Source organism: Lissotriton helveticus, chromosome 4_1 (genome assembly GCF_964261635.1).
Source record: "Lissotriton helveticus chromosome 4_1, aLisHel1.1, whole genome shotgun sequence".
NCBI classification, from domain to species: Eukaryota; Metazoa; Chordata; class Amphibia; order Caudata; family Salamandridae; genus Lissotriton; species Lissotriton helveticus.
In genome coordinates this window covers 1,339,828,563-1,339,900,651 of record NC_136063.1, presented here as the reverse complement: position 1 = coordinate 1,339,900,651, position 72,089 = coordinate 1,339,828,563, and positions in this window count along the sequence as shown.

Genomic DNA, 72,089 nt, shown 5'->3' with positions numbered 1-72,089 from the left:
AGCAAGGTTCTTTATTGCAGGAATTCAATCTTCAATAGATTCTTGTTTAGATTGCTTTCTATCGTAAAATGTGTACCTGTCTATGCCAACACAAACTTTGGGAGTGTAATGGATATCCAAGTTTTCAAGTTTGTTGGTAAAAATATCACCTTGACCTAGCTGCCTATGTTTCTCTTCTTTGTAATTAGTTTTTAACCCTGATGGACCAAAGCAGTGTAAAGTACTTTTGTCCTATCAGGTGCAAAAACCTCATCATCATCCAATGTTGAAATGTAAATTAAAAAAAGATTTACTCCACTCGTCACTGTAATGAAGAGTTTTCAGAAGAAGAAAGGAAAGGTTGAAGAGGCGTCAAATTCAATGCATTGCAGGACACCAGGATAACAAAACACAAGAGTCTCAAATAACACCAGTACAATACGAAAATGTACCAATCGTAAAACATGGATGGTTTAATAATAAATATATAAGCGATGTAAACCGATGTTAGCTCGATGACGAAAGAAGTGAAGACCTTCCTGCAGTGATAAGGCAGCCTACAATGCTGTAACATTGCTGCTTGATTAATGAAGTAAATTGTGCCAAAAACCAATATGGTGGTCACACATCTTGTCTACAAATGGCAGATACATAGATTTGTGTGCCAGGGTTACTTTTCGCCACATTTGTAAAGATGCTTCTACTCCGATGTAGATGAAGTAACGATTGTTTCAGGCAACACCATGGCACACCACTAAGGGATAGTAAATGGATCCATTTCCCCCAACTACTTCTCAGCTTCTCCCCAACATTCCTTGTTACCTCATAGCATTACAATTTAGACCACTAAGGAAATCAATAAGGGACAACTAACAATGAATGTATAAAACCGCACAACAAGTACAACAGTGAGGGAAAGGATGTACAATGCACTACTCAAGTATGTCCTATATTAACTGTTACATGCTATGTTGCTATGGAAGGGATATGGGGAAGTCACCGAATCATTTCCAGTGGAACGTGGTGTTAGACAAGGCTGTGTTATGGCTCCGACGCTGTTCACGTTATATAATAACAGAATAGCCGATTGCATGAGCAGAATATCTACCGATGCCCCCAGTTTAGCTGGTGAAAAGGTACCCATTCTGATGTTTGCCGACGACACGTTGATCCTCTCCAAGACCCCTAGTGGATTAAAGAAAGCTCTAAAAATCTTTGAAGAATGTTGTTGTGAGAGGGGCTTGGAGGTCAACGTGTCGAAGACTAAGTTAATGGCGTTTAACGCGCGAAAGGCAAATACGAGAGGCTTTGTTATGAAGGAAGGACCCCTGGAAGTAGTTAATGAGTTTACTTATCTAGGAGTTAATTTCCAAGGTAGTATGAAGTGGGACCGGAAAATTGACTTAGCCTCTCTCAAACTTAGACAGATATCAGGGGCTCTCAGTCAGGAGTATAACCACTCCCAATTTAGGCCAATCAGTCCAGCCCTTGAAATTTATAATTTGAAAGCTGTCAGCTCAGCATTGTATGGTTCGGAGGTATGGGGTTGTGAGAACCTCGTAGCTCTTACCACAGCTGAAAACAGGTTTTTAAGAAATATTACAGGACTTCCCCAGAGCACTCCAATGTGTCCGCTGCTATTGGATCTGGGTAGGAAACCCATAGCAGCTGTAGCCAAATTGCGCCCCCTCTTGTATTGGAGGAGATTATGGACTACTCCCGAACTCGTTGGCTATGCCGAGGGTTTTTTAGATATCATTAAGGCAGACACACTGCATCATATTAAATGGCTAGGGGCAGTCCGAACCCTCTTAGGGGAGCTAGGATTGACAGCACTGTGGACAGATCCCGTAAATCTTTGCTGAAGGCTAAGTACTGGGAACTGTTTCTAGTGAAAGGTGCAAGACAACAAGTGTCTACTTCCCTTACTAGTCGGTTTATGGATCACAAGGTGGCACCTAGGTTGGAATTATATTGGGATGCAATTACTAAACCCATGGATCGCAAATTGTACTTTCAGTACAGGGTGGGGACTCTGCCTGTAAGATCCTTCACGATGAAATGGTCATCTCACTCGTTGGCTGGGTGTCCGGGATGTAGTGCCACTATTGAGACTATGGCACACATCCTTTGGGTTTGCGATTTCTATGCTGCCCCATCTCGGGCCTGGCTGATACCAATCTGTAGGCTTCTAGGCACTAGGGAGGCTGCGGAGGCCGAACGTATATTGCGTACCGACACATCACTACCCATTGCAACAGCTCTGGTGAATTTTTTAGGCTGGGTATGGCTCATGAGGGCGCGCCTAATTGCTCAGTGTCCTTGATCAGACTTAATCATTTTTATGCTGTAATATGTGCGCATGTTTTAATCTTTTATTCTTTTAACTCTTGGTTTTAAGGTTTTAATGGATGTTTTTATCTTTGGGGCTGTGTTTAATTTTACACCTTGACATCCGTTTTAAAGTGGGACTGATGTCTTTGCTGTGTTGCACATGATTTTATGATTGTAAAAATCGAATAAAGCTTTATGAATTTGAATTTGCTATGTTGCTATGTTCTTTGTAAATGATGACATGCTTGAGACACATCACAGTTAATTGTATTGCACTGGGCAGCATACACCAAAGAGCCCAGTGTAATGCTTTATAGCACATGGCATCCTGCCCAGTTTAAAAATAAAATGCAATGGACTGTGGACATATACATCCCCATTGCGCAATACAACACTTTCAGCGAACAGCAGAATAGCATGAGATTTGTAAACATTTTTGATTGGGAGATATTAAATAAAGTTTGTAGCATTGAATCGTTCACTCATGTAACTTGTGCACCACAGTCCAGTTTGGAAAAAAAGCACAATGTATAAAAAACCAATGATATATTCGTCCTCTTTTGTGAAAAGATCATGCAGTCTGCTTTTTTCATTGCCTTTTTTGTACTTGTGAACTTTGTGCCAAATATGTATTCAAGACTACTAATCCCAGAAATCAAAGGAGAAATATCTGGTCTGATTAATGCTTGGAATCCAAAATCTTCAGAGTTCTGCTCTGCCTATTTTGAAAAATTGTGTACCTTTTTCCAATCTCCTTTAAAAGTAAAAATATCCCATGGCGCCAAGCATTTCCAGGTATATTCTGATCTTAACAACTTCTAGTGCCCCCAATTCCAATTTATGGACATTAGCTTGTCAGTGCGGTAATTTAGGGAACCAAAGAACACTTGCAGAGCACTTCTTTTTAACCTAATGCAAAATTAATAAAAAAAAAGGCTAAAAACATTAACTACAGCTTTCAAACAATGCTTATGTTATGGTTTAAATCTTTTTTATTAGCATTTTCAAGAGTATCAAGCAAGTTCAGCTGCAAATTTAAGTCTTTGAGGAAATAAATCCACACAGAGGCGGAACAAACTTAATGCTTTGCTGCAAATGATACAGATACAAATCCAAGAAACCAAGGAACCCCTCCTTCGTGAACCACCCCCCAACTCCCCCTCTCATCCCCACTCACCCATTTGATGTATTTGCACCTTAGCATGTATTTTAATGTGGTCATTGCTCCACGTGTCCCTCCGGCTTCGGTACCTCCAAGAGACGTAGGAGTCTGAGATACTTTAGACAGGTCAACTCATAGAATTCCTGTGACAGTAACAACACATAAGGATCCCATACCTCCTGAAATTCCACCCCCTTCCCTGCCAGTGACATGGAGATCTTCTCCATTCCCAAAATGTGCCATATCCTGTGCAGCCAGTTTGTGTGTGTGGAAATGGTCGCCGTGCCCAAGTGGGCAAGGATGGCCTGCGACGCCGCCCTCAACGCCATACCAATCTGTCGGCTAAGGATGGATTTTAAGGTATACATTAATGGATTTGTGAGACCTAGCAACATGTAGGTCGGAAATATTGGGAGCTGTGTATCAAGATGTTTGTCTATATCGTCTATGACCTGAGTCTAATATTGCTGAATCCGCGGACACTCCCACAGGATATGAATCAGGGTCCCTTTGTTTCCGCAGCCCCGCCAGCAACTGTTGCTATGTGAAGGTTTAATTTTATTTTTCCTGACCGGTGTGTAATACCAGTGTTAAGTGATCTTGGTTAGTGTCTCTGTAAGGGCCATACTGCCTGCCGAGTGGCGTGCTCTGTAGGCTATACCCTCCCATTCTTTTGCACTTAGGGACCGCCCCAATTCCTCCTCCCATCTTGCCCATCCAGCATGTAATGTATGAACCTGAGCTTGAAGTAAAATTACGTATAACTCTGAGATCATGCCTTTATCAAACGATTTGGGCAAGAGCCACCTTTCGTACTGGGTCAAGTGGCGTTGCGCATTAGTGCAGTTGGTGGGATGCATGATCCAATGTCTTAGTTGTAGATAATGCAATCATTCTCATTCCGAGAGCCCAAAGTCTTCACGCAAATGGGAAAATGAGAGCAAGTCCTCTGAATCGAAGAAGCGGCCTATGGATCGACATTCCGACTTTCTCCAGATTGCAAAATCCTTAGCTCCCGGAGTGAATTTGGGGTTCTCAAAAAAGGGAGTCAGCAGAGATGGATAAGTGGTCAGACCCTTTTTAATGCTAATACTATCCCAGGCTGTCAGCGTTACTCGGGTTTTTGGGGACACGTACAGGCTTCTCGGTCTATGTTCTTTGGGAAGAAACAGAATCTTCCAGAGGGCCATAACCGCCACTACCCTGTCCTGGAAGAGCCAGTGCTTTTCCAATTCCAGTCCACTCCATTCCACTAGATATTGCAATTGGGCTGCTTTAAAACAGAGTTTAAACCCGGAATTCTCAGCCCCCCGTCTCAGGGGGAAGATAATTCAAGGAGCGCTTCAAGCGCAGCTTCTGTCCCTGCCAAATGAACTGCACCAGTTCTGACTGGTGTTTAGCAATCGTACCCCATGGGGGAGAGATGGGCAGGGTCTGGAAGAGATATAATATTTTTGGAAGGGCTGTCATCTTGTAGGCCGCTATCCGTCCCAGCCAAGAAATTTGCAGGTGTTTCCACCTCCGTAGGTCACTCCATAATTGCCAGAGGAGTGCCCCGTAGTTGCTATCTATTGTTGCTTGGATCGTGTTAGCTAGGCTAAACCATAAGTACGGAATAGTGTCTGAGGCCCACATCTTTGGGTACTGGGAAGCAAGAAGATCTACGGTACCCTGAGGTACCAAGAGGTTTAGTGCTTGAGATTTAGTTATGTTGACTTGGAACCCTGAGACCGCCCCAAAAGCCCTTAGTTTCCCCATGAAGGCCGGTCAAGAGATAATCATGTATGCCAGGGATGCCTGGACGAAGTCGGCATAGAGACTGGTGGAATGTCTATCTCCGCCAAATGAGACGACGGTGATGTTCGGATGGTCTCGGATCCTCTGAGCCATAGGCTCCATATACAGGGCAAATATTAAGGGTGAGAGTGGGAAGCCCTGACGGGTGCCTCTGTGTATAGAGAAGGGGGAAGAAGTAAAGCCATTACCCCAAACTGACGCAGTAGGGGCTTGATAACAGTTGAGTATGCGGGCCCTGCACTTGCGCCCGAACCCGAAATACACTAACACCTGTTTGAGGTATGGCCAATGGACCCGGTCGAAAGCCTTCTCGGCATCGACCGCCAAAAGCTTATATTCCCATTGGATACTGTTTGCTTTATCGATGATATGCAGCGCTCCTTTAGTGTTATTGCTAGCCTGCCTGTGAGGAAGAAAGCCTACTTGGTCTGGGTCCACTAAGAAGGGGACGATAATACTTGTATATAATTTAAGGTCTATATTTAAAAGGGAAATAGGCCGGAGAGAAATGCATCTTTGTTTATCTTTCCCAAGTTTAGGTAAAACTATTATAGAGGATTTGAGCATTTCAGACGGGATCAACCCGGGATCTGAAAAGGAATTATATAGTTTTGTGAGGATAGGGCAAAGGTTGGGCAAAAGGACATGTAAAAGGCTACTGAAATTCCATCTGGACCTGGCACCTTGGCAAGCTCAAGACGTGCTATCACAGAAATGACCTCCTCGATACCAATGTCCTCGTCTACGGACTCCCTCAGATAGAGATATCCGGCATCTGCGTCTAGCTGTTGACAGTTATATAAGTGCTCGTAAAAGTCCTTGAAGGCATTCGCTATGTCTGGGCCGTCAGTGACAAGGTCCCCTGCAGAGGAATAGATCTCAGAAATGTCCTGTTCTTGTTGCTTAGCCCGGAGGGTGTTAGCCAGGCACCAACCGCACTTGTCTCCCCGATATAATATGAGTGCCTTAAGCGGAGGGCAAAGTATTCTGCCCTGTTTGAGTCTAATGCTGCCAATTGAGCGCAGATGTTGGATAATTGGCGCCAGACCCTTGGAGCTCCGGTGCGCTGATCTATGCGTTCAAGTTCCCTAGTTCACCAAGTGAGGTCCTCTCTCTTTGCCCTACGCATTTTATTATCTGCTGATAATATAGCAATGAATTCCCCTTTAATGAGGGTTTTGAGTGCTCCCCATAGTGTTGCAGGTGATGTCTCAGGGTTATCGTTATGTATTAGATAGTCTTCAAGTGATTGCTGGATTTGTTTTTAACCTCCTTGCGGTGTAGCATGGAGTCCCATAGTCACCAGGACCTGGGGGGGAGCACAGTCGGGGGTAGAGAGATAGAGAGTGTTACCGCCCAGTGGTCTGAGAGTGCAGCTGTATCCATTTCTACCTCCTGACTGAGTGGGAGAAGTTCCCGGGTGCCCAAAAAATAGTCCAATCTGGCATATGTTTCATGGGCATTGGAGTAGTATGAAAATGCTTTGGACTGCGGGTGTTTGGCCCTCCATAAATCCACCACCCCTAGCTGCCCTAGTTGCGTTAGACCTTCCGCAGGCAATGCTCCCGACTGGCTGTACCTCTGTGCTGATCTATCCAGTGAATTGTCGAATACTAGGTTCAGATCCCCTCCTAGTAGTATTAATTGGTCCCCTGCTCTCAGCCCCCTCTCCAGTGCCCCATGCAGAAACCCCTCTTGTTTCTCATTGGGAGCATATTTTGACCCTATCACAAGTGACCTCCCTGCAAGGGTGAACCTGTATATTAGCAGACGACCCCTGATTTCCTTCACCTTCTGCCCAATCGCCCCTCAAAAGTATTTGGCCACCAAAATAGCTACTCCTGCCGATTTAGAAGGGGCCGACAAAAAGTATTGCTGTGGGAAGGCCCTAGGTTTCAATCTGTGACAGTCCTCGAAGAGGAGGTCTTTTTCTTGTAATAGGCATATACCAGCCCATGAGGACTCGAAGTGATTAAGAATCGCCCGCCTTTTGATCGGGTTATTGAGCCAACCACATTGAGCATTAGAATTTGAAGGGTGCTACCCGTCATGTGGGTGGTGAACTGGTTTCCGCTCTGTCCAGCCTGGACCCCCCTTCCCCACTGAGACCCCTGAAAGGTATGCAGTGTATGGTGTCAGTACGATGTATAAAAACAAAGCAGCCCCTGTGTGGGCGAGTGCAGGCCCCAACTAATTTCCTCTCAAAGTTAACAAACAACAACAATTAGGAAAAAAACTAAAATATAGTCTGATGTCTAGTCCTGTGGTACAATGATACCACATGGTGAATCCACAGGGGGATGTAATGTGGTCAATGGATTGACTCCCCCCGCCCGCCGCCCCTCCTTATCTTATACATTAGGCAGAAGTGTGGTCCCGGCTCAGGAGGCAACAATTTTAGCCAAAGTGGAGGGAACCGCCTCCAAATCCGCATGTCGACCCCTAGCAATCTACTACGGCTCTGGCTTGGCCAAGGTCCGGTGCTGTCCTACTCTCTCCCAGCCACTTTTCTTCTTTCATTGAGACGAGATTGGTGTGCCCTCCATATCCTGCACCTCCAGGGGCTCTATTCCCATTCGGCATGTCTCTGCGTATGAGCGTAGTTGGAGGAGCTTTCCCTCCCAGTGAAAAATTAGGCAGAAAGGATGGCCCCACAAGTAGGAAATGCCAAGGCTGCAGAGTTGGGACGTCGCCGGGCGGAACAACCAGCTTTTCTGCAGGGTGAGAGCCGTGAGTCTTGAAAAAGTGTAGGGGAGTGGCCCTAGAAAACAATAGGGTGAGAGCTATGTGCTTTCCTTAGTCTCTGCTCTTTAATTTGAAAGTCATGCACGCAAACCAGTATGTCTGGTGGGTTAGAAGTATTCTGGCTGGGGAGGTCCACCTGGTGTGCTCTATCCATCTGAATCGGACATTGTATAGGTGCTCCCCTGGATGTGGTGGAAAAGCTCTCGGACAAAGCCAAAGAAATCTTCCCCCTCTGCTCCGGACGCCACTCCCCTGATTCGCACATTGTTCCTCCGGGAGTGGTTTTCTAAGTCTTCTAGATGTGCCTGCATGTCAATGTGCTGCTCCCAGGGTCGAATAACTTCTTGTTGAAGGGTTTCTGCCTTTTCCTTGCGACTCGCTTCTTTCTCCTCCAGATCTGCCATGCGCTCCCCCAGGGAACGACTGAGGCACCGGTTCCTTCGTGGTATGATCTGTTTGAGAGCCTGACCCTCCAGGAAGCGTGGCCGTCCGGTGCGGGAGAGGAGGTCTTTAATCGGGCGATCTTTTTTGGGGCGCCTGGTTGCCATAGTGAATGGATTAGCTCTGTTGGCCACCTAGAGCCTCCCAGTTCACCATGCGTTGGTTCGTATATTCCAGCGGTTGTTCACAAACACGCCTGGCTACTCAAGTGGCGCAGATGGATTGAGGGGCGACCCCCTGCTCGGGCAGCTGTGCGTACCCCACTTGAGACCCTACTGTTGCATCCTTGGGCTGGCAATTTCATAAAAGTGGGCCTTTTTGGCAAAGTTACGAGGCTGTAACTTGTTGCTCCTTCCTCGTGACCTTGGATCCACGGCATGTGGTAACAAGGGGAGGTGATGGGCCCACTGTCATGCTCCCCATCGTGTTTGCCAGCCCCCCTCGCTTTAGATGGTAGCAGTGGCTTAGCCCGGGCTGGTGTGCCTCTCGAAACCTTAGGTGGAAGAGATGTGTGCAGGGGGGTATGGGGCACCAGGGAGTCTCCCCGTGGATCAACTCTGGCACCTTGAGTGCCTTTCACTCCTGGGCTGTCGTGTGCAAGCGGGGTCCTTTACTGGCCCATTGAACCATGGAGGGAGCGCAACATGCCAGATTTCACTGTTCCTTCCCCTGCATGTGTGGAGTGATCGGGAGGGGCAGGGAATGCAGACCGTGGCCTACCCCCTGTCCTCGTTGTAATTGCGACCACTGTAAGGGTCACCAGCCTGCAGGGGCTCAGCCAGCTGTTCCTCCAGCTCCCTCCGGGGACCATCACCCGGCCTCTCATGTGCTGCCGATGGAGGCAATATACCGGGCTGGTCCCCGCCGAGAGGAAGCTGCAGCAGAGGGGCAAGCACAGGAACGCCCCACCGAGGGGACATCTCACCCCCTCCGTGTAATCGTGATCACCTGCTTGTCCCAGCTTGCTATGTATGACCTTGCAGGGCCCCACCTTCGGTCCGACAGTGGCATGCCCCCTGCAGGTCCTCCGTGAGTGGGGGGAGGGCACGGCATGGCAGGGTCATATGACCACTGCCTACCTCCCCGTGTCTCTTGATGGAAGCAGCTGCTACAGCACAGCCCTGATCCGGCCCTGGGCGTGCATGTCTATGCCGCCACAGCATCCTCTCCTCACCGCTGTGGCATCCTCTCCTCGCCTCCACCAGCAAACGTCGCCAGTGGCCTCTTGGCGTGTCCGCCCGGGTTCCCCTGACGCTGTCCCCTCCGTGGTTGTTAAAGGCCTCTCCAATGTTAAGTATGCCCGGAACCGGGCACAGGAAGCACTGTATGGGAGGGCGGATGGCAGGAAGGTCATCAAGGCTCGGCTTGCCTCTGTGCCATCTTGGCCACGCCCTTACAATGCTTATTTTAAAGATAGACATTGATTCATCCAAATGCCAAGGTTATGGTAGTGACATCACACAACCTTTGACCCTAATGACATCACAGGAAGTGACATCATTTGACCCCAGACCTTAATTTGTATCCAGGAAGACATGTAGCATCACATCAACTGAGGATTTGTATTGGATAGTACACAAAGTAACACAAAGTTGAGCTATGTGCTGCTTTGCATTATTTTCTATTAGGGGTGTTCAATGGCTGGTGCATGGGTGTTCCAATGCAACCACTGATGGGTTTTGATGCATATCCCTATCCTCAGTAAGAAACAGAGTGGATCCCAGTCATGGGACCCTAAGACCTAGCTCGGCTCAGGTATATGATTATTCTAAATCATAATACCTTCAAGAAAGAAAAATTTCTTTCTAGTGTCCCCTCACTCACCGGGGTTTCCCCACGGTGACATGCTTCATCATTGGGGCCCTCCCAGTTCTCTACGAAAAGGGGCGTGCTACGACTCACGGACTACGCAGGAGCACTTCAGTGTGAAAGACTATGTGTGGTGCAAAAAAGAATAAGTGGAGTGGGTGTGTGTGAGTATTAAAAATACCATACTTAGTGGGCCTAACTGTTTTATTGAGCTCCTATGCAGGTATATTAAAAGTGGGGTTAATGTCACTGTAGGGCAACCTATAATGTGGTTGACTCAGTGATCAATATGGTCGACATGTTTCATGCTACCCCTAGCATTTCTTCGTGCCATGCAGGGACCAGCCCTGCATATGCCACTCCTAAATCCCAATAATGGGGACAGTGAATCTATTGCAACAATAAAGTGATATTATTTGCATGCATTTCTAATAAAATACATACTTTTGTTCCTCTCAATTAGTAGGTGCTGTAAAATAAAGCACATTGTTAAATGACAGACCTTCCCCTAGGGAAGGCACACATAGTACATTGCAAGCCACTTTCATTCTGTGTTTGTAAAGAATGATGTACGCCATATTGGCGCGTGCAGGCTTTCCAGATCTTTAGTCAAAAAACGTCGTGAAATTTGTTCGTGAATTCACACAAATAAACAAGACAGGACTTATTGTGATCAAACATATAACTTACACAACATATACAAAGTACACAGATTAAGAAGAACTCCAATAGTTACTTTTTAAAGCGAGAATTGACACTTCCTGGTCACGCTGGGGGGTCAATTTCACTTATGGGATACACTGCTGGAAGAACGATGTACATATATACACATAAATCGTTATGTCGGAAATACCACCTTCGTGAATAATCACGTTGTTATTTAGAGTGGCATTCTCCGTCGGAACAGAGATTTAATACTTACATCCTGTGTTGTGAAATCGCGTATCTCTACCTACTCAAACACCTCCCCGGGACCGCATCTTGCTTTGTTCCCGCCGGGCTGTTGTTTTTGTTTGTTCCGGTGTTAGAGCCAGGGAGGGCGCGCCCTCAACCACTAGACCGGTCCGATTATGGCGGCCATTTTGGAAGTATGCCTCTATCCACGAGTAAATGGAAAGAGAAGAGGGCTTGTATTGCCGGGGTTTCAACAATTTCGTTTGTTGCCGGTTCGAGACTGTCCGTAGTCTTTGTTATATCCATATGTTTAAGTGTACATTGGGCGACTATTGTTAACTAATTTACAGAAATTAAACTGAATGTGTTACGACAGAATTAAACTAATTGCGACAGAATTAAACTAATCGCCTGATTTATTTTGGGTGATTTTTAAAGTTTGGCTCAATGAAGACACGAGGGGTAATATCAAGTGTGTTAATAATAGTACCTCTGGCTGGTCACTTTACCACGTGTCAGAAGGGGGACATATGTTTACTTACAGTAGGCGGTTTTTATTGGGGGGTGGGGGGGAAGGAAGAGGGGGGGAGGGCGGGGGGGGTTGATGTTTTATAAATTATTAGGAAACAAAATTAATTTGAAATTAATCGCAATCAGAACATAGCTGGTGATGATGGCATACCGCTTAATAATCAGAGATATATCGAAGCGTGTCAAACATAGCAAGGAGGTCTCATTTGTCTATGCTTTAAGTCTCACAGATGGAGGAAAGTCATGTTTATGAACCCTTAATCATAAAAATGCACCCCAGGGAATGTCATCGTTCAACCCGTGGGTGTCCGTACGTAATTTGTACACCCATCGTCGTTCGCGTTCATGAAGAAACCTTTCTTGATTTTCTTTGGTTTTTGCAGTTTCCAACACCACCCACCTCATGTCATTGGGGGTGTGATTTGATTCGATGAAATGATTTGTCATTCTTGTTGTGGTTCTTTTGCACCTAATGGTGCTGCGATGTTCCACTATCCTTGTGCTCACCTTGCGTGTGGTCATTCCGATATAATGCAGATTGCAAGTGCATGTAATCATATATACTACCCCACTGGTATTACAATTTGACATCTGTCTCAATTCCCATTTGGTTCCATCTTTGAAGGTCACATTTTTCGTGTTGGTTGTCAGATGGCAGACGCTGCAGTTGTTGCATGCTTAGTGGCCAGTGGGTAGGGTTTGCTGTCTAGCAGGAGGCTGGCTGGATCTTGGACGTGTGTGGACCAAATGATCTCTAAGGCTCTTGGCTCGTCGGTGGCTGAACATTGGGGTTGGTATGGTTAATTCCCCACTGTTAACGATAGGCCAATGTTTTTTCACTATTTTTGTCACTTGGTCTGATACCTTTGTGAATGTGGTGATACAGATTGGTCTTAGATTCTCATTTGTGTTCCTCATCTTTGGTTCCAACAGTGCATCCCTGTGGTTGTTGGATGCCATGAATTGGGGCTCAAACCAGGTTAATCAGAATAACCAAGGACGTCCTCCTTTTTTAGGCTGGGGCCAAACCCCCAACAGAGGGAGAAACAAAACAGGACAACAACTGAGATGGGCACAACCAGTAGCAACAGAGGGACCACACACACGGAGCAAGGGACCTCTGGAAGCATCAACAAGCGAACCCCAGATTTAGTAGTGAATTTATCCGACACAGTACTAACACAAATCCAAACCAAGATTCTCAATAAAGGATTAGGTTTTGTACCGACTGCCAATGTTGACAAATTCAAATTATGTTGTGAGTTAAAGGAGTTTGTGAGAAAATTAAAACTACAAGTGTTCTTTAAAGACCAAACAATACAGAACAAGACAGACACAGGCCTCAAGAAAAGTCCACTTTTGTCCCACCTTCTGGAAATCTACCAGTTGAAATCCTAGCTTTTGAAAAAGCAATATTGCGGGAAGTAAAGGAGTTAGACCCACGAACAGTAAAAGTGTTCCACAACATGGATAGTCAAGAAATTCAAGCAATCCAGGAATTATCAAATCTGAGCATTATAACGATAAAACCAGCGGACAAGGGTGGCGCGATTGTGTTACAGAACACTGTGGATTACAAAGATGAGTGTCTCCGCCTCTTGGGGGACCCAAGAAATTACGCTGTCATTAAGGATGACCCGACTGAACATTTGAGGATATCCATAGCATACCTAACCGAAGAATCTCTGGCGAATGACTGGGTAAGCAAAAAAGAAACGGAATTTCTAACCAACACCAGACCTATCACCCCATACTTTTACACGATCCCAAAAATACATAAACGCCTAATAAAACCACCTGGAAGACCCATAGTCTCGGGCATTTGATCGATCCTGGAGCCGCTTTCCAAGTTTGCGGATGCTTTCTTGAGGCCGTTGGTACAAAACACAGATACCTATTTAAGGGACACGAAAGATGTACACTGTCTACTAAAAGATCAAGTTTTCGAGCCTTCCTCTAACATACTCATAAGTCTGGATGTTGAGAGCTTATATACAAGCCTCCCCCACAAAGAAACCCTGGAAATTCTTGAGGAAGTACTATTTGATTGTCAGTGGGATTACAAAACTCCTAGACATGTGGTGCTTGAGTGTTGCCGCTTGGCACTCACCGAAAATTTCTTTAGGTTTGAGGAAACGCTATACCGTCAACTACATGGGACGAGTATGGGCAGCACTTTTGCGCCGAGCATAGCAGGCCTTTACGTTCATCACCTTGAAAAAACCAAAATATTGCATGAAAACAACCCATACCGAAACCATATTAAACTGTGGAAACTTTATATAGACGACGTTCTGGTAATATGGAATGGCAGTGAGTATGAAGTACATTCCTTTTTTGAATGGCTGAACCAGCAGGACAAATTCCTCAAATTCACCATAACCCTCAGCAGATCCCAACTAGTGTTCTTGGATCTCAATATCATAGCAGAAGAGGGACATCTGAAGACCACAACACATTTGAAGGCTACAGCCCGGAACTATTTACTGTTGTATGACAGTTTCCATCCGAGGCATTTGAAACAGAACCTCCCCTTCGGACAATTTCTGAGGTTGAGGAGAAATTGCTCGAGTAAAGATGACTATAAAATACAGGCGGATGACTTGAGTGTCAAATTGCATGAATGCAACTATCCGGAAAAGCTAGTAAGAAAGGCAAAAAAACGGGCATCCAACAACCACAGGGATGCACTGTTGGAACTAAAGATGAGGAACACAAATGAGAATCTAAGACCAATCTGTATCACCACATTCACAAAGGTATCAGACCAAGTGACAAAAATAGTGAAAAAACATTGGCCTATCGTTAACAGTGGGGAATTAACCATACCAACCCCAATGTTCAGCCACCGATGAGCCAAGAGCCTTAGAGATCATTTGGTCCACACACGTCCAAGATCCAGCCAGCCTCCTGCTAGACAGCAAACCCTACCCACTGGCCACTAAGCATGCAACAACTGCAGCGTCTGCCATCTGACAACCAACACGAAAAATGTGACCTTCAAAGATGGAACCAAATGGGAATTGAGACAGATGTCAAATTGTAATACCAGTGGGGTAGTATATATGATTACATGCACTTGCAATCTGCATTATATCGGAATGACCACACGCAAGGTGAGCACAAGGATAGTGGAACATCGCAGCACCATTAGGTGCAAAAGAACCACAACAAGAATGACAAATCATTTCATCGAATCAAATCACACCCCCAATGACATGAGGTGGGTGGTGTTGGAAACTGCAAAAACCAAAGAAAATCAAGAAAGGTTTCTTCATGAACGCGAACAACGATGGGTGTACAAATTACGTACGGACACCCACGGGTTGAACGATGACATTCCCTGGGGTGCATTTTTATGATTAAGGGTTCATAAACATGACTTTCCTCAGTCTGTGAGACTTAAAGCATAGCCAAATCAGACCTCCTTGCTATGTTTGACACGCTTCGATATATCTCTGATTATTAAGCGGTATGCCACCATCACTAGCTATGTTCTGATTGCGATTAATTTCAAATTAATTTTGTTTCCTAATAATTTATCAAACATCAACCCCCCCCGCCCTCCCCCCCCTCTTCCTTCCCCCCCCACCCCCCAATAAAAACCGCCTACTGTAAGTAAACATATGTCCCCCTTCTGACACGTGGTAAAGTGACCAGCCAGAGGTACTATCATTAACACACTTGATATTACCCCTCGTGTCTTCATTGAGCCAAACTTTAAAAATCACCCAAAATAAATCAGGCGATTAGTTTAATTCTGTCGCAATTAGTTTAATTCTGTCGTAACACATTCAGTTTAATTTCTGTAAATTAGTTAACAATAGTCGCCCAATGTACACTTAAACATATGGATATAACAAAGACTACGGCCAGTCTCGAACCGGCAACAAACGAAATTGTTGAAACCCCGGCAATACAAGCCCTCTTCTCTTTCCATTTACTCGTGGATAGAGGCATACTTCCAAAATGGCCGCCATAATCGGACCGGTCTAGTGGTTGAGGGCGTGCCCTCCCTGGCTCTAACACCGAAACAAACAAAAACAACAGCCCGGCGGGAACAAAGCAAGATGCGGTCCCGGGGAGGTGTTTGAGTAGGTAGAGATACGCGCTTTCACAACACAGGATATAAGTATTAAATCTCTGTTCCGACGGAGAATGCCACTCTAAATAACAACGTGATTATTCACGAAGGTGGTATTTCCGACATAACGATTTATGTGTATATATGTACATCGTTCTTCCAGCAGTGTATCCCATAAGTGAAATTGACCCCCCAGCGTGACCAGGAAGTGTCAATTCTCGCTTTAAAAAGTAACTATTGGAGTTCTTCTTAATCTATGTACTTTGTATATGTTGTGTAAGTTATATGTTTGATCACAATAAGTCCTGTCTTGTTTATTTGTGTGAATTCACGAACAAATTTCACGACGTTTTTTGACTAAGGATCTGGAAAGCCTGCACGCGGCAATATGGCGCACATCATTCTTTACAAACACAGAATGAAAGTGGCTTGCAATGTACTATGTGTGCCTTCCCTAGGGGAAGGTCTGTCATTTAACAATGTGCTTTATTTTACAGCACCTACTAATTGAGAGGAACAAAAGTATGTATTTTATTAGAAATGCATGCAAATAATATCACTTTATTGTTGCAATAGATTCACTGTCCCCATTATTGGGATTTAGGAGTGGCATATGCAGGGCTGGTCCCTGCATGGTCCCGAAGAAATGCTAGGGGTAGCATGAAACATGTCGACCATATTGATCACTGAGTCAACCACATTATAGGTTGCCCTACAATGACATTAACCCCACTTTTAATATACCTGCATAGGAGCTCAATAAAACAGTTAGGCCCACTAAGTATGGTATTTTTAATACTCACACACACCCACTCCACTTATTCTTTTTTGCATCACACATAGTCTTTCACACTGAAGTGCTCCTGCGTAGTCCGTGAGTCGTAGCACGCCCCTTTTCGTAGAGAACTGGGAGGGCCCCAATGATGAAGCATGTCACCGTGGGGAAACCCCGGTGAGTGAGGGGACACTAGAAAGAAATTTTTCTTTCTTGAAGGTATTATGATTTAGAATAATCATATACCTGAGCTGAGCTAGGTCTTAGGGTCCCATATGACTGGGATCCACTCTGTTTCTTACTGACCCATAGGAGGACGACCTAGACTCAATTATCCTCCTCTCCCCCTGTTTTTTCATAGGTATCCCTATCCTCAAACATCGGTAGGCATGATTTTATGCCAAATCTTGAACCTGCTTGAGGCAGGTGAAACAGGAAGAAACATTTTAATTTCTTTTCGTTTTTCCAACATCACATATGTGACAGTACTATCTTTTTGTGCACGGAGACTATATACTACTAGTAAAATAACTTTGTGAATAGCAAACAAAGGTAAACTTACACAAAAGTGTATGTTTACCTTTGTGAATGGGGCGCTGAATATTTGCTTGCGCTATCTTAATTACTTAAAATAGTTATTCAGCAAATCTGAATGAAGGAGAAATTAACATGTACAATCTCTCTCACTATCCTATCTTTTTTTGTTTCCTCAAATCGTTTTATTTCTCTTCTAAAGCAACATGACTATTTCAAGGGCTCTGCATATGATGCATATTCCTTGCAGCCATCTTGAAGGCCAAGATAAAGCAAAAATATTTTATGCCACATACATGGCAACTTAATGGACCATTTTGTTCTTGAATGGCTGGTGATCATGGGATCTGCATGAACCCCCTAACCCTCCGACATGGAGGTACTGAAAATAGATAATGATTCTAAGAAACCCAGCATATATAGGAGTGGGGCCTATATCTTTCATTTCCTTCTCCCTTAAGCAGTCCTGACACATATACCGAAGTAAAGGTGGGTCCTGCTGAATATGCTGTTGCATTACAAAATTATGTATGGGGCCTTCTACAAATGTTTAGATCCAACTACTGCTCCCTTGTATATTCCATCAACAATGCTTTGTTGTAGCAGATTTTAAAACATTGTAATTCATTTTACTGCATAAAAGACGATGGGGCATATCAACAAGAGACATAACGCCGCTTTTCCGGCACATAGCACTGGAAAAGCGGCGATTATTTTAACTCATTATTATCAAAGCGCAGCTAACATGCATTAGCGCATGTTAGCAGCCGTTACATTAACGTCTCGGCCCGCATTGCTAATGAGATGCGAAGTAGGCGTTGCTACCCAGAAACAACAGGGTAAAACTCGCTAACCAGACATCGCAGTATTTGCAAGCTGGCCCCTGACAAGTGAAGCAATAATAAAAGCAACGCTAACCGTGGTTATTGTTGGGATCTAACGTCTGCTTTATTTCCAACTTAGCTATCTGTATAATTGGAGGTGGATCGCAAGGTTAAGTCCACATCTCCCTATTATCTACATTTTCATTAGTGCAGTTCCCTTATCGTAGGATTTCGCACGCTAATGCTCATTCTCACCGACTATCACCGGATTTCACATCGCCTGTTAGCAAAGTGTTGCAAATACGCCACAAACACAGCGATGTGATCCGGCGATAAGGATAAACGCGCTAGACGCGTTTAGCGATAATTATCACGTGTTATTGTTGATCTGCCCCATGTCCCCACATTGTTTTGCTGTAGGATAAATATAGATTGTCCTCACCACATAAAACATGCCCATATTATCATGCCACATTCAAATGTGTTCATTCAGTGAAAGAAAATATAAATGCATGTTGGAAGATGTAGGTTAGTTTACATGCTTTTTTCAACGAGAAAATGCCTGGAAACTGACCCTTGTTATTCTTCTCATGTCTATGCGCTCTGTTGCCAGTTTAGTAATGTCTGTTCCTCTCCCCTGCTCTGCTCCTTAATACTGTCTCTCCACTGCATTGCAGTTTCGCTCTCTCTTATTGCACTAAATTCACCTGCTCTTCCTCTCATCATCTCTCCTGCGATCTCTCTTCTCTCCGTCTATCTCCTCCATCTGGTTTTATATTCTTTTCTGTCACCTGTCTCTCTATTTCCCTCTTTATTCCTTTTTCTTTCTTTCTCCTTTGCCTTTTCTTTCCTTCTCTCCCTCTTTCTCTCTTCGTCTTTCTCTTGTTCTCTTTCACTCCTCTCTCATTAACCTGTCTCTCTATCTTGTCCCCCTCTTCAACACTGCACTTTCTTCCCACCCTGGCCCCTTGTCTCTACTTCCCTGCGGGCTGGCTGCCACTTTCTTGCCATTATTAGAATTCTCTCTCAGCCTGACAGGCACTGAAGAGTGTTTTAATCAGTGATCCTGCAGTACTCGCAACAATTAAATAATGTCTTTTCGTTTCTTCTTTAGCTTGGGGAAGAGACAGATGGTTCTCCAAGCTGATTATTATTTTGCACTCATAGTGCAGTGAAGGTTAAGGGATCCTCACCTAGGGTGGGGGAGCCTGGGGGCCTCCATCCACAAAAGGGGCCTGTGTTATACCCCTGGTGACCCACGATCCTCAGAGAGAAAAGCTGGTGGTAGACAGGCTTTAAGAGTTGCAGTAGCCTGGGTATACATGTGTTGCATGTTTCCTTCTTTTTGGGGTAAGGCCAGGACATGAGGGGGAGCACTGAGCTTTAATCATGTGGTAACTGCATGGTAGACTCCCAGGAAAAAAAGCATGCACACCTCCTCCCCATAACTCCTCCATCTCCCTTTGTGAATGGATAGATTTTTCTGTCCCCAACATCTTCTCATCTGAGACTTCAAGTTCATAAATGGTAGGCTTCTAAGGGGTGCTACTATAATTTGTGCAATAATCTCAGAAAGAAAGCGCAGCTCTTAGAGAGCCTTGTTTATTTTCTTTGCTTGCAAAGGAAGTGCCAGAAAATTCCTATGGGAAAACCAGGGGCCATCTCAGGTGACCCAAAAATGATAAATTGCATGTTGTACTTTCCTGTTTAGACCACAGAAACTCAGAGTCTTCTAGGTGAAGTCAAAGATCGAATTTATTGGCTGCAACCAAGTAACAGGCGTCCTAGAAGTACAACAACACGGTGTGTATATTCTCAGGAGACTGCTCAATCTTACAAAGTCAGGCTTCTCTTTTTATACGAAATATTGTGCTTTAGGCAAACATTCTTCACATTTTAGTATACCATTCACATGTTTCCACTACAAAGAAAAAGCAGAGTCATGATGACAAGCCCACATTTCAGTTTGTCCAGCCCACAACAAGGCCCAACATTTTCATCAGATATCGGTGGACCCCCAATAAAAACGGGCACCTCCTCATCATAAAGCAAGTGAGAGAAAAAAGAGCAGGGGCAGGTGTGAGAAAGATTAGGCAGGGTGTGTGTGCAATGAAAAGGTTTTATGGTATGTTGTGCCTTGATGCTATCTCGTTCGGCCACTGGGAGAGGAACTGACCAAACATGTTTGGCCTGGGGCAATGGTTCCAGCTTGCCCAGGTCACAGGAAAGTCAATTAAGATGTACGTGTCCTTTGGAATCGAATTTGGCATTAATCATCTGCCTATGTGAGGGCAACTCACAAAATGGCTGCCGTACACAAAATGGAAGCCTAAGGGTTCAGGACGCAAATGACGATTTCGAGGTAAAATCGTCACTCGAATATGACGAAAATGCTTGTACATAGTGTACTAGCCATTCTCGGTCTTTTGATATAAAAATCGTCATGCTACGACAAAGTTTTTTACACGAGTGCAGAATTATTACACGAATCCAGAATTTTCAGAACCACAAACCCTCCTTTTGCCCTTACATAAGCAATTAACCTATCCTCATGCTAATCTGAGTCCAGGTCTATATTCCTAAAGTCATTGAGATGTTGCTGTAACATCATCCTAGTACTTAGCTCGTCTCTTGATACAGGTTTCCTTACACATGATGTAGCACAGAGGCCACATATTGCAGGAGCACACTGCACGCACAGACAGAACAGGAAAAGAATGGCTAAGACCATCCCAATGACCATCAGAATTTTCCATCCCCAGGCGGGTATCAGTTCCCAGAACCATCGAATTAATTACCAATCTCCTTTATCCACATGAATAGATTCGGAAATCTTATGTAGTTTGGAGATGGCCTGGTACACTGTTGGAGCGTTATCTGGAATGAAAACACAGCAACTCGATTGGATCAATTTACATACCCCACCTCGGTCTGCAAGTATGACATCTAATGCGACCCTGTTCTGAAGAGTCATAAGCCGGTCCGACTGGAGCTCAGCAGTCAAATTACTAAGGGCACCAGCAGTTTCAATTACGGTGGACTCAACCACCCTTGTCAATTGCCTTATGTTCCTACTGTTAACCATGGGTCCCCAGAACGGCAGAAAACCCTTTGCGAAGTCCCCAAATTCTTGTCCTGCAGTGCCTTCTTTACTCAAGGCACCTTTAACTATCCTTGTCTTGTGGTAATCTGCCGCTGCTGTGTAGGTGGGAGGCAACAGGAATGAAACAAAACATGTGCCCGAAAAGTCAGGGGGCAACCATGTATAGGCTCTATCATGGCAGATGAAATAGGTACGGTTAGCTGCTAAAAACGAAGGGGAAGTCTGAGATGCAAAAACATACGTTTCAGTACAGACACTCTTCCCTAACTGAGCTCTGGGATTCTTGCCAGTACCTTGCAGACACAGGTGACCCTGATGGGGTACAATCCAAATCGGGGACGATCTCTTAGCTTGCTGTTTCTCACTCAGAGTAGCTCCATATCCGGTTACGTTCCATCCTATATATGCAAGTGTCTCATCTTCCGGGGTAGTTTCATAAGAAATATCTTCCTTAATCATATCTACTATACCCTTAACTAGAGCACTATTCTTAGGATTGTCTTTTGCAGAACGTAGGGGGTGGACTTCACGTGCATATATGAACATTGTTCTGTATGCCCACACAGAACCATTATGGCTAAAAGGCAGGGCCAGATAAGGGATACCTTTATCCGTTGTGTGAGGCATAAGACCACACACCCAACAGTTAGTCGTGTTCATTACAAGTTGGTGTTGGTGCAAGAGCTGAACAAAGGAGTTATTAATAAACTCTAATCTCCTAGCTGATTCATGTTCAGGAAGGGGTTGAAAAGAGTGTGGGGAAACAGTAGAAGGAGGAGGTATGGGCGATGTAGTGGGTGCAAATGTTACTCGTAAAGAGAATAAAACGTATCCTATTAAAAATAACATAACACTGAATAACATGAAAATGCACAATATCAAAAAACTTTTCTTTGTCATCATTTTACATATTCTGTTTTTAAAGTTTGTTTCCTTGCCAGGTCTCTCCATCTCAAAAAACTCCATCCTCTATACAATGCTGCCCGCGATGGGAGGTTGTTTCTGCTAAGGAATGCTTCCGTCAGTCTCGGGCAACTCCCTTGGACCAACCAGAACTGTCGACCTAACATCGTCAGCTGCACCCCAAAGACTTTGGGCAATCGCGGCCCTAGCAGCGGAACCCGGATGGCGGTTCGAAAAACAAAAATAAGCAAGTTTCTCAGATGGGAGAGCTGCGCTTTCAAAAATAGTACTTGGAGGAAAAAAAACACTTTTATTAGTTCGTATTTCTCGGCCTCAGATTATACCGTTGTTTTCCTGGTATTGTATTATCTTGGAAAAGGAGTTCAGGTTCTGTAGTTTCCAATCGAACTGATGGTGATACAGCTGGTTACAAAATGTTATCACTCTCTTGTTCAGTATGTGTTCCTTTTACACGTGCATCACTGAAAGGCAGAAAACGAGGCACGGTTTCAGTCTCTGAGTCGGCGACACCCTCCTGGACCCACTGGTCGTATGGCAGAGGTAAAGGTACCCTTTTACAATGGACCCCGTGGATCCAGTGCTTCTTCCCTTCCACTCGAACAGCTGATCTTGTGGAAAGAAGGACGAGGTGTGGGCCGGTCCACCTGGGCTGGTCGTTCTTTGTTCGCTGAAAGTTCTTGACCAGCACCCAGGATCCAGGGTCGATCTGATGTCCTGGAGCTTCAGAGACTTGAGGCAGTGTATCATGTACCTGTTGGTGTAAAACACGCAATTTAGCCGTCAATTCGTACAAATAATCAAGCAAAACAGGGTGTTCAATTTCACTGAACTTTGTGGGCCTTGGCACTCCCCATATGTTGGCTGGGCGGCCAAAGACAATTTCATAGGGTCTAAGTTTCACTCGCGAATGCACAGTCATTCTGGTGGATAGGAGTGCTAAGGGTAGAGCATCAGGCCATTTAAGACCAGTGCTCGCTTGAATCTTGGCCAGCTTAAGTTTTAACGTGCCATTATAGCATTCTACTAGTCCAGCTGATTGGGGGTGATTTGCAGCGTGAAACTTCTGTTGGATTCCTAGCCCTTCACATACTTTCTTCATCACTCGACCCACAAATTCACTCCCATTGTCACTCCAGACCATTCTCGGCATTCCAAATCTGGGGAAGAATTCTTTCACACGGGCTTTCGCTGTGGACAAGGCAGTATTGTCCTTTAGGGGATATGCTTCTACCCATCTTGAGAAGGCACAAACAACAACGAGTACGTATTTTAAGTTGTTGCACCTCTCCATGTGGATGAAATCTAGCTGCAAAACCTCAAACGGATACGTAGGAGGCGCAAAATGACCAGCTGGAGTTGGGGTTCCCCTACCAGAATTGTGTTTCAGACACACCATGCAATTCTTGACCACATTATCTGCACACTTAGGAATTCCTGCATTTTGCCATACTGGAGCCAACAACTTGCAAATCCCTTTCACGCTCATATGAGCAATTCCAGGAGCCATTGTAACCACTGCAAGCACGTACGCATCGGGTAGCAACCATCTCTGATGCTCTGACAATTCAACCCAACAACCATTTGCATCCATTCTACCCGTACTTTCTCTCCACCTGTTCAACTCTTTCTCTGTAGCCTCAGCTTGAATAGACTTCACACTCTCTATCGTGTCTTCACACATTCCAACATCACCAACCCATCTTGCAGGGCCTGCAACATACATTCGGCTCATCAAATTCCTTGCTGTTTCTTTTGCGATTTCGTCAGCAAATGCATTTCCACAACCAACATCATCAGTCACCTTCTTGTGTGCGCTACATTTCACAATCGCAACTTGCAAGGGCAAAGTAAGTGACTCAAGAAGCTCATTCACCAACTGACCATGCTGAATCTTAGCTCCATGCGAAGTCAGGAACCCACGTTCTTTCCACAATCGTCCAAAACTGTGAGCCACACCAAACGCATACTGACTATCGGTGTAGATGGTCACTTTCATTCCTTTTGACAACACACATGCTCTTGTAAGTGCAATCAACTCTGCTGCTTGAGCTGAATTATGTGGGATACGTGCAGCTTCAACAATTGTATGCAAAGTCGTGACAGCATATGCTGCAGTCGTATCACCATTCGGGAGCTTGAAGCATGAACCATCCACCCATAAGGTACCATCACATTCAGCAAGAGGAGTATCCTGGAGATCTACTCTCCCTTTTGTTTCTTCTTCTGTTCCAAGAAAACATTCATGCTGTTCTGAAGCATCTAATTCCTCTACAATTGGCAACAACGTAGCTGGGTTGAGTGTGTTGCATCTTTTTATGTGCACATGACTCGCTAACAATGTCAACTCGTAACCTGACAATCGAGCACTAGTAAAGTGCTGTGTCTTGGTTCTGTCTAACAACGTGTCCACTGCATGTGGAACCATTACAATTAACGTGTTATTCATCACTAGACCAGCAGACTGTCGAATAGAAACAGCTGCTGCCGCTGTTGCTCTTAACAACTCGTCAATGCTTTAGCTACCGGATCCAAAGTCAACGAAAAATACGCACATGGACGCTGCTTGTCTCCAAACAACTGTGTCAACACTGACAATGCACAACCTTGTTTTTCATGGACATACAATGTAAATGGCTTACTGTAGTTGGGGGTACCCAACACAGGAGCCGAACATAATTCTGTGCGCAATTCAGAAAAACTTTTCTGACACTCTTCAGACCAAGGAACGGGATTGGGTGTATCTTTACACGTTAATGCCACCAAAGGTTTGGCCAATAACGAAAAATTTGGTATCCATTGTCTACAGTACGATGTAATGCCCAAGAAAGCACGCACTTCTCTCTGTGTTCTTGGCGCACTCAATTTTTCTATTGCCTGAATTCTTTCTGGGGTCAGTTTCCTTCCCTCCTTCGATAAGAGATGACCTAAGTAGGTCACTTCTTGTCGACAATATTGCAATTTTGAAAGTGACACCTTGTGATGCAAATCACACAAATGACGCAATAAAGACAACGTGGCTTCTTTACAGATTTTCTCAGTATCTGCAGCAACAAGCAAATCATCAACATACTGAATGAGGGTAGCGCCATCAGGTAAAACAATCGTATCAAGCTGTGTTTTTAAAGCTTGACTATATATTGATGGACTTTCACAGTAGCCCTGGGGAGCGCGTTTAAAGCGGAAGCTTCGTCCTCCTAAACTGAAGCCAAAAATATCCCTGCTCTCCTCAGCAATCGGGATGCTGAAGAAAGCATTCTTCAAGTCAATCACCGAAAACCTGGTTGCAGAAGCTGGAATCATAGTCAATAGGGCAGTAATATAAGGGACAACTGGAAATTGTGGCACAACAATTTTATTGACCACTCTAAGATCAATCACAAATCTGTAAACAGGTGGCTGAGAAGGGTCAGTTCATTTCAAAACAGGCAGAACAGGACTATTGCAAACGTTGCCTCTTGTCTCTTCAATCACATCTTTTTCAATTAGATCGTAAACGATCGCTAGCAAAGCTTTTTCACCTTCACTAGAGATTTTGTATTGGGGAATTCGTGGCATTTTAACATTGACTTTCAATGTCACAACATATGGTGGTATTTCTAAAAGACCCACATCATTAGGACCAGTAGCCCAAAGAATATCAGGAAGAAACGACAATTCTGTTGGAAGTTTAACCCTTGATAAATACATTGAGGAAACCACTTTCTTACCTAAAGTAAGTTGTACTCCTGAAGGAGATTTTGGAAAAGGGGGGTGGTGATGGACAGAGTTTCTGAATGATGCAGAATACTCTTACCAAGTCAAGAGATCATGGTTTTAATCCATCACCGTTTTTAGCTCAATGCACCATCCCAGCTCAGAACCTGGCTATATGCGAATTAGTCTGTTCCTGTCCCAGTGCATGATGGGAACAGGGCAAAACAAACTACCAAGCCAATTCTTATACTGGGAAGGAAACAAGCTTCCGGGGACCAGTTTCTGGCATCACAGCCTTCTTCGGCCCGGCTTGCTTGAATCCTGATGGTGCAATGAGCAAGGGACTCACGTCTGAGCATACCCTCCCACACATAGTATGGATAAAACCGATTTTGGAAAAGGGGGGTGGTGATGGACAGAGTTTCTGAATGATGCAGAATACTCTTACCAAGTCAAGAGATCATGGTTTTAATCCATCACCATTTTTTAGCTCAATGCACCATCCCAGCTCAGAACCTGGCTATATGGAAATTATTCAGAAAAGGGGGTGGTGATGAACAGAGTGTCTGAATTAAGCAGACCACTCTTACCCAGTCCAAAGATCAGGGATTGATCCATCACCGTTATTTATCTCACTGCCCCATCCCAGCTCAGAACCTGGCTATATGCAAATTAGTCTGTCCCTGGCCCAGTGCATCATGGGAACAGGGCAGACCAAACTACCAAGCCAATTCTTCACCAGAAAGGAGACAAGCTACCGGGGACCGGTTTCTGGCATTTCAGCCTCTTCGGCCCGGCTTGCTTGAATCCTGATGGAGCAGTGAGAAAGGGACTCATGTCTGAGTATACCCTGCCACACCTATAGTGGCCAAAAACGATTCAGAAAAGGGGGTGGTGATGAACAGAGTGTCTGAATTAAGCAGACCACTCTTACCCAGTCCAAAGATCAGGGCTTGATCCATCACCGTTATTTATCTCACTGCCCCATCCCAGCTCAGAACCTGGCTATATGCAAATTAGTCTGTCCCTGGCCCAGTGCATCATGGGAACAGGGCAGACCAAACTACCAAGCCAATTCTTCACCAGAAAGGAGACAAGCTACCGGGGACCGGTTTCTGGCATTTCAGCCTCTTCGGCCCGGCTTGCTTGAATCCTGATGGAGCAGTGAGAAAGGGACTCATGTCTGAGTATACCCTGCCACACCTATAGTGGCCAAAAACGATTCAGAAAAGGGGGTGGTGATGAACAGAGTGTCTGAATTAAGCAGACCACTCTTACCCAGTCCAAAGATCAGGGCTTGATCCATCACCGTTATTTATCTCACCTCCCCATCCCAGCTCAGAACCTGGCTATATGCAAATTAGTCTGTCCCTGGCCCAGTGCATCATGGGAACAGGGCAGACCAAACTACCAAGCCAATTCTTCACCAGAAAGGAGACAAGCTACCGGGGACCGGTTTCTGGCATTTCAGCCTCTTCGGCCCGGCTTGCTTGAATCCTGATGGAGCAGTGAGAAAGGGACTCATGTCTGAGTATACCCTGCCACACTTATAGTGGCCAAAAACGATTCAGAAAAGGGGGTGGTGATGAACAGAGTGTCTGAATTAAGCAGACCACTCTTACCCAGTCCAAAGATCAGGGCTTGATCCATCACCGTTATTTATCTCACTGCCCCATCCCAGCTCAGAACCTGGCTATATGCAAATTAGTCTGTCCCTGGCCCAGTGCATCATGGGAACAGGGCAGACCAAACTACCAAGCCAATTCTTCACCAGAAAGGAGACAAGCTACCGGGGACCGGTTTCTGGCATTTCAGCCTCTTCGGCCCGGCTTGCTTGAATCCTGATGGAGCAGTGAGAAAGGGACTCATGTCTGAGTATACCCTGCCACACCTATAGTGGCCAAAAACGATTCAGAAAAGGGGGTGGTGATGAACAGAGTGTCTGAATTAAGCAGACCACTCTTACCCAGTCCAAAGATCAGGGCTTGATCCATCACCGTTATTTATCTCACTGCCCCATCCCAGCTCAGAACCTGGCTATATGCAAATTAGTCTGTCCCTGGCCCAGTGCATCATGGGAACAGGGCAGACCAAACTACCAAGCCAATTCTTCACCAGTAAGGAGACAAGCTACCGGGGACCGGTTTCTGGCATTTCAGCCTCTTCGGCCCGGCTTGCTTGAATCCTGATGGAGCAGTGAGAAAGGGACTCATGTCTGAGTATACCCTGCCACACCTATAGTGGCCAAAAACGATTCAGAAAAGGGGGTGGTGATGAACAGAGTGTCTGAATTAAGCAGACCACTCTTACCCAGTCCAAAGATCAGGGCTTGATCCATCACCGTTATTTATCTCACTGCCCCATCCCAGCTCAGAACCTGGCTATATGCAAATTAGTCTGTCCCTGGCCCAGTGCATCATGGGAACAGGGCAGACCAAACTACCAAGCCAATTCTTCACCAGAAAGGAGACAAGCTACCGGGGACCGGTTTCTGGCATTTCAGCCTCTTCGGCCCGGCTTGCTTGAATCCTGATGGAGCAGTGAGAAAGGGACTCATGTCTGAGTATACCCTGCCACACCTATAGTGGCCAAAAACGATTCAGATAAGGGGGTGGTGATGAACAGAGTGTCTGAATTAAGCAGACCACTCTTACCCAGTCCAAAGATCAGGGCTTGATCCATCACCGTTATTTATCTCACTGCCCCATCCCAGCTCAGAACCTGGCTATATGCAAATTAGTCTGTCCCTGGCCCAGTGCATCATGGGAACAGGGCAGACCAAACTACCAAGCCAATTCTTCACCAGAAAGGAGACAAGCTACCGGGGACCGGTTTCTGGCATTTCAGCCTCTTCGGCCCGGCTTGCTTGAATCCTGATGGAGCAGTGAGAAAGGGACTCATGTCTGAGTATACCCTGCCACACCTATAGTGGCCAAAAACGATTCAGAAAAGGGGGTGGTGATGAACAGAGTGTCTGAATTAAGCAGACCACTCTTACCCAGTCCAAAGATCAGGGCTTGATCCATCACCGTTATTTATCTCACTGCCCCATCCCAGCTCAGAACCTGGCTATATGCAAATAAGTCTGTCCCTGGCCCAGTGCATCATGGGAACAGGGCAGACCAAACTACCAAGCCAATTCATCACCAGAAAGGAGACAAGCTACCGGGGACCGGTTTCTGGCATTTCAGCCTCTTCGGCCCGGCTTGCTTGAATCCTGATGGAGCAGTGAGAAAGGGACTCATGTCTGAGTATACCCTGCCACACCTATAGTGGCCAAAAACGATTCAGAAAAGGGGGTGGTGATGAACAGAGTGTCTGAATTAAGCAGACCACTCTTACCCAGTCCAAAGATCAGGGCTTGATCCATCACCGTTATTTATCTCACTGCCCCATCCCAGCTAAGAACCTGGCTATATGCAAATTAGTCTGTCCCTGGCCCAGTGCATCATGGGAACAGGGCAGACCAAACTACCAAGCCAATTCTTCACCAGAAAGGAGACAAGCTACCGGGGACCGGTTTCTGGCATTTCAGCCTCTTCGGCCCGGCTTGCTTGAATCCTGATGGAGCAGTGAGAAAGGGACTCATGTCTGAGTATACCCTGCCACACCTATAGTGGCCAAAAACGATTCAGAAAAGGGGGTGGTGATGAACAGAGTGTCTGAATTAAGCAGACCACTCTTACCCAGTCCAAAGATCAGGGCTTGATCCATCACCGTTATTTATCTCACTGCCCCATCCCAGCTCAGAACCTGGCTATATGCAAATTAGTCTGTCCCTGGCCCAGTGCATCATGGGAACAGGGCAGACCAAACTACCAAGCCAATTCTTCACCAGAAAGGAGACAAGCTACCGGGGACCGGTTTCTGGCATTTCAGCCTCTTCGGCCCGGCTTGCTTGAATCCTGATGGAGCAGTGAGAAAGGGACTCATGTCTGAGTATACCCTGCCACACCTATAGTAGCCAAAAACGATTCAGAAAAGTGGGTGGTGATGAACAGAGTGTCTGAATTAAGCAGACCACTCTTACCCAGTCCAAAGATCAGGGCTTGATCCATCACCGTTATTTATCTCACTGCCCCATCCCAGCTCAGAACCTGGCTATATGCAAATTAGTCTGTCCCTGGCCCAGTGCATCATGGGAACAGGGCAGACCAAACTACCAAGCCAATTCTTCACCAGAAAGGAGACAAGCTACCGGGGACCGGTTTCTGGCATTTCAGCCTCTTCGGCCCGGCTTGCTTGAATCCTGATGGAGCAGTGAGAAAGGGACTCATGTCTGAGTATACCCTGCCACACCTATAGTGGCCAAAAACGATTCAGAAAAGGGGGTGGTGATGAACAGAGTGTCTGAATTAAGCAGACCACTCTTACCCAGTCCAAAGATCAGGGCTTGATCCATCACCGTTATTTATCTCACCTCCCCATCCCAGCTCAGAACCTGGCTATATGCAAATTAGTCTGTCCCTGGCCCAGTGCATCATGGGAACAGGGCAGACCAAACTACCAAGCCAATTCTTCACCAGAAAGGAGACAAGCTACCGGGGACCGGTTTCTGGCATTTCAGCCTCTTCGGCCCGGCTTGCTTGAATCCTGATGGAGCAGTGAGAAAGGGACTCATGTCTGAGTATACCCTGCCACACCTATAGTGGCCAAAAACGATTCAGAAAAGGGGGTGGTGATGAACAGAGTGTCTGAATTAAGCAGACCACTCTTACCCAGTCCAAAGATCAGGGCTTGATCCATGACCGTTATTTATCTCACTGCCCCATCCCAGCTCAGAACCTGGCTATATGCAAATTAGTCTGTCCCTGGCCCAGTGCATCATGGGAACAGGGCAGACCAAACTACCAAGCCAATTCGTCACCAGAAAGGAGACAAGCTACCGGGGACTTACACTGGGAAGGAAACAAGCTTCCAGGGACCAGTTTCTGGCATTTCAGCTGTCTTCGGCCCGGCTTGCTTGAATCCAGATGGTGCAATGAGCAAGGGACTCACATCTGAGTATACCCTTCCACGCTTAGGGTGGACAAAAATATTTACAACAAGGGGTGGTGATGGACAGAGTCTCTGAATTAAGCAGAGTACTCTCACCCAGTCAAGAGATCAGGGCTAGATCCAACACCGTTTTTTAGCTCATTGCACCATCCCAGTTTCAGAACCTGGCTGTATGCAAATTAGTCTGTTCCTGTCCCAGTGCATGATGGGAACAGGGCAAACCAAACTACCAAGCCAATTCTTATACTGGGAAGGAAACAAGCTTCCGGGGACCTGAAGGAGAACAGTACAAAGTCGCATACAATCTTATTAACAGATCCAATCCCAACAAGTTTTCACCACAACCTGTTGTCAGAATAAGGGGTGCTTCGAATTCACAAGGACCAACAGAAAGGGACATAGGACTAGAAATTGAGTTCCTAACCGGGGCGCCAGAAAAACCTATAGAAACATTCATTTCGCCAGACAAAGGTGCGCCAGGGAGTTTTGAGTGCATAATAGAACTCTTTGTAGCACCAGTATCCAACAGAAAAGGCTCTGACACACCTGATGTAATCACCTCGACGTATGGTCCATTCTGATCTACTAGAACTGAAACAACTCCCTCTCTTTCTCTATGGCTGTCCTAGCAACCATTACCTTCCATATTCTCATCTTCTGCATAGTAATCATCAGCATAGTACTGAGCTGTCCTACCAGACATGTTATTCTGCTGATCAAAACTATTCATAGAATTTTGAGGTGGAAGGGAACGTGCATTCTGAGGGATGTTTCCACGCCCTCTACCTCTAGGCGCTTGCTGAGTACCTCGACCTCGTGTACCCGGGACACCATTTCCACGCTGTAACAGAATAGGGCAACTATACTTAAAATGACCCTCTTCCTTGCAATACCAACACTGGTTGGGACCTACAGGAACACGTGGCTGAGTATACCCTACTCTTGGCCTTTTTGAAACTGTTGAGGTTGCTGATAATTATTCTGATAGTTACTCCGACCACCATTATTCTGACCATTACCACCACGTGGCGGATATGCTTGCTGTAACAGAACCTTCGTTTTCAACTCTTTAATTTTCTTCTCTGCTCTATCTTTCTCATCTTTGTCTCTATTTTCATAATACTGTGCAGTAGCCAATATCTGTGCTGAAGAGGAAACTGCCCATGAACTCTCTGAATCCTTCAACTTCTTACACAACTCTGGAAGCAGATTGTGCACGAATTTATCGACGAACAGTCGCTGACCACCCTCTGTACTCATATCTTGACCACTGTGGTCGACAAACGTCTCTTCAAACCTGGTGAAGAAATCAGACACCGTTTCATCTTTCTTCTGCTTACACGCAGACAATTTATCCCAATTTACACGCATCGCAGGCATTATAGTTTTCATGTAATCAATGATCCTACCAGGGAGATCTGCTACTAAAGGTTCAGGTTTAGCACCACCAATTTGTAGGGCATCTGCAGCAGCAATATTAGCCCATGAGTCACCTAATTCCTGATCATGATCTGTATGACGAATCTTTCCCCATAAAGGCTGTGGAACAACATTCCCAAATAACATATTGATATCGGCTAAATTCATGATGCATGAACCTGCAGTTTAACAGAAGAATCAGACTCAAACAACGACTTGGAAACACCTTCAGTCCTAAGTGACAACAACGTCGCAACTGCTTTCCTAACATCTGAATCCACAATTGCGCCTTTTGAAAATTCGAACCGTACATGGCTCAACTCGGGCGGATTAGAGTCCAAATCATTTTCCTCTAAATCTTCACACAGAAAAACACAAATTTTCTCAAAAACGTATCTCTGGTTCGATGCTTCCCACTGATGGAAGACAGCCATAACACATTCTAAATCATATTTTTCCGGGTCTGTAACCCATTTATGTGCCAAACAATTCAACGTTTCCTTCTCCCTAGAAGCAGGCAGTTGACTACGCAACTGCTTATACTCAGAGACAGAAGCCGGACTTGCCGCTCCAAAGAAAGGATATAAAATACTAGTAACAGTACTAGCCACTCTCTGACGAACAGAAGGAGAAGTCGATGAAAAGACAAGCGGGAAAGCAGGGTGAGACGAGGCAGATTCAGAGGCAGTGTCAGGAGGAATACCAGGAGTGGTAGTCGATATAGTAGTCAAAGTTGTAGGTAGTATAGGAAGAGCAGATGTAAAAGCCGGTGGCACTTGAGGAGGCTGCACCGGAGGAGCAGGAGCCAGCTGAAGAATAGCTGGTGGGTGCTGTGGAGGCAATGCAACCACGGGTTGCGCAACTAAAGGTTGCGGAGGTGCTGTAGCATTCTGCACATAGGGGGGTGGCGAACTTAACAAATCTGACATTAGGGGATCCTTTTCAAGTTCTTTTGCTGCATCTTGCTGAAGAGGCGGCAAAACTGGATAACATTTATCGATTACCATTTTACGTTGCCTGTGCAACCGCTTGCTCATCTGTTCTTCTTCATTGTCTTTATACTGCATAGCAGCTTGCATTATCGAACTACCCCTTTCTCTCTTATTTTTCTTCGCTAATTCGATTTCCTTCTGTTTGGCTTCCTTACGCCATAGGCGGAAAGAGTCAAACATCGCCGGCCGGGCTTTCTTCTTAAAAAGTTTAACTTCAAGGTTATCTAGGATTTTCGTATCAAAGCTACCATATTGGGGCCATTTTAAAACACCATCGTTTCTGGTGTATTTGATCCACACTTTGTTGTATGTGATGGGGCCTACTCCATGTTTCACATACAGTTCATATGTTGGAGTTCCAATCGGAGGAACCGGACACGAGTCCTCCAATCGGGAATCTCTTTTACTACAACCAAGACAAAACAAATTTCCCAGTCTGCTAAGACCAGGCATCTTCGCTCTCTAGTCTAGCTTCAAACTTCAAAGGATTATCGATTACGATATTCTCGTGAATACACAAGTCCTTCGGCTTTGGTACTTGAAAGTTCCAAATCAAAGATCCGGAAGGGATAACCAAACTAAGACCAACGAAGGACTGGGAGACGCTCCACTTATACTTAACTGAGATATCGATGACGTCACCAGAAGACTCATCTATCGTTTCGCTCTACCAAACATCAAGTGTCCAAATCAGGGCAATAGCCAGGGAGCAGTCCTTTGTAGCCGTCGGGAAGCGGGGAACCTCGCAGCAAAGACTTTCGGACCACGTCGACATGCAGGGGTCGATGAAGTGGTTGGCCTTCCTCCAGAATTTTCACACGAAGCTCCTCACGAACCTCTGGCTGGACCGGTACCGCTGGTATTGCCCCACGTTGGGCGCCAACAGAGGTACTGGGTTTTTCAGAACCGGTACCGAACCGGTAACCCAGTGGTGTCAGGGTACACCCAAAGACCTCCGGTACTTTCCTGTTTAGACCACAGAAACTCAGAGTCTTCTAGGTGAAGTCAAAGATCGATTTTTTTTTGGCTGCAACCAAGTAACAGGTGTCCTAGAAGTACAACAACACGGTGTGTATATTCTCAGGAGACTGCTCAATCTTACAAAGTCAGGCTTCTCTTTTATACGAAATATTGTGCTTTAGGCAAACATTCTTCACATTTTAGTATACCATTCACATGTTTCCACTACAAAGAAAAAGCAGAGTCATGATGACAAGCCCACATTTCAGTTTGTCCAGCCCACAACAAATTACCCGGCAAGGCCCAACATTTTCATCAGATATCGGTGAACCCCCAATAAAAACGGGCACCTCCTCATCATAAAGCAAATGAGAGAGAAAAGAGCAGGGGCAGGTGTGAGCAAGATTAGGCAGGGTGTGTGTGCGATGAAAAGGTTTTATGGTATGTTGTGCCTTGATGCTATCTCGTTCGGCCACTGGGAGAGGAACTGACCAAACAGGTTTGGCCTGGGGCAATGGTTCCAGCTTGCCCAGTTCACAGGAAAGTCAATTAAGGTGTACGTGTCCTTTGGAATCGAATTTGGCTTTAATCATCTGCCTATGTGAGGGCAACTCACAAAATGGCTGCCGTACACAAAATGGAAGCCTAAGGGTTCAGGACGCAAATGACGATTTCAAGGTGAAATCGTCACTTGAATATGACGAAAATGCTTGTACATAGTGTACTAGCCATTCTCGGTCTTTTGATATAAAAATCATCATGCTACGACAACGTTTTTTACACGAGTCCAGAATTATTACACGAGTCCAGAATTTTCAGAACCACACCGTCGTGGCTTGACAGCAACCACAACTGCTAACTGTACCCATGGCCTACTCACGGTCTAATCCCATCAAGCCCCCAAAAAAGAAATTGGGGTGGTTGGGAAAGCTCTGCATTGCTCTTGGTTTTGACTGCAAGGTGGTTCAATGCTGGCTCGCCTATTTTCCTTACGGATTCAGCAGAAGTCGAAACTGTTGCTCAAGCAGTCTGGTAGAGTGCAGTGCTTGCCTGAGCAACTAAAGCCTCTGTTTTGGAATCCCCATGGTTGGTAGACACAGGGGACCCAGAGTGACCATATTCCTGCCCCCATCTTAAGAAGTTTTATTGTGTAGAAAGCCTTGGTAGCCTGAAGAATCAACAAGAAATGGGATACACATATAGCGCATTTTGTGCTCCTTGTGGGTACTTTGCTACAACTCTCCCTTCAGAAGTGCCTGGCAAGTTTGTGCCCATGTTTCCTCCTCTGCTGCTGCCCCTTATTGAGTACCCCGCTCTTGACTGCTTCCGTCCTGCTTGGTCCACGTGACAAGGATTCTCTGCAGGGGTTCTAGGTACTCAAGAGTGAGGCCACGCCCACCATTGTCACAGAGACGCTCATGCCCTGACCAGCACGGCGACCCATGCAATGTGGCCTGGACCCTCTTACCTACTAGTGCTATGGGTGTTGTGCGCTCCAAATTGTCATGTGACAGGAGGAAGATCCATGTCTAGCCTTGGTGGTGTGTGAAGTGGCAGATGTTGGCTAGTCCTGAATTATGTGTCCAAAGTTGACTGCTCGTGCTGGCAAGAAAGCATCGCCAATGCAGCTTGTGGCTGGTAGAGCTAGTAGGCCCTGCTGACAGAGTATTCAGTGCTCACTCAGGTTTCTCTCAGATACTTCAGTGTTGTAGTCCTTCTGCCTAATGCGATGACGTCTTGTAATCGGCAATCAAATCCTTTGGGAATTATCAATATACCTGAACATCCATTGTCTATTACTGAATGTGACATTCTGCATTTTTCTTATTACCTCTTGGCTGCACATGGATGTGTTGTGTATTTCCAAACAATCACTAGGCATTGCAGAGCAGCAAGTGAGGGAGATACAGGCATTATACCACTATTTGAGGATCCCATTAGTGAGGCTTTATATCTCAAGCAGCGCACACAGATATGCACACAAGAATATTATAGTAATCGGCTTCCAGGAACTTCTCTTTGGGCACTTCTGATTCACAATCGATTAAGATGACAGCAAGCAGGAAACAGAAAGCCTGCAACAAGCAACTTGGCATCTGGTGAGGGTTGGACTATTACATGAACGGTCTTTGAATCAACAATATGTCCAATGAAGGCCACCTTCTAATGACACTTGAGATGCTTCAGATAGTTTATAGTGAAGTCTTTGAGGAACATCTGAGTCAGGGTACATCAAAACCAATTCTGAACCGGAAACGGCCTAGCAAAAAGGGAGAAGTTTTGCAAATGTTCCTCATTAATTAGGGCTGCATTTTTTGAATGGCGCTAACAGTGGAGGTGTCCCGGCTTGTAACACCTCCAAAGGGGATACTAAGGCATCAATTATTGACTTCTTGTTATGTTCTATGTTGTGTATATTTGGAAGTTTTACTCTGTTCTGCTTCTTTGGGGGAATTTGTAATGTTTGGGAGGATTATGTCAGTGGGTTCGAAGTGAGGCAGTTGCTGTCGAGCTTCTAACTTAGGCTGGTGTGTGGAAACGATGCTCTGAAGATCTGGCAATAAAGAGAAGAGATTACTATCTAAACGGACTGGATCTTTCTTTATGGAACCCATCTAACATTTGGCGACAATCGGGATTTTTTCTCCACATTTCCTGCATCTTTCTACCCTTTGGAGGCTTCTACCCTACTTTGAGGGATTATGCTGCTGTAATTGAACTCCCGCATGGTTGAAGTGAGAGGTGAAACGGATCGGCCCTCAGTGTTTGGAGCCACCCAGGTTGTATTTATTTAACATTTCTGACCTTTACCTCCAACTGCCATCCATCCGAGAGCGCGTAGTCTTACCTTCACGCGCAGCACAGAACCCTCTCTTCTTGAAGTTCCACAGCCATCCTCACCGCCTTCTCCAGCCTCTGCACGCGTCACACGTACTTTCATGTCACGTTTTTCACGTAGTACGTATCACGCAACGTGACGCAACGTGACTCCATATTGAAGTCAGGCACTTATGCTGTGACAGCCTGAGTACAGTCACTGGTTTTTGGATGATACGCAGATCTTCAGCAATCCTTGCGCTTACAATTTTTCAACTTGAACTTTAATTAAACTTCTCGATGATGCGCACATCTACACATGTTGTAAATTCTTCGCACGTCATCCATATTTAGTTAGCTGTTTTTTCATTTTATTCACATTATTCACTTTTATCTAGTTTTTATGCAGAAAGACAGTTTTATTCAATGCTTTTGTCCACAATTAGATCTTTGATGTTTTGTTATTGATTTTTCTCAAAACTCAGTGACAACTTTCTATTTGTGAACGTTTAACATTATTCTATTTCTTACTTTAGGTTGTTTATGTTCTTTCACCACTAAGTTATTGAGGGTATAATTTTTCGCTTCTTTTTCAAAAGCAAGTGGAAACATGTCTCTAAATATTGCCACGCCTCCTCATTTTTTACCAGAACCAGGAATTCCAAAAACTAAATGGAAACAATGGTTCAAAGGTTTCGCTAGTTACATTATAGCTTTAGACGGCACTAAATTTGATTCTGTGAGGAAATTAGCGCTTCTTTACAATAGTTTGAGCGCTGAGGGACAACGTATTTTTGATCATTTACCTTCTGTTGCTCAAACTGATGAATCTGATTGCAATGTGTATAAGGAAGCTGTATCCAGACTTGCTAATTATTTCATTAATGAAACAAGTGTTGTTGTTGAAAGGCACAATACGAGTTTGAAACAATTGATACTTGTTTAACTGAGTTAAGAGTTTTGATTGCCAGTTGCGAATTTGATGGCAACATAGATTCTTATCTTAGGAACCAATTAATATTTAACTGTTTTAACAAAGAAGTTCAGGAAAGACTTCTTTGTTGTAGAGATCCCTCGTTGAAAGAAACACTTGAATTAGCAAGAGGTATTGAACGATCAGCAATTTCTCAAAAAGAACTCAATAAGGGTAAGCCTGATAATGGTTGTGAAGCAGTTAATGCTCTCAGCACCAAACCTAAAGGTAATTTCAACAACTTTAACAAAAATAGAGACAGATTTGGAGATCAAATAAAGCAAAATTCCTGTTTCAGATGTGGATCTCTTTCACACTTAGCTAACTCCAAGAACTGTCCAGCCATTGGTAAACTTTGTCTCGTTTGCAAAAAGTATGGTCACTTCACAAGGGTGTGCAATAAGAATCCTATCAAAGTTAACTCTATTGAAAATGTGGTGGATTTGATTGAAAGCAATGTTTGTACAGTTAAAAGTTCCAAAAGAATTGTTCTTTCCATTGACGCAGAGTTGGATGATGGGGGTCCTTTATGTGATGTCAATATTGGTGATGTGAACATTCAGGTAACCGTTGATTCTGGCTCTCCTGTCACCTTTATTACTGATATTTTATTTTACAAATATTGGAATGAGGTACAACTTTTTCCTCCTGACATACACACTATTTTGTCTGAGGTCATAACATTGATATGCTAGGATTCTTTCAAGATCATATTAGATTCAAAGACAGAGAGATATACACCAAAATTTATGTAGCCTAGAAAGGTTATAATTTACCAGGATGGAAAGATCAAGGACAATTTGGAATGGTTTTGAGACTTGGTACTGCTTGTCCCATTTCATTAGTGGACATTCCTGTTAATAATCCATCCTTACATCAATTGTTGCAAAAACACAATTCCTTGTTCAACGACTAATTAGGGTTGGTACACAATTTCGAGCACAAATCATTCTAAAGAAGGATGTAGTTCCCATTATCCATAAAGTAAGAAATGTTCCCCTTTGCATTAGTGACCAGCTCAAGCAGCATTTGGAGAAACTTTGTTTAGATAAAGTCATAGAACCTATCAATTCGTCTGAATGGGTCGCTCCAATTGTTGTCGCAAGGAAAAAGGGTTCTAACGATATAAGACTCTGTGTGGATTTAAGTTCCTTAAATAAAAATATTCTTATTGACTGTTTCCCTTTGCCCAAAATCCAAGAAATGTTACCCCAATTAGGTGACACCAAGGTATTCTCTTGTCTTGATTTGAAGTCCGCTTATCATCAGGTGGAACTGTCTGAGGATTCGCGTTCATTGACTTCATTCAACACTCCATTTGGTGCTTTTAGGTTTCTAAGAATGCCTTTTGGGCTTGCATCGGCCGCTTCGGTCTTTCAAAAGTTAATGTTTAGACTATTTGGTAACTGTACAAATGTTCTTCTGTACCAAGATGACATTTTGATTCATTAAAAAAATTCTGAGGAACATATCACGAAATTGTCTGAAGTTTTAGAAATTCTGGAGTCAAATGGTTTCACTGTCATAAAAGACAAGTGTAAATTTATGGTAAACAACATTGATTATATTGGTCATCACATTTCCGATTCTGGCATTTCTCCTAAACAAGACCTAGTTAAAGCCATCGTGGATAGTCCATGTCCTTCTAACACAGACCAATTAAGGTCTTTTCTTGGGATATGTGAGTACTACTCAAGATTCATAGACTGTTTGCAGACTGAACCGTTAAGGAAAATGCTCAGGAAAGGTGAGCAATTTGTTTGGGAGGAGTCTGAGAACCAAGCATTCATTAATTTAAAGAAATTAATTGTGATCGCACCTGCTTTACATTCTTTCAGGAATGACATTCAATCTATTGTTGCAGTCTATGCCAGTGGTGTTGGTCTTGGTGCGATACTTACTCAAATAGCTGATGGTGTGGAATATACAGTTGGTTTTGCCTCCAGATCTCTATCTTTAACTGAACGAAGATACAGCACCATCAAAAGGGAGGCCTAAGCTTGTTTATGGGCCACTAAACATTTTGAAACCTCTTTATGGGGCAGAAAATGTATTTTAGTTACAGATCACAAACCATTAGTCTTTTTGTTATCAAAGAAAGATCATGACAAAGTGAGTCCAAGATTAATAAGATTACTTTCGAGAATGTTTGAGTTTAACTTCAGTATCAAACATATACCCGGTGGAAAAAACACACGTGCAGACTTTTTGTCTAGGTGTCCTTTACTCATTGAAGACAATTCTACTTTTCACATTGATGACACTGAATGTGTTGTAGGTTTAGTTGATGGGTTAATTGTTTCTGAAGGTACTATCAATTCTGCAGAGTGGTTAGAATGTGTGGAACATGACAGTGTTTAAAATTTGCGTAAGTCTCACATCATAAATGGTTGGCCAGATGAAAGGAATTTAGATGCAGGTTTACGCCCATATCATAAAGTTAAGGATGAACTCACTGTTGAAAATAATTTTGTAATGAGAGGAAGTTTGTTGATTCCTCCAGGTAAACTTAAGTTGCGTTTGTTGAATCTTGCGCATCAAGGCCATCTTGGTATGACTGGCACCAAGAAAAGGTTGAGGTTGTTTCATTGGTGGCCAGGGATGGATGTTGATGTAGAGAACTTTGTGGAGCATTGCAATAGCTGTGCTAATGCTGATAAATCTTTGAAACTTCGTAATATCTCTCTTCATCCGGTTGATTATCCAGAAAGACCTTGGGAGAAATGAGGTATAGATTTCATTGGGCCAGTGTATGATTTGAAACCTAACATGAGATTTGCTTTGGTTATTGTTGACTACTTTTCAAAGTGGGTGGAGTGTAGATTTCTGACTGAACCTTCTACTGGTTCTGTAATTAGTGTGTTGAATGAATTGTTTTATAGAGAGGGCTTTCCAAAGTTTATTGTGTCAGACAATGGGGTTCAATTCAAATCTCATGCCATGCAATCTTTCTTAAATGATTGTGACATTAAACATATGACAGTGGCTCTATATAGCCCTCAAGGAAATGGTATGGTGGTGAGGGTGAATAGGATGTTAAAAGATACTATCCAGTTAGCCTCTGTTCAGGGTGATTCTGTTATAAAAGCTATTCAAAAGAGGTTATGGAGTTATCATAACACTCCACACTCCAAAACTGGTGTGACGCCGTTTGTTTTACTTAAGAAACATTTTGGTTCATCTAAACGTAGCCCCAATTGGGGGTTAGATCAAACTAAGTGTGTTGGAAAATTATCTGAGGTTGATCAAATACGTAACAAGGTTGAGAGGAGTCAGGGTAAAATGAAAGCAATGTATGATGATAAGATGAAAACAAAGGAAATTCAATTTAGAATTGGAGATTTTGTGACAGTGAAAAGACCTTTTAGGGATAAAAGTCATAAGTCCAAATTTTATTCAATGACAAGAATTGTGAAAGTATCCAAGCATTCTGTTCTAGTTGAACATGGTAAATGGTGGAGTAAAAGAAATGTTGTGTTAGTTAAAAAATCATTACAAGACAATTTTCAATCCAATGTCAATTACAATGATTCAGATGTTTTCCTGCCAGTTTGTCTTGACGACAATTTTTCTTAGTCAAGAAACTTGTCTCAATCTTTTAGTGGTGGTGGTGCTCAAGAGAGTACTTCATTTTCAGTGTTTTCGGCTTCTGCTTCTACATCTGCTTTGCCAACGGAGGACAATGTTGCTGATGATGATACTGTTTTCAATGATGATTCAAGTTGTATCAGAAAGAGCACACGCACTACTTGTGCTCCTTAATATCTTAAAGACTATGTACATTAATTTTATTTTTTGATTATTTTTTGTTTTCCTGTGTGAAAAGGGGAAGATGTGTTATGTTCTATGTTGTGTATATTTGGAAGGTTTACTCTGTTCTGTTTCTTTGGGGGAATTTAGAATGTTTGGGAGGATTATGTCAGTGGGTTCGAAGTGAGGCAGTTGCTGTCGAGCTTCTGACTTAGACTGGTGTGTGGAAACGATGCTGTGAAGATCTGGCAATAAAGAGAAGAGATTACTATCTAAACGGACTGGATCTTTCTTTATGGAACCCATCTAACACTTCTCCATTATTAATACTCAAGGATGAGTGAAGGTGACTAATTTGCAAGCTACACCACAGAAGGAAAGCGAACATGACCCCATTGTATCTCTCCTATTTATGAGCATTGCGACCAGTCTGAAAATGAAGGAGGGTACTATGGATTGCTCACATAAAATTATATTACCCAATGATTGGAAAAAAATGTCATTATCCAATTTTATAATGTCCAGGTTTGTAGATATCATCCTGGGTGAAGTGACAGGAAGTAGTGACACAATTATTGATTACTTTGAAATGATGCTGGAATTCATAACATTATTTTGCTCCCACCCTATAACAAAGATGGGCATGTTGTAGCTTGTATGATCAAGGGTAGCTGGTATGATCAAGAGTGCTTTAATCTGAACGATAACGTTTCAAATGCATTATTCCCTCTGCACCTTCCACTATCAAATAAAGTGCTGTTCCAGCAATAAAGGAAAGAGAACAAATGTGTACTAAAAAGTAAAAAATGTAATCCCATCATGCATGATGGATGGAAAAAAACGATGCTTCAGATAGGAAGGGTGCAAAGAAGGTCTGAAAAATTAAAACTGATGTGTGGACGACATAGAGGGAGTTGGCTGCACTGCCATTTTGGTGCCAAGAAATGGCTTAGTTATTTCTAGCAATTATCTATAAAACAAGTGACCCATAAGTAGTAATAGCATGTAAGTAATGAGATAGCTGAATGCAAAAAACAGGCATTGATTATCCTGGTTCCAAAAATAGAAAGAGCTATTCTTAGCATGAAAACGAATAAAGCCCCCAGCCCGGATTTAATATCTATTGATTTATATTGAGAGGAGACTAAATTGTGAATGTGTATCATAACTAAAGTATTTATTGCAGCCCTTACCAATTAAATGAAAGTATATTGATGGCAGTCAGCGATTTTTCTACCCTTGTGCAAAAAAGAGGTTAAAATGTCCATCAAATTATCATCTAATTTTAGTACTGAATGGAACAGGGAAGATGCTAAATAGGCTGCAAAGTTGGATAGACAACCTTCAGGTTTTGACAGCGATGCAGGCTGGCTTCAGAACCAAGAGGTTTGTTTATAAGTGATCATCTTCAAGTGTCTTGTTGTACAGGAGAGTGCACTATATCTTACCTATACACACCTGAGGAAAACTTCGACCTTGTAAACCAGGAGAGCTATGGTAATTATTACACGAAATAAGAACCGAGAGCCCTCTTCTGGGTGCAATAATTGGATTATATAATAGCAATAGGGCTAGTGTTCATTATGGATCATCTGATGAGTGCAGCAATAGCTTTCTGATCAATCAAGGTGTCAAGCAAGGCGGTGTACTGGCACCCATCCTTTTCAGTTTATTTTTGAATGATGTGGTTGAACATGTGTGAAACATTGATCTTAACATACCAATTATTGCAAGGAATACGGTGTAGTGTAAGAATCACGTAGTAGTATTATATATTATTACTTTATTAGTAAGATTAAATAAAGGGTAACAACAGGTGAGCGCCAGGGGAAAGATGCATCCAGTCTTCTGGCAGCTCACTAACTGATCACATATCTAGAATAGTACATGCTCTACCATTCTGTGGTTCTAACACCACGAACACTTAAAGAGATACAGTAGCAATACAACACATCCCCGCCGTTACAACAAAAAGGAAAAGAATACAATTTATAAATTAAGAATAAACTAATAGGTATCTAAATTAAATAAACAACATTCATAAAAAGAAAAGAAAGAATTTACATAACAAATCCTTTTAGCCATCCTGGCAATACCCTTGTTCTTTTATCAGGCAAAGTGTCAAAGACATTATTTCATCACTAACTTCAGTATCAGTCCACTCTCCTGGGAGGTGCAAAGCAAAACGGCTCTCTCCTTTAGGCACCTTAAAGGGCTTCCTAACCTTAACCCAATCTCCTATCTTAATTTGTACATCTTTTGTGTTATGATGACTATTATAGAATTCCTTGCTTTTTACATGAATTGACTCCAACTCTTTTTTAACCTCCTCTGGAGACCAATTAGTTAACTTGCCATCCAAAAGTCACCCAGGATTGAATTTAGCCATAGGTGACCTACCTCTCATCAATGTAAACGGAGACAAACCAGTATTAATTTGAGCTGTAATTCTATAGGACCACACAGCCTTTTATACTTGTACTTTCCATTCTAACCCCTTGTTCACCGATGCCTGAATGAAACCTTTAATCACCCAGTTGAACCTTTCCACAGTGCCATTACCACTGGGATTGTAAAAAGCAGTGGTTTTATATTTAAATCCACATCTGTCAAAATACTCCTTCGCCATTTTAGATGTAAATTGTACACCGTTATCAGATAGAATGCAAACCGGCAAGCCTTCCATAATATAAATTGTATCAAAAAATGTAAGCACAGTTTGTGTATCAATCCTGTCAACAAACTTGACGATTGGCCATTTCGAAAAAAGATCAATAGCCACCAATCCAAACTCCTTTAGCTCTCCTATAGGTCCAATAATATCAATAGCAACGGTGTCCCACGGTAAATCAGGAATTAAACCATCACTCATCGGAGGCTTCAAAGTTTTAAGTGTCTTGTCAGCAGAATTACAGACCACACATCTTCTCACAAAATCTTCAACAACTCCATCAATCCCTAGCCACCAAAACATACCCTTCACAATAGACTTGGTTCTCATAATCCCAAAATGACCCTCATGAATCAATTGTAGTACCTTATTCCTCAACAATACCGGTGGGACAATTCTATCAATTCTGAAAAGTACTCCTTTTTCACAAGATAATTCCATGCGAACTTGCCAATAGGCATTCAAACCTCCTTTGATATCACTCTTCTTAGGCCAACCTTTGCAAATATATTTTATCACAACCCTCAAAACAGTATTTTTTTCCTGTTCCTCCATCCATTCAGTTTTGTTATTTGCAGGAGCACCAGAATCATGTATCAGTGCCACATAGAAATCATTCCAAGGATCATCGACACACTCCTCAAGAGGAGAGGGTAACCTGGATAAACAATCAGCAATTAGATTTTCTCTTCCAGGTAAGTAGACCGTTTGGTAGATGTATTCTTTCATCCGCATAGACAATCTTGCCATCCTGGCAGACGCACCAGAAATACCTCCACAAGACAGAATGCAAATTAACGGCCCATGATCGGTACGAATAATAACTGGTTTGCCACACACAAAGGCCTGAAAGTGTTCCAAGGCCCATGCACACGCCAATGCCTCCCTCTCAATAATAGGATACCTACTCTCAGCAGGAGAAAGAGCTCTTGAGGCAAACATAATTATTCTTTCCATTCCATCTAACCTTTTTTGTGATAACACAGCTCCCATGCCTTTATCACTTGCATCAGTTGTTAACAAACACTTTACATTAGGGTCAAAGCTGGCAAGAGCATTCACGTTTTGTAAGTCGACCTTAATCATTGTAAATTCCTCCTCACACACCTTAGTCCATTCAAACTTTGTGTTTTTCTTTATAAGGGTACGAATGTTGTGAACTTTTGAAGCAAAATTCCTAATGAATTTCGCACAGTACTCGGGCATGCCAAGAAATGCTCTCACTTCCTCCTTAGAAGTCGGTGCAGGGGATTTTACAATATTTTCTACCAACGCAGGTTTAGGCCTGACACCTTCTTTACTGATAATGTGGCCTAAATATGACACACTCCTTTGACCAAATTTACATTTAGACAGTTCTACTGTTAAAACAGCTGATTGTAAAGTATCTAACACCTGCTTTAACTTCAAATCATGATTCAATTTGTCACCCGCTGCAATCAGAATGTCATCTTGGAAGAAGGAAGCCATATCCATGTCTCCAAAAAGCTTATGCATCAAGCGCTGGAAGACAGCGGCGGCTGACGCCAGTCCAAAAGGAATGCGCCTGAAGTGATAACAGCCAAACGGTGTTATAAACGCCGTAAGTTTCTTAGACCCGGGATCTAATTCCACCTGATGATATGCGGCAGAGATATCAATCGTGGAAAACCACGTTGCTCCCCTCAAGGAAGACACAATTTCATTGATCCTTGGCAGGGGAAACTTATCAACCACGATGTTATTATTCAGGTGGCGCAAATCAATGCACAAACAAATTTTTCCGTTGGGTTTTCTGGCCACCACAAGAGAAATCCATTCCGATGTTTCAATTTCCTCAATTACTCGTATAGACAACAACCCTTGAATCTCTTTTTTAACTTCCTCTCTGATCATCATAGGAATAGGTCTAGCTTTATGCACTTTGGTTTGAGCATTATCTTTTGATATAATGTTGTGCTCAAACCCTCTCAAAGCACCTATCTCTTTACTAAAGACTTTCGGAAAACTTGCACATAGCACATCTTCCAATTTACTAATTTCATCCATAATCAGGACTTTCTCCTTGCTATTGTGGTCCAATATAATGTTCAAATTCTTCTGATCAAACCACCCCAAAACAGATGGCCCCACCTTTGCTACATATAATTTCCCTCTAGTGGACTTCCTTTGAATAGAAGGGTAAGCCACCTGAAATCCAGCATGTCAATTTTTTCTCCTGTATAGCTAACAGGGTTGATGTCCGATGAGTTCAAATGTTCCCCAATCTTACCTACAAATTTTTTTCTCCAGACATCCTCATTCACGATGGTGTAAGGGGATCCGGAATTCCCATACACGTTAACATTTACTCCCCCCCAAGGATATTTCACATATAGGTTTGCCTTCCAAGGAGTTCTCTGAGATATTTATAACATAGTTGCCTCTGACATTCTTCACACACTCATCATCTGCCACCTCATCCTCCATAACATCAGCATCCTCATCACAAATATATTTTACATTGCTACGTTTGTGGCACATCTTACTAAAATGACCTATAAGTCCACAAATGCCACATTTTGTCTTCAGTGCAGGACACGTTAAACTGAAATCCAAATGTTCCTTGCTGTTACATCTAAAGCATCTCCTTTCTTCCACATTCCTATTCTGATACTTCGTCGGCTGATTCATCCACCTTCCCTGCTGCTGTTGACGATAACTCCTCACAGAGCCTTGAATTTTGCATATAGTTCCGGGTGTTTTAGTTACATCCTTTTCTGCTTCTTTAACTACTGTAGCACACCTGCCAGATATCTCTGACTTCCTCATTATGGCTACAACATCATCCCATGGTGCATCACCATTTACCCACAAACGATCTTGTAGAGTAGAATTATTATTATGCATAACTAATTGATCGCGGATTAAATCGTCGTGCAATCCCCCAAATTTGCAATCAATAGCCAGTTTTTTTCAAATATTCAATCCACTCATCCACTGTCTCTTCCTTCGTTTGTTTCCTTTGAAAGGATTTGTGCCTTATGACACTGATGCATACTTTCGTCGCAAAATATTTGTCCATGTTTTTAATAGTATTATCAAATTCATCCAAGTCTGCATCTATGCATTTACTCATCGTTGAATATGTTTTTAACCCCATGGGTCCTAAGGAATGTAACAAAATCCTCTTTTTCTGCTTGGCTTTCATCCTTTTGGCTTCATCCACAGCCTCTATGTAATTAATAAAATATTCTTTCCACTCCGCCCATTTGATATTTGGTTGTGCACCCTTAGCCCAGAATGGCTCCGGAGAACTTATTGAAAAATTCTGTTGTGCCATTTCTCTATGTCCACTTACGGTGCAATCACCTTCATTCATACACAATAATAATAAATAATGTGTAAAGGAGAGGTTCTTTAATAAAACTTGCCCCCGACCTTCTCACCTGTTGTTCCACAAAAAAAAAACGCTTCCTTAACGCGATTAAACAATCATTAGTCTTCTTGTATATATTTTAAACTTCCGAAGTGTACAGACTCGGTTTCCGATGTAGAAAATACCTGTGATCACCCAAAGTGGCCGTCACGCAAGGTCACGTAGTGTGACCTCGCGCGCTGATGCCACTCCGTGTTTGCCGACGACAGTGCTTTCTTTGCGCATGCCTGGTGACACGCAATATGGATACAGCGTCACCGCTCCGCGAACAGCAATGTCGGAACGTCACCACTGCTCAAATAATGCAGCCAGAGGCGGACACTCCAAGTCAGTTCAGCACACCATTTACTCACTGAAATTCCACTGACGATCCCACAGCTTAGATCCAGGGTTAGTACAGCAAAAACACAGTTGGGATCACAAGACGATGTAACAATCCTTGTTGAAAAATGATGATTTCCCTTGTCGCCAATTTGTAGTGTAAGAATCACGTAGTAGTATTATATATAATTACTTTATTAGTAAGATTAAATAAAGGGTAACAACAGGTGAGCGCTAGGGGAAAAATGCATCCAGTCTTCAGGCATCTCACTAACTGACCACATATCTAGAATAGTACATGCTCTAACATTCTGTGGTTCTAACACCACGAGCACTTAAAGAGATACAGTAAATCAATACAACATAAGGTGCAGATCCTTCTTTTTGCAGATGAGGATGTGGTATTAGCTATAACTGAAAATGCCTAAAAGATAATTGGAATATTTTGTAGGTTATTGTACTAAAACAATATAACCTTATACATCATGAAAACGAAGATTATATTTGTTAAACCATCATTGTACCTTAGAAATCAGCCTAGGGTTAATGGTTTACCAGTGGAGAGTATGTCAAACAACGATTATTTGGTCATACACTACAAGGTAAGTAAACAAAAAGAGAGGGGGCCCTCCACACAAAGGAACATGGATCAGTATTTTACTGTAAAGTCACAAAATATTTCCCTTTGGTACCTACGTTCTACACTTCTCTATTCATATGGATTTATCAAACCCTATGCATCTAACATTCACCCCTCAGCCAAGTCCCAGAATAGCTTACATATAATTTCAATTTAAAAATAAAATCATTACATATATAATTCAATTGATAATTCAGTTAAAAATGTGTGTATGCACATCACATATAACTTTCAAAAACAGTTTTTTTAATAAAATATGATAAAAAAGTGACCACCTTTGTTAATGTTAATGTTAATGTTAGTCAGCATTTATTAAGCGCTCGTACGCCCGAAGGCTTCATGGCGCTATAGGACGGAACAAGGCGCGACAATCAGTTAGTGGAGATGGCAGCTCAGTGATGCACCTGAGAGAAGAGCCAGGTCTTCAAGGAATGTCTAAAACTGAGGGTGTGTCACTACAAGCAAAATTACATAAAAATGAGAGAACAAAAGAGAGAAAAAGACAATCACATCTGTCTTTCACGTTTGCTAATTTGTTCAGTACAACTATCCGGCCACCCAATTCTTAAAAAATCGAATCTACTGTGCCCACGTGTCTTCCAAATTTAGCCCAATAATAAGTGTTGATGTGTTTCGGTGGTTGGTTGCAGTTTTTTACCACCCTCTTCAGGGCAAAAGTTATCTCTCATGTAAACGTGACTAACGTTAAAAACCTGTATAAAAAACACACATATTAACTCAATTCAACAGAGGCATCTTTCTTTAAAAAAAAATTAAACAGTGATCTAATTACAGTACTAATGTTAAGATATTTATCGTTTAATAAATCAACAATGCGTTTTTATCCTAGACACCCCTTGGCATGTCTCAACAGAGGCCCTTAGATTTAGATTCATATAGTCAAATGTTGAGCTGGGCTGTAAAGAACGTTGTAATTTATGTGTGATTTTAGTTGTTAGGTGACAATTATGATTGTATTTTTATGATGATGCAGTTTGTGAATGCTAAAAAGAAGTAAACTTACTAAAAGTGTAAGTTACTACTGAAGTGCAGTTTGTGAATAGCACTTTGTAGTAAATCTACTGTAGTACTACAAACATAATACAAAATTTACTTTGCGAATCAGGCCCATAGTATTTAGTAGTTGGGTACCACAGATGTTATGATTATCAATTATGTGTATTATTTGATGGAAGGTTTTATGGAATATGTTTATTAAATATAAATTCCTTAAAGGCTGAGTTTTCATTTATAAGAACATTTTATATTGTAAGGCAAATTTGATGATGACAATAAATGCATAGGTATTGATTTTGAAATTGGTATTGATATTGATATCCATGGAAGTGGCTGATAGTGATGAACTAATCATAACTCATTTAGTAACATCTGTTCCAACAAACCTGGGAAAAATAACAACATAACATATACGTAAGAACTGTCAAAACACTTTCTGTTGAGTCACAGCATTGTTCACATATAGAATATTGTCATTAAGCAGATAACAAATAACTAAGACATCAGGGGCCGTATTACCTGAAGTGCCCTGGAGCGCAACAGGTGTTTGTGCATGCTTTGCGCAGGCCTCTGGGCACTTTGGTATTATAGAAGAGGACACAGGCTCTTGTGCAGCCCCTTTTGTAATACTGATGGTGCCGGTGCACATAAAGGTCCAGCACTATCTGCAGGGGGAATTCCCTCATTTGCACGGGGGTTGCCCCTTGCAATTTAGGGAATCCCTTTCCCTCTGCACCTGTGCTGTATTACAGACGCGGGCACAGATGCCCAGTGCACCCCATGATGGCAGCCTGATGGCCCCCTGATGACAGCCTTTGTAAATGTAAATGTAAATGTAGGTGTACTTATATAGCGCAAACCTGTCACCCAAAGGGCATCCTGGCGCTTGCTTAGGGAACCCGTCCTGGTATTCCCCTGTGAGAAACCCCGGCAGGGTGTCCACAAGGTGAAAGCCAGGCATCCCGCCGCGAGGGGCCGCAGTGGAGATTAAGCAAGCTATTGCCCAGAGTTGCAGAGTGTGACTCGAGTAGGCACCAGAGCGAGAATTGTCGAGTCCGTGGAATTTTTGAGCCCGAGACCCGCCGAGGCGGGGAATCAAACCCTGGTCCACGGTCGATCTCAGCTTCCGGGTCTGCCGCCTCTAACCACTGAGCCACGCTTCTCCACCAGGTGAGGGGTAAAGGTGGTCTCATGGATCCCCGAGACATCCACTTGCAGGCGGGTGCAATTAATGACTGCAAGGGGACCCCTAATCCCCGTCAAACATGCAGGCCGGTTGCCACCTGCACTGTGAAAGTACAGAGCTGTTGTAAAGCAGTTGCACCGTTTTTCACAGGAATGCACTGCCACCACGGCAGCATACGTTTGCAGCTGCCGTGGGGGCAGCGCAATAATTGTAATAGGGTGCATTTTCCCTGTTTGTGCCCACCACATCTTTTTAAAATGCTGACAATGCCCCTGTCCTGTGTGGAAATGACTTTTTTCTCCTCTAATCAAACTTTAGGGAGAAGAAAGGGAGACGAAAGGGTCTATTTAGAAGAGAAACCATCAAACAAATTGGATTCCTGTCTCCCCATTTGATGGCCTAGCTACCCTTTGTGACCTATTGTAGATAATGGGAATACTGTTGGTAAGGACTCACCAGCACAACCACAAGCTTGCCCAAATTTGAAGGTAACTCCTTCAAACAAGGAGGGCAAATCACATGCTCAAACAAGGCTAATTGGTTCACCATCATATCTAGTGGATTAAACTTTGTGAAAAACCGCTATCAAAATGGTTGTGGGTCTTCATAGAATGGTGCACATGGTGTCTCTAGCTTTCTGGAAAAGTTCAGCTGTTTAGCAGGACCCTAAAATCTAAGATTGACAAAGTACCACTGCTAGGAAGTGCCTAACAAGTTCCATTTTTGATGCCTGGAGTTCCTTAATCTGAAAAGTAGACAGATATATTTTCCAGCAGAGGATTTGTAATACGCTCTTCCTTTTGTGGATGGTTCTATGACTTTAAATTGATGGCATTTTTATTGAAATAGAATAATATTGCATCCAATACATTGACATACTGCTACATTGTAGTATATTTTCTATTCTAATTGCCATCCATACCTAACAGGAGAGGTTAATTTAAAATTAGTTCTTACATGCTTACAGAATGTTGTTGTAGAGCAATGTTTAATTCACATTAATGCCAACTCAAGAATATTGTTGCTCAATAATATTGCATCGAAATACATGGTGAGACAAAATATCAAATATAGGAATATCATTTTTTAACATTTAAAAAAAAATTGATGTTACATTTTTTTTCTTTAACATTGTATTAAGATTCTTATTTGCTTTATTTCGGCATGATTATTAAATTTTTTCTTTACTTTTTGTAAGGTAAGAGGTAATGTTTAATTGTGTTCATTTAATTATTCAGAAATAGTTTTATACGTCTTTTTGTAAGTGATACATTTTTATTTTTTATTTAAATTGAATTATATTTTAATATTTTGTATTGCCAATTACTTTTTTTCTATTATTACTGGAAATGAAATTTACAAAGGAAAAGGATGGGAAGGGTTTTAAAATGTAAAGCAATGAATTGTGCAATGCATTTAGTATGTTGCTTGTCAATGAAATAAATCATATATTTTATGTATTGAACATTTTTATTTCATTTGGGTTTTTTGGTTTGTTGTTGGATAGTGTTGTAATATAACTATTTGATTAAATATGATGCATTAATTAATTAATTCATGAATTTTTAATTAACAAATCTATTAATTTTTATATTTATTTACAGGTTGTTTGGAAAAAGGGTAGGAATTGTTATATTTTAAACTGCTTTTTAATCATATCTCTTAGTATATTTTGGAAATATATGAGTTCATATTTTACTTATTGTACTAAATAATATATATGTAAAAGATGAATGATTATTTCTATACTTTTTAAAATTGCAATATTTTCAGTTAACAAAAATCATATTTTTATTTTGTTGGTATTATTGTATTTATTATTACATAATTTCATTATTCAGTTTCAAATAATTTTATACTAATGTATTTGCATTCTATAAATACTTTAGATGGCAATTAAAATATGCTTTATTTTATTGTGAGCCCGGTTAGTGGTTTATTATTAAAAAATATTTGATACTTGAAAATATTAATCAATATATGTATTGTTTAGTTTTTTATGTTTAATATATTCAAATGTACTGACATTTTAAATAGGTAATTTCGTGTCTTTGGAGATTTAGAAAAAATGGGTGTGAATATTTTAGTAATGTATTTATTAATTATTATGAATTAATTCATTTTAATTGGTACCAATTTACTGATCTTAATTTAATGGATATCTACTTTATGAATGTGTGTACAAGTAATACCTTTATAAGTTAATACTAGAAATTGCATAGCTAGGTATTTTTAGGAACATTAAAAATTGTTATTTTAAGTTGAAGTTTTTTTATAATGTGTGTGCGGGTTTATGTTTAAATAGTTAATGTTTAAATAGTTAATAGTTAATATACAGTCTTCAAACAATGGTAGTTGGTTTTGAGTTGGGATAGTAAATTTGCCCGTTATGAAATTAATCACTTAGCCCAATGGTTGTTTGGTTGAAGTAAGCAAACTTTATTCCAGAAAATGATCTCCAATAAACATATTTATTCACTTAAGCATTATACTAATAAAAATAATTGTACTATATATTTTAACATACATAACACCTATCTTTAGCAGACATTTCAAATATGTTTTCAATAGTTAAAAAGAAAATATATGCAATTAAATGCTATTTTTTGTAGCTGGCAATTCAAATAAAATAGGTTTAACTACATGATCACATTTTTGTATATCAATAAATATGTTTAATATATTGGTAGCTTGGAAATCATTTTTGCTGGGAGAGCTGTGGTCATGATAGTTGGAGCACCTGTGAAATAAATCCCTAAAAATGGATCAGGATATTTAAATATGTTGGGCAGTCCGCTCAGTCCTCAACAGTTTTCCTCTGAATTGCGTTACCTGTTCTCAAGTTTGCTTACTCAAAATGTATGGCTAAGTTCAAGTGAGACTGCTGCTAAACCGGGGATCATCTTATCACTGCAGATCAAGTCATGATATTAGCTTCTTTTGCACACTCTGTTTTTGCCACTAGTGATATTGAACATTAATGCCCTAAATATTCATTAGGACCGCCATCATATCAATCAATCAATCAGAGTACTTGTAAAGCACGCTACCTACCCGTGAGGGTCTCAAGGTGCTGAGGGGAGGGGGGGTGCCATTACTGCTCGAATAGCCAGGTATAGAGGAGTCTTCTGAAGGCGAGTAGGTCTTGGGTCTGCTGTATGTGGGTAGGGAGGGTTTTCCAGGTCTTGGTGGCAAGGTAGGAGAAGGATCTGCCGCCGGAGGTTGTTCGTTGGATGCGGGGGACGGTGGCGAGGGCGAGGCTGGCGGAGCGGAGCTGGCGGGTGGGGGTGTAGAAGCTGAGTCTGCTGTTCAGGTAGGCTGGTCTAGTGTTATCGAGTGCTTTGTGTGCATGGGTGAGGAGTTTGAAGGTGATCCTCTTGTCGACGGGGAGCCAGTGAAGGTCTCTCAGGTGGGGGGTGATGTGGCTGCAGCAGGGGACGTTGACTATCAGTCGGGCGGAGGCGTTTTAGATGCGTTGTAGTCGTCGTAGGTGTTTGGCTGGGATTCCTGTGTAGAGTGCGTTGCTGTAGTCCAGTCTGCTGCTGACGAGGGCCTGTGTCACCGTTCTTCTTGTTTCGGTCAGGATCCACTTGTAGATCCTGCGGAGCATGCAGAGGGTGTTGTAGTAGGGGGAGGAGACTGCGTTGACTTGTTTAGACATTGAGAGGGAGGAGTCGAGGATGAATCCTAGGTTGCGTGCATGGTCGGTGGGCGTCGGTGCTGTTCCCTGTGTGGTCGGCCACCAGGAGTCGTCCCAGGCTGAGGGGGTGGGTCCGAGGATGAGGACCTCTGTCTTGTCCCAGTTAAGTTTCAGACGGCTGCTCCTCATCCAGTCAGCGACGGGCTTCATTCCCTCGTGGAGGTTGGTTTTGGTGATGTGTGGGTCCTTGGTGAGGGAGAGGATGAGCTGGGTGTCGTCAGCATAGGAGATGATGTTGATGTCGTGATGGCGGGCTACTTGTGCGAGGGGGGCCATGTAGACGCTGAACAGTGTCGGGCTGAGGGATAAGTCCTGGGGGATGCCACAGATGATGTCAATGACTTCGACTCGGAAGGGCGGGAGGCGGACGCTTTGAGTTCTGTCGGAGAGGAAAGACGTGGTCCAGTCAAGGGCCTTCTCTTGGATTCTGGCTTCTAGGAGGCGTGTCTTTAAAATGCGATGACAGACCATGTTGAAGGCGGCTGACAGGTCCAGGAGGATGAGGGCTTATGTTTCGCCGTTGTCTAGTTGGTGCCTGATGTCGTCTGTGGCGGCGATGAGGGCCGTCTCGGTGCTGTAGTTTCGTCTGAACCCGGACTTGGATGGGTTCAAGATGTTGTTGTCTACCAGGTGGCGGGCCAGTTGCATGTTGATGATTTTCTCGATGACCTTTGCTGGGAACGGGAGCAGGGAGATGGGCCGGAAGTTCTTGAGGTCCTTGGGGTCCGCCTTGGGCTTCTTGAGGGGGGCGTTGATTTCGGCGTGCTTCCAGCTTTCCGGAATGTTGCAGTTTCGAAGGAGATGTTGATGACCTTCCGTAGTTGGGGTGCAATGGCTGTGTCTGCTTTGTTGAATACGTGGTGTGGGCACTGGTCTGACGGAGATCCTGAGTGGATGGAGTTCATGACCTTGAGTGTCTCGTTGTCGTTGACGTAGGACCAGGAGGTCAGGCGGTTGGCGCTGGTGGTGTTCACAGGGGAGGTGGAGTCTGGCGTAGTTGGGGCGGTCGTGGTGTTGAAGCTGTCATGGATGTCAGCGATCTTGCAGTGGAAGAAGATGGCTAGTGAGTCGCACAGTTCTTGTGAGGGCGGGATGTCGTTGGCATTGACGCTGGGGTTGGAGAGTTCTTTTACAATGCTGAAGAGCTCTTTGCTGTCGTATGCGTTGTTATTCAGGTGATCTTTAAAGGAGGATCTCTTGGCTCACCTGATGAGGTGGTGATGTCTGCTGGTGGCATCCTTGTGGGCTGCGTGGTTGTCCGGTGTGCGTTCGTGGAGCCATGTCTTCTCCAGTTTCCAGCATGCGCGTTTGGAGGTCTGGAGCTCGTTGGTGAACCAGGTGGTTCTCTTGCTGGCGTGGCTGTTGTAGGGTTTCTTGAGCTGGGCGAGGGTGTTGGCGCAGTTGTCGATCCACCGTCTGAGGTTGTGGCCTGCGGCGTCAGGGTCAGTGGGGTCGGTTGGTGGGTTCTGGGTGAGGGTGGTGATCAGCTGGTCTTCAGTGACTTTGCTCCAGCTGTGGCGAGGTAGCTGTTGGGTACAATGGTGGGTGGTTTGTTTTTCAAGGTGAAATGGATGCAGGTGTGGTCAGTCCAGTGGAGTTCGATGGTGTGGTTGAAGGCAACGTGGGTGCCTGTGGAGAAGACGGGGTCCAGCATGTGGCCGACGGTGTGGGTGGGTGCGGTGACAAGTTGTCTGAGGCCGAGGTTGGCGAGGTTGTCGATCAGAGTGGCAGAGTTGGCGTTGTTGTTGTTCTCAAGGTGGAAGTTCAGGCCCCCGAGGAGGATGTAGTCCGTGGAGGCGAGTGCGTGGATGCTGGCAAGGTGGGCGATGGAGTCGCTGAACTGAGCTCGGGTCCGGGGGGTCTGTAGATGAGTGTTCCTCTGAGGATGGTGTTGGGGTCGGTGTGGATCCGGAAGTGCAGGTGTTCAGCGATGTTGAGGGTGTCGTCTGCGTGGGTGGCGATCTTGAAGGTAGACTTGTGGACGATGGCTATTTCTCCTCTGATTCCGTTGGTGTGATCCCTCTGGGTGATCTTGTAGCCGTCCGGGATGGCTATGGTGATGTCAGGTGCCAAGGAGTCGTTCCACTAGGTCTCGGTCAGGAAGGCCACGTCTGGAGCGGAGGTGTTGAGCAGATCCCAGAGCTCGACGGCGTGTTTGCGTGCAGAGCGGGTGTTGAGGAGTATGCAGCGGAGGTGGTTGATTTCAGTCCTTGGTGGTTTGGTGGCTCTGTCGCAGGTAAAGCTGCAGGTGTGGCAGGAGAAAGGTCCGTGGGTCCGTTTCGGGGTGGCCTGGAAGCAGGTGTGGTTTCGGCCGACGTTGAGTGCACAGAGGGTGCTTGCGTCGTAGTGGAGTCTAGTGTTGTGACATTCGCGGGGTCTAGGGGTTCAGCCGCTGGGCGCGGTCCAGGCACGGATGGGCACAGACGGGCTTGCCTTTGGCGCTCGTTCGGCATGGCCGAGCAGTGTCCACCATAGGAAGGGGAGGTGGGAGGGAGGAGCACCTGGGAGGGGGAGAGCAGCGAATGGGAGCGAGGGGGCAGGGCCGCAAGGGACGCAGCGGCGGGAAACGGTGGAAGTGACTCGGGGCAAGGGGGCGGGGCCGCAGGGGACGCAGCGGCGGGTGAGCGGATGAGCGGATGGCAGGGGCAGTGAGGGGAACAGGGCACAAAAGAGGCAACAGTACTAACAAGGGCAAAACAGTACAGTACCAGAACCAGTACACAAGGCAAGTGACAGGCAACCAGAACAGGTACGGCAAGGCCAGTGAGCAGGAACAAGCAGGAGCGAGCCAACCCAGCAGCATCGATCAGTTGGGAGAAGACACGGGCACAGTCAGGTGGAGCTGCGCGGCGTGGGGAGCGGCTGCCCCGGCAACGGGGTCAGGGGGCCATTTGACAATGAGCCAGCAGTTCCACCTGTCCTATTATGATAGGATCACTGTGCAGACAGTCGTAAAGTGCTCATTTCTACTGCAACTTGTGCTGTGGCTCAGCAAAAGGGCCACAGCACAAGCTGCAGTAGAAAGAAGACACTGTGCACATACATGCATCATGTTACAGGCACCATATGGTGCTTGGCACACGGTGCATGGATATGTGGGAGGTACTACATGTGACCGCAGGGCCAGTTAACAGTGGCTTACAGGGCACGGAGGCCCTGCTTGACGCCCCCAAAGTCCCTTTAAGTCTGCCTTTTCATGGCGGTGGGACAGTCATGAAAAAGCAGTCAGACAGGTATATCCTAATCCCTGTGGCGGTGCCTGTGCAGGCACAGCTTCTAATGTAGGATTAGGAATCTGACTGCCATCTGACTCCTGACGGGATCTTTGATCCTGTCAGAGGTCGGGGTTCTACTCTCGACCTCTGCGGTCAGACCGGCTGTTGATTTGACTGAAGCCTTAGATGGCAGGCGGACCGCCAACGACGGCCTGTCGATTTCACTCAGCAGGAATCTATTGTGCTGGACTGTCTGGTACTTCTCTTGCGACTAGTACCCACATTCTCTGCTCAGTCTTGCTTGCTGCATTTATTCTTGCTGCTGCGTCGTCACTTCCATTTTAATCCCCCAGAAAGCTTTTCCTGCTGTGAAGGCTCACATTGTTTGCTTGTTGCACCACTGCTCCTTAAATGTTTCCTGCTCTGAAGACTCGAATTGTTTGCATATTGCACAATACACATTATGTAATGACGTGAAAAGAGAAAGAAAGAAAGAAAGAAAGAAAGAAAGAAAGAAAGAAAGAAAGAAAGAAAGAAAGAAAGAAAGAAAGAAAGAAAGAAAGAAAGAACATGACAAACATATGAAAAAGAAAATTACAGATTAGTTGAAAATAAATGGTTTGTGATTTCGGTATAAAGCAGAAAAAACAGTGAGCCTTTTTAAAGAATATATATGAATATTGATATTTGGATTAGTAACCGATAAACGTTCAAGCGCGAATGTTACATTTATCATATGTGTATTGTGAACAGTTCATGAACTTTCTATGCATGCCAAGTGTCTGCTCAATCACAGCATTGCTGTGACACATTATTCCCTTTATCGAAACGGTAAATCCAATTTAGAGCGAATTTTACGGTCTAGAACTGAACCTGAAACCTTTCCAATTACAGAAAAAGTGTCGTAATGCTTACTTAAATGGTTTTCTTTTCCCTGACTACAACGGATAGAGGACATTCCAAAAGCATAGGCAATGTTCTTTCTATTTTATTCGAGAGGCGAACAGTCAATATCTAAAGTGGGAACTGCGAGTACAAAATGGCCAGGAGTGATCTCATCTGAAATGTAATTGCAAGCCAACAAGCACTGTGGGAAATGTGATGTTTAGTTTGTCACTTCTTAAACAGAACAAAACAAGCAGACTTATACTTGCTACCTCTCATTTACCACTTAAAACCACAGTCCCTGCACAGATGTACTACAGCTGTAATTTGATTTCCTTTGCTAGTGTGAACGCTATTTAGATCTTCACCAAAACACTTAACGCAGACAGAAACATCTTCAGACAGTCCACCAATCATATCGAAAATGGGTGACCCACAAATAACCCAGAGGCAGGCCTGTGTAAAAAAAGTTAAAAGAGGCCCTCTTCACAAAACTTTTTTCGTGCTTATATGGCCTCAATATAAGATAATGGGGGATATTCTCAAGATTGTGTGATAATTACCTCAAAATTAGCTTAACGCATAAAAGTAGAAAAAAAACAGACAAACAAAAGCCAAACAACAGAGAAGCACAATGGAGGTTGCCGGAGCAAGTACAGAGGACAACCAGAATCCCACAAGCATCCCCGGAGGACCAGCCTTGGACCTCGGGTCAGGGAAGGGCAAGGAGAAGAAGAGTAGGATGAAGCGGTTCAGTGCACAGGAAAACAGGATCCTGATAATGGAGGTGGTAGAACACCATCAACAACTGTTTGTCACCTCCACTGTGTCATTGGCAACATAAAAAGGAATATGGCAGTCCATCGTGGACAGGGTGAATGCAGTCGGAGTGCTGAAGAGGACAATGGAAGAGGTCAAGACAAGCTGGAATTATGTCAAGCGCAAAACCAAGCAGAAACTTGCAGAAACACGCCAACAACCACAAGACAGCAATGCAGATTGGAGGTGCGAGTCCAGCACCACAGGAGGAGCTGGACGAGATGGAGGAAATGGTGGCCACAGTCATCATCTTTGGGAGACGGTAGCAGGAGTTGGGGGACCGGACACTGCTCAACATGACTGGACACAACCGCACTAGGGTGAGTAACGACCGTGGACTAGGGGGACATGGGAGATAGGCACAATGGCACACATGCACAATTAAGTAGAGTATATCTGCAGACAAACCCAGACACCCAACTCCCACCAGGAGACCAATGTATGCAACATCACAGCACCGTATAAGTACATAAATGAAAGGCACACTGCATGTAAGGGAGAAGGGGCCGCAAAATCACAGCAGCAGTGGCGACTCCCCCAAAATACAGCACAAACACATAACATGCAGAGCACATCAACATTGACAACGATATGGTACAAACCGCAACACGTCCACAACATAACACAGGACACAACTGGTGCTGCAAGTGTGTAGAAACAGGCCATTCACATTTGGCATTTTTGGGAAATGTGAGTTGATGATGTACAAGTACTAACACACATCTGTGATGTCAAAATGTTCACTGTCCTACATCAAATAGCAGCTCCTCTCAAACAGCCACAATGAACACAGTCCTGCAGTCTGCATAAAAACATGTACAAAGCGACAACATATATGTGAACACAATGTTAAACTGCATATCCCCTTCAAATTGCATAGGGAAATCCAACACTTCCTGCAGAGCAGACCGAACCTCTCTTCTCTGATGACGAAGAGGACAACCACACATTCGACTCCGATGCCTCTAACAGCTTGTAGAGAGCCTCCGCACTCCACCTCAAGGAGCAGTGCAGCCCCACTGCATCGAGGAAACCCCACTCCCTGCACATACCACACAGCAGGCAGCACCCCCACCACGGCTGCCTCCCAGGACCCCAACAAAGAACATATGGCCTTCCAACACCATGTGTTGGGGCACCAGGAGAATCTGGCTGAACAGGTGCGGGTGGGGTTCGACCGCATGGCAGCCAAACTAGGGGCATATTACCAACCAATAGAGATAATTTTTGTCTCTAACTTATTTAGAGACAAAAATTATCGCCGCAAATCGGCGATTTTTATCACAGATAAACCTTGCTTTTAGCAAGGTTTATCGCAAATGCGATAAAAAACGGCCGCAATGCATGAATATCGCTGAAAAGTCAGCGATATTCATGCATTATCGAGCAAATGCTCTTAGCCATGTTATCCACCTCCCATTGGATAACATGGCAAAGAACTGCTCCTGGGCAAGTGTTAGCTTTTGGAGATATTCGCGCTTAGCGCGAATATCTCCAAAAGTTGGTAATAGGAGATAGCGATGTTAGCGGCTGTTTTCAGTCGCTAACATCTTGGCACGCCCACTTTGCATGTCATTAGTGATAAATATCACTGACATGCAAAGCGGGGCCCAAGATGGTCACTATCTCCTATTAGCTGTCGCTAACTGGTGTTAGCGACAGCTTGGTAATAGGGAGATAATTTTATCTCCGCTTTCTTGGCTTTTAAAGCCAAAAAAGCGGAGATAAAGCCCCTTTATAATATGCTCTAGATGCCATACGTGGGTGTCTAAGATCCATCAGGGACAACTCACAGTCACTAACAGACAGCCACAGTCCTCTCAATGCTCTCTAACAGACCAAGGCTGACATTGCTGGAGCCCTGACTCAGAGACAAGAACAACTGTCAAGTCATAGTGGCTCTAGAGATGTCACACGGGAGTTGGGACACATGCGGTGGTTAATGGAGACCATGGAGCGGACGCATGTGGAAAAAGCGGCTGCCATGGCTGCACACCAGTGAGAGGTAGCTGGGTTCCTCAATGACCTCAGGACCATCCTCATGGCATTTCTGCCACACCGCCTGGTGCTGATGCATGCTGCTGCTACCACTCCATCCACATCTCCGCACCCTGAAGTCTCAGTGCTACACAGTGCGGCAGACATTCCACCACCGTTCACTGATGTGTCACTGCCACACAGTCTGGAGACAGAACACCACCACCCACACGTGACGCACCTAGAAACTGCAGAGGATGAAGATGCAGGTTAATCTGGCTTTGTGGTAAGAAGGATGCAGTAGCATTCATCTCTGCCATAGGGCCGGTTTCTACTTGGTTCAGCCCTCCTCATCATCACCTTCCACTGTCTCTAGATACACTCTGTGACACTCGCCTTGGACCTCGCAATGGACTGCCATATTCTGTTTGATCGCCAATGACACAGCAATCAGACTGCGGACTGAAGTCTTCCTCTTCTTTGGATTTGGCATTCCCCAAAGGACTCTGGCTGGCCCTCCATGGGCCAACATTGTAAAGTGGGGTTTGCATGGCTCTGTACTGCTCCAGCTGTAACACTCCACTGAATGTGCATTAAACATTCATAATCACACAGATGTGTCATGTCTATGATCTTTCAAGTGTAGAAGTACGGATGAATGTAGGGTCATTGATTTCCCCTTGCGTCCATGTTGCTCATGTCGTTGGACTTGGGTCACAGAGTGACACATTTCCAATTGCGGTCTGGGTGGCACCGACACAACAACAGGGACACACGCATTAGTTACTTCCTTTTCTAGTCCACTACGGAACCACACCCAGAGCCCTGTGGTCATTGTTCAAACCCTTACGTTGGACTGGCATACGCCACGCCAGCCAACTCCGCTTACGCTCACAGGGGGGCGACAACGCTACATGTCCCAGGTCTACCCTGTAGTGATCTTCTGATCACAGGTCTAGTTGTCAGCATGCCACAGCCATTCCCTCATGGCTGGTTTACACCCACAACACATCCATTCAGCACAAGCGTCACAGGGCATGTGACCCTACCAATAAAAAGGGCCGGGCGCACGTGCTGGATGCCATTTCCACTGTCTCTCTGGGTGTATCCATGTGGTTATCATTTCTGCATGAGCGCCTAGTGCCCTGCAAGGTTACATTTGCCAGGGCCGGATGTGACATGATGGGATCCGCACCACGATACTCAATCATAGAGGGTCCATGATTTGAGGGGCACAGACTTGGTGGCACCTGATACACCGTGTCCTGCACAGGCACACCGCCACGTGATGGTGACTTTCGGTGCACTGAGGTAGGGGCATCTCAAGTGTTGAGCGGGTGTGCAGTCTGGGATGATGCCCTGTCCTGGCGGGCCAAACTGGTGTCGATTGTTGTGAGCCCTGCTGGACCGCAGTGTAGCCCTGAGCCAGCGGGCAGTGCGGGTCTACTGCCACGTGGCATTGCCTCGTGGGTCACTGAGTTAGTGGCACCTCAAGGGCTGAGTGGGTGTGCAGCCTGCGATGATGCCGTGTGCACTGACATGTCCTCTGCCATAGCAAAATCAAGACCCAGAATCACGTCTGAGACCTGGTGGGCTGTGTAGCGGGGCTGCATGATGTGGAGGGTGCCATGTTCGTGGGACCTGGGTTGGAGCTTGCACCGGCACGTGGTGGGCCCTCTTGGAGACAAGCCAGTGGCAGAAGGTGAGCAGTGAGGCTTGGGCGCGCAGTGGCGGCATGCACCGCTGGGCTGCGGGAGGGACTAGGGTACGCCTGGCTGGGTGTGCAGGGGCGGGATTGCACCGCTGGGTGCCAAGAGGGGCTGGGGTGCAGCTGCCTGGGTGCGCAGGGGTGGGCATGCACCGCTGGGCGATGGGAGGGGCTAGGGTGCAGCTGACTGGGTGCGCTGAGAAGGGAATGCACTGCTGGGCAGAGGAAGGGGCTCGGGTCGAGCTGCCAGGGTGCCAGGGGCGGACATGGGATGATTGCATGTGAAATTGTATGTTCTCTGCCATTCATGTATCCAGACTCTGTTTCAGATGAGGGATCTGTTTCAGATGAGGGACCTGGTGACCTGCAGTGCATACCGGCCCGTGGTTGGAGACATACTGGTGCCAGCGGGTCATCAGTGAGACCTGGGTGTGAAGTGTCAACACTCTCTCTCCCTATCCCTCTCTTTTTTCACTGTGTCACTCTCTCCCTCTCTTTCTGTCTTTCTCTCTCTCCCTCTCTTTTCATCTTTCTCTCTCTCACTCTCTTTCCATCTTTCTCTCTATCCCTCTCTTTCCGTCTTTCTCTCTCTCTCTCTTTCCATCTTTCTCTCTCCCCCTCTCTTTCTTTCTTTCTCCCTCTTCCTCTCTTTCTGTCTTTCTCTCTCCCTCTCGTTCTCTCTCTCTCTCTCTCTGTATCTCTCTCTCTCTTTCACACTCTCTCTCTCTGTCCTTTGATGTGCGCTTGACACACCTTCTTATCTGGAATTTTGTCTTGAAGGCAGTGACCTACAGATTATCCTGAGAAGACCCGCAATGAGTCTTCAAAATTGTTGTTTTGCGTTATTTTGAATAAAATGTTTTGTTTGGTAATTCATAGGTGAATGTGTGATGCTCATTTTTGTGACGACACATGCATGTTACCTGTTGTGATTGTGCGACATCAGGCGAAATATTTTGTACATGATTTTGTGAAGTTGATGTGACATGTCTTTGCCGGGGGGAGGTGGGGGGGCGGGGGTGGTCCTGGGGGTGATGGCAGTGGGTGTTGTGGCCCTCTTGGGGCTCCAAGCTGCATGGTCAGTTACTCCATGGCATTTGTTCCCCTTCAGGTGTGGCTCTGATCTGGGCTCAATTTTCTGGGTCAGGCTGTTGTCCGACTTTACACCAGGCCGGAGCAGGTGTAAATTTCCTGCTGCTATCGGGCCTTATCGCATGTTTTGTGATCTTATCGCCGATTTGGCTAGTCGTTGTGATTGTTGCAAGTGGTGTTGTTGCAGCTTTTTGCATGGGAACACCTACTCTGCATCTCATTAGCGGTAGTTGTCGGGGGTCATCTGTGGCGATTTATTTTTGTGGCTACTATTTTACACTATTCTGGAATTATGCCTCAATGGAGGAGCAATTTATGTGGCAAGATTAACAATATTTAGGAAATTATGTGGCACTGTTTCTTCCAGTATTATTTTACTACTTTGTGATCACTTTTGTCTCCAGGCGGAGATTTTAATTCGTTATTACCAGTTCAACAACTAAATACAGCAATCCTGAGCTGAAAAGGCAATAATCAAATAACCGATTGAGCTTGGAATCACTTCTTTATTGAATCCCATATAATAAGTAGCAAATAGTGGATTCTGTTCCAAGTTTGATTAGTTCATATTTGTGCACAAAAAAGCATAATTGCATTATTTCAAATGTGCTTCTACTGTCCGACCACCTAACTTAGACTCATGTGCGCCAATCCATGCAAATTTCACTGGACATATCCAGGAAGAGGGGGCATACACTATAAATGCAGGTCCCAATCCCAAATTTTCATTAGAAGTGAAAACTTTCCGTGCAATGCTCTTTTTAACAACTCAAATTCAAATTATCCATCATTCAGGTTTTTACTGCAAGGATTTTTGGCACCCGTGCCTGGAGCTCCATTGTGCTTTTAGTACCCCTCAGAATGGAGGTTTAGCATGTGCTGTTTGCTCCTGCACTATTGTCAAATTAACTCACATCCCCAGTTAGCAGGGGGTAAATCCTGAACCCTGAAAATATTTTATTTAGTGGTTATGTAATAGGTGCACGTATAAGTACGTCACTTCAGACAATTTGGCATATAATCTAGCAGAACCATGCTATCTAGTAAGATTAGCGCAATGCATACTGTCAGAGGGCCTGATTCACAAAGGGAAATTTACACTTGTGTGTAAGTTTGCTACTTTACGATATTCACAGGCTACATGCAGAAATTTTACAGTTCACACTCCTTATACATATACATGCAGAGTTGTTCCCATCCAGAAACTCCTCAATCAGGGAGAAGAAATCACCACACAAAAGTTTAGGAAGTGGAGAGTCATAAAACTCTTCACATAATTTGTGAATACTAAAAAGTATGATATGTCTGAATGAGGTCGCACACCGCTCGTCCCATCAGCGTGTGACCCCGGAGCATTATGGTCGATGTAGTCGGTATCAGCGGGTGCGCTTCTACCCGGGTCTTGAGTCTTCAAGGTATTCACTTGGTGTGCTTGCCATCCCTGGACACGTGTTTCGCGTTCATTAACGCTCATCAGCAGGGATTAGGCGTGTGCAAGGGGTTGCTGCGTGGGCTGCCGAAAATATTCATAGGTCCAGATACCTCTTAAGGCGCGCGGATGCGTTATCTCGAGGTCGTCACCTCCACCGGCTCAAGGGAGCCTGTATAAATAGTATGTCTGAATGAGGTCGCACACCGCTCGTCCCATCAGCGTGTGACCCCGGAGCATTATGGTCGATGTAGTCGGTATCAGCGGGTGCGCTTCTACCCGGGTCTTGAGTCTTCAAGGTATTCACTTGGTGTGCTTGCCATCCCTGGACACGTGTTTCGCGTTCATTAACGCTCATCAGCAGGGATTAGGCGTGTGCAAGGGGTTGCTGCGTGGGCTGCCAAAAATATTCATAGGTCCAGATACCTCTTAAGGCGCGCGGATGCGTTATCTCGAGGTCGTCACCTCCACCGGCTCAAGGGAGCCTGTATAAATAGTATGTCTGAATGAGGTCGCACACCGCTCGTCCCATCAGCGTGTGACCCCGGAGCATTATGGTCGATGTAGTCGGTATCAGCGGGTGGGCTTCTACCCGGGTCTTGAGTCTTCAAGGTATTCACTTGGTGTGCTTGCCATCCCTGGACACGTGTTTCACGTTCATTAACGCTCATCAGCAGGGATTAGGCGTGTGCAAGGGGTTGCTGCGTGGGTTGCCGAAAATATTCATAGGTCCAGATACCTCTTAAGGCGCGCGGATGCGTTATCTCGAGGTCATCACCTCCACCGGCTCAAGGGAGCCTGTATAAATAGTATGTCTGAATGAGGTCGCACACCGCTCGTCCCATCAGCGTGTGACCCCGAAGCATTATGGTCGATGTAGTCGGTATCAGCAGGTGCGCTTCTACCCGGGTCTTGAGTCTTCAAGGTATTCACTTGGTGTGCTTGCCATCCCTGGACACGTGTTTCGCGTTCATTAACGCTCATCAGCAGGGATTAGGTGTGTGCAAGGGGTTGCTGCGTGGGCTGCCGAAAATATTCATAGGTCCAGATACCTCTTAAGGCGCGCGGATGCATTATCTCGAGGTCGTCACCTCCACCGGCTCAAGGGAGCCTGTATAAATAGTATGTCTGAATGAGGTCGCACACCGCTCGTCCCATCAGCGTGTGACCCCGGAGCATTATGGTCGATGTAGTCGGTTTCAGCGGGTGCGCTTCTACCCGGGTCTTGAGTCTTCAAGGTATTCACTTGGTGTGCTTGCCATCCCTGGACACGTGTTTCGCGTTCATTAACGCTCATCAGCAGGGATTAGGCGTGTGCAAGGGGTTGCTGCGTGGGCTGCCGAAAATATTCATAGGTCCAGATACCTCTTAAGGATCGCGGATGCGTTATCTCGAGGTCGTCACCTCCACCAGCTCAAGGGAGCCTGTATAAATAGTATGTCTGAATGAGGTCGCACACCGCTCATCCCATCAGCGTGTGACCCCGGAGAATTATGGTCGATGTAGTCGGTATAAGCGGGTGCGCTTCTACCCGGGTCTTGAGTCTTCAAGGTATTCACTTGGTGTGCTTGCCATCCCTGGACACGTGTTTCGCGTTAATTAACGCTCATCAGCAGGGATTAGGCGTGTGCAAGGGGTTGCTGCGTGGGCTGCCGAAAATATTCATAGGTCCAGATACCTCTTAAGGCGTGCGGATGCGTTCTCTCGAGGTCGTCACCTCCACCGGCTCAAGGGAGCCTGCATAAATAGTATGTCTGAATGAGGTCGCACACCGCTCGTCCCATCAGCGTGTGACCCCGGAGCATTATGGTCGATGTAGTCGGTATCAGCGGGTGCGCTTCTACCCGGGTCTTGAGTCTTTAAGGTATTCACTTGGTGTGCTTGCCATCCCTGGACACGTGTTTCGCGTTCATTAACGCTCATCAGCAGGGATTAGGCGTGTGCAAGGGGTTGCTGCGTGGGCTGTCGAAAATATTCATAGGTCCAGATACCTCTTAAGGCGCGCGGATGCGTTATCTCGAGGTCATCACCTCCACCGGCTCAAGGGAGCCTGTATAAATAGTATGTCTGAATAAGGTCGCACACCGCTAGTCCCATCAGCGTGTGACCCCGGAGCATTATGGTCGATGTAGTCGGTATCAGCGGGTGGGCTTCTACCCGGGTCTTGAGTCTTCAAGGTATTCACTTGGTGTGCTTGCCATCCCTGGACACGTGTTTCACGTTCATTAACGCTCATCAGCAGGGATTAGGCGTGTGCAAGGGGTTGCTGCGTGGGTTGCCGAAAATATTCATAGGTCCAGATACCTCTTAAGGCGCGCGGATGCGTTATCTCGAGGTCATCACCTCCACCGGCTCAAGGGAGCCTGTATAAATAGTATGTCTGAATGAGGTCGCACACCGCTCGTCCCATCAGCGTGTGACCCCGAAGCATTATGGTCGATGTAGTCGGTATCAGCAGGTGCGCTTCTACCCGGGTCTTGAGTCTTCAAGGTATTCACTTGGTGTGCTTGCCATCCCTGGACACGTGTTTCGCGTTCATTAACGCTCATCAGCAGGGATTAGGTGTGTGCAAGGGGTTGCTGCGTGGGCTGCCGAAAATATTCATAGGTCCAGATACCTCTTAAGGCGCGCGGATGCATTATCTCGAGGTCGTCACCTCCACCGGCTCAAGGGAGCCTGTATAAATAGTATGTCTGAATGAGGTCGCACACCGCTCGTCCCATCAGCGTGTGACCCCGGAGCATTATGGTCGATGTAGTCGGTTTCAGCGGGTGCGCTTCTACCCGGGTCTTGAGTCTTCAAGGTATTCACTTGGTGTGCTTGCCATCCCTGGACACGTGTTTCGCGTTCATTAACGCTCATCAGCAGGGATTAGGCGTGTGCAAGGGGTTGCTGCGTGGGCTGCCGAAAATATTCATAGGTCCAGATACCTCTTAAGGATCGCGGATGCGTTATCTCGAGGTCGTCACCTCCACCAGCTCAAGGGAGCCTGTATAAATAGTATGTCTGAATGAGGTCGCACACCGCTCATCCCATCAGCGTGTGACCCCGGAGAATTATGGTCGATGTAGTCGGTATAAGCGGGTGCGCTTCTACCCGGGTCTTGAGTCTTCAAGGTATTCACTTGGTGTGCTTGCCATCCCTGGACACGTGTTTCGCGTTAATTAACGCTCATCAGCAGGGATTAGGCGTGTGCAAGGGGTTGCTGCGTGGGCTGCCGAAAATATTCATAGGTCCAGATACCTCTTAAGGCGTGCGGATGCGTTCTCTCGAGGTCGTCACCTCCACCGGCTCAAGGGAGCCTGCATAAATAGTATGTCTGAATGAGGTCGCACACCGCTCGTCCCATCAGCGTGTGACCCCGGAGCATTATGGTCGATGTAGTCGGTATCAGCGGGTGCGCTTCTACCCGGGTCTTGAGTCTTTAAGGTATTCACTTGGTGTGCTTGCCATCCCTGGACACGTGTTTCGCGTTCATTAACGCTCATCAGCAGGGATTAGGCGTGTGCAAGGGGTTGCTGCGTGGGCTGTCGAAAATATTCATAGGTCCAGATACCTCTTAAGGCGCGCGGATGCGTTATCTCGAGGTCATCACCTCCACCGGCTCAAGGGAGCCTGTATAAATAGTATGTCTGAATAAGGTCGCACACCGCTAGTCCCATCAGCGTGTGACCCCGGAGCATTATGGTCGATGTAGTCGGTATCAGCGGGTGCGCTTCTACCCGGGTCTTGAGTCTTCAAGGTATTCACTTGGTGTGCTTGCCATCCCTGGACACGTGTTTCGCGTTCATTAACGCTCATCAGCAGGGATTAGGTGTGTGCAAGGGGTTGCTGCGTGGGCTGCCGAAAATATTCATAGGTCCAGATACCTCTTAAGGCGCGCGGATGCGTTATCTCGAGGTCGTCACCTCCACCGGCTCAAGGGAGCCTGTATAAATAGTATGTCTGAATGAGGTCGCACACCGCTCGTCCCATCAGCGTGTGACCCCGGATCATTATGGTCGATGTAGTCGGTTTCAGCGGGTGCGCTTCTACCCGGGTCTTGAGTCTTCAAGGTATTCACTTGGTGTGCTTGCCATCCCTGGACACGTGTTTCGCGTTCATTAACGCTCATCAGCAGGGATTAGGCGTGTGCAAGGGGTTGCTGCGTGGGCTGCCGAAAATATTCATAGGTCCAGATACCTCTTAAGGATCGCGGATGCGTTATCTCGAGGTCGTCACCTCCACCGGCTCAAGGGAGCCTGTATAAATAGTATGTCCGAATGAGGTCGCACACCGCTCGTCCCATCAGCGTGTGACCCCGGAGCATTATGGTCGATGTAGTCGGTATCAGCGGGTGCGCTTCTACCCGGGTCTTGAGTCTTCAAGGTATTCACTTGGTGTGCTTGCCATCCCTGGACACGTGTTTCGCGTTCATTAACGCTCATCAGCAGGGATTAGGCGTGTGCAAGGGGTTGCTGCGTGGGCTGCCGAAAATATTCATAGGTCCAGATACCTCTTAAGGCCTTCTCTTCCACCCCTAACAATTTTCTCTACTGATAAGGGAAGTTATTCCGAAACCCGAGCCAAGTCTCGGGCGATATCCAAAAACCCGGGACATGTATCGGGTCTAGAGATCATCAGTTCAACAAGTACCTACTTGCACCCACATGGGTGAACCACTCAAGAACTCCATGTACCAGAATCCCTAGGGGCGATCCGGAGGAGGGGCTAGCGGTGTGCGGTCCATTGCGATGGTTTCTACAAATTGGCTTCCTTGAGCTTTGAGCCGACGGGCTCCTGGACGACGCACCTGCGTGCCGGTTCGGGCATCGAGGCCATGGACGGTTGTTTGGCGGCCTTCTCTTCCACCCCTAACAATTTTCTCTACTGATGAGGGAAGTTATTCTGAAACCCGAGCCAAGTCTCGGGCGATATCCAAAAACCCGGGACATGTATCGGGTCTAGAGATCATCAGTTCAACAAGTACCTACTTGCACCCACATGGGTGAACCACTCAAGAACTCCATGTACCAGAGTCCCTAGGGGCGATCCGGAGGAGGGGCTAGCGGTGTGCGGTCCATTGCGATGGTTTCTACAAATTGGCTCCCTTGAGCTTTGGGCCGACGGGCTCCTGGACGACGCACCTGCGTGCCGGTTCGGGCATCGAGGCCATTGACGGTTGTTTGGCGGCCTTCTCTTCCACCCCTAACAATTTTCTCTACTGATGAGGGAAGTTATTCCGAAACCCGAGCCAAGTCTCGGGCGGTATCCAAAAACCAGGGACATGTATCGGGTCTAGAGATCATCAGTTCAACAAGTACCTACTTGCACCCACATGGGTGAACCACTCCAGAACTCCATGTACCAGAGTCCCTAGGGGCGATCCGGAGGAGGGGCTAGCGGTGTGCGGTCCATTGCGATGGTTTCTAAAAATTGGCTCCCTTGAGCTTTGAGCCGACGGGCTCCTGGACGACGCACCTGCGTGCCGGTTCGGGCATCGAGGCCATTGACGGTTGTTTGGCGGCCTTCTCTTCCACCCCTAACAATTTTCTCTACTGATGAGGGAAGGTATTCCGAAACCCGAGCCAAGTCTCGGGCGATATCCAAAAACCAGGAACATGTATCGGGTCTAGAGATCATCAGTTCAACAAGTACCTACTTGCACCCACATGGGTGAACCACTCAAGAACTCCATGTACCAGAGTCCCTAGGGGCGATCCGGAGGAGGGGCTAGCGGTGTGCGGTCCATTGCGATGGTTTCTACAAATTGGCTCCCTTGAGCTTTGACCCGACGGGCTCCTGGACGACGCACCTGCGTGCCGGTTCGGGCATCGAGGCCATTGACGGTTGTTTGGCGGCCTTCTCTTCCACCCCTAACAATTTTCTCTACTGATGAGGGAAGTTATTCCGAAACCCGAGCCAAGTCTCGGGCGATATCCAAAAACCCGGGACATGTATCGGGTCTAGAGATCATCAGTTCAACAAGTACCTACTTGCACCCACATGGGTGAACCACTCAAGAACTCCATGTACCAGAGTCCCTAGGGGCGATCTGGAGGAGGGGCTAGCGGTGTGCGGTCCATTGCGATGGTTTCTACAAATTGGCTCCCTTGAGCTTTGAGCCGACGGGCTCCTGGACGACGCACCTGCGTGCCGGTTCGGGCATCGAGGCCATTGACGGTTGTTTGGCGGCCTTCTCTTCCACCCCTTACAATTTTCTCTACTGATGAGGGAAGTTATTCCGAAACCCGAGCCAAGTCTCGGGCGATATCCAAAAACCCGGGACATGTATCGGGTCTAGAGATCATCAGTTCAACAAGTACCTACTTGCACCCACATGGGTGAACCACTCAAGAACTCCATGTACCAGAGTCCCTAGGGGCGATCCGGAGGAGGGGCTAGCGGTGTGCGGTCCATTGTGATGGTTTCTACAAATTGGCTCCCTTGAGCTTTGAGCCGACGGGCTCCTGGACATGGCACATGCGTGCCGGTTCGGGCATCGAGGCCACTGA